Here is a 61,603-nt window from a genome sequence, read left to right as displayed (position 1 = left end):
ATAGTTCTGATTAAAGTAATTGCACAAAATTAATCGCCTGTTTTAATATTTTAACATTGTGACTTACAGCGTAAACTACTCTGGATCGGGGCACGGCACATCTAGAGGCTTTGTAATTAAGACACCAAGGCTTCAAATCTGATCCAGGCTTCTTAGTGGTCCTACAGCCGAGCCAATAAATAATGACTTCATGTGATTGCTATCACATAATCTGTCAGTACGGATGAGCGGTATCGGACTTCCCACTCGTTTGTTGACCAGGTTTCCTTTCGGATGGGAAACCGAGCCCGAAGGAGGGCTGGCATCGACACACCTGGTTGTACCATGGACGCCCGTACCAAGGCAGCGTTACGAGGGTGCTCAGTTGGCGTCGTGCTGCTCCTACCATCAACTGGGACCAAGAGACGGGCGAGGTGTCCGGCCTCCGCGAGGGCACGGGCTCTGTGCTGCCCACCTGAACGGACTGACATTTCCCTTCTCCCCACACCAAATGTATTCACCCCACGCGATGAAAAGTTTATTTCTTGACTGCCGTAATGTTCACCTAATTTAAATCCTGATCCTTCCTGCAGCTTTTCAGATTTTACCAGACACACCTACCCGTCTGCCCAGGGCAGCACAACAAAACACGGCTGTAAAACGCGGCGGTATACTTTATTTAGCCGCTTGTTCACTATTTATTTCTCTCTGAAGACGCTGGTACCGCTTTACACGCGCGCCGTAGGCATTCCCACGGCGCCCACCGCCACCCGCCCGCAGGCGGGGACGCCGGACGGGCCGCCGAGCTCGGGGGCGTCCCGAGCCCGGGCAGGTGAGCGGGAGGCACCTCAGGAGGGGCCGCGGCGGGGCACAGCTGCCGCGGGCTGAGGGCGGCGCGGCGTGGCCGGCCCCGCCGCCGGGGCACAGGCCGGGCGGCGTGAGGGAGGCCCGGGCTGCGCGCCGAGGGAGCGCCGCCGCTGAGGGAGCCGAGCCGAGCCGAGCCGAGCCGAGCCGAGCCGAGCCGAGCCGAGCCGAGGGAGCGGCGGGGCGGCGCTGCCCCCTCCGCCCGCCGCTGTGGCGGCCGCTCCCCGGCGCGGCCCCTCGGCCCGGCGCAGGCTGCACCGCGCGCCCCCCCGGGCGAGGGGCGGGGGCGAGCACTGTCCCGGCCGGCGCTGATCTTACGCTCCCATTGGCCGCTGTCTGCGCTGACGTCACGATCATGATGAGAATTAATGATCGGAGGCGCTGATTTCATTGTGTGACGCCGGGACCGACCCAGCCGAAACCGGCTGAATCCGGAGCCCCGAGCCCCCCGGACCAGCCCCGCGCAGCACGGTAAGCCCGGCGCGCTGCGCAGGGGCGGTGGGCGGGCGCCAGGGAGTCCCGGGGGAGCAGCCGGCTCCCCGCCCGGGAGGGGCGCGGCGGGCGGGGAGGAGGAGGAGGGTGATGATGATGATGATGGTGGTGATGATGATGATGATGATGATGGTGATGATGATGGTGATGATGATGCCCCTGGGCCGGCGGCCTGGCGGTGGGGGAGGGCAGCCGCGCGGGCTCGCGCTCGTAGACCCACCTCGGGCGCGCAGGCGCACTACGCCTCCCCCGGCGGCCCCGCAGAGGCAGGCGCTAGGCGCCCGGCGCCGCCACCGCCGCCGGGGAAGTGCGCATGCGCACGGCCGCTCGGCGCGCTGGGGGGACCGCCTGCGCCGTCTCGGCCGCACTGCGCCTGCGCACTGTTCTGCGGCCCTGGTGCCCTGCGGGGCGAGTGGGGCGCATGCGCCGCAGGGCCCCTGCCCTGCCCGCCGGGCCGTGGGCCGGGGTGGTCACGGGTGTTTCTTTCTGCTGTTTTCTCCTCCCCGAGCTCTGGGTCCCCTTCTTACCCCTCGTGTCAGGGCAGGGGCAGCTCCTTGAGGCTGGGCTGGTACAGTTGAAGGCTTTGGAGGGGTAAGAGGAAAGCTTGTCATTGCCTCACGGTGTGAGGCCTGTGGGGCCCACCCAGCGGCAGGTGGACACCCGCGCATGAGTGGGGCGGGAGGTGGCCAGCAGTAGGGAATTGTCAGGGAACAACTCAAAGCTTGTTTCCCCTCAGGACTTGTACCTCTCACGGGCCATATCAGCACTGTTTTGGTGCCAAACACAGCCAGTCGTGGTGGCAGTTGAACAGGGTGTCCTTTTGCTGTCAAATTTTAGCCCTGAAGTGTTGAAAAGGGAGTGAGGAGGAAGAAGTGCGCTGGCTGTGCAGTCTGTGGCGTTCTGGAGGGATGATGGTGCTAGGGGAGGTCTCACCTCTGGAAGTGCTTGTGTTGCACGTAGGCTTGCCCCGCTCTGGGGAATAACAAGCAATCCCCAGCCCTGTGCCCCTGCATTCTGTTTGCCTAGAATTTCTGGTATTATAGCTAAGATTGTATGTAACCAACCAAAAGCAGTTCTGTATCCTCCAAACTGGAATCTTGACGCAGCTCACATCTTCAGAGTAAAACTGCAGTTTAGTATTCCTTTCCTTTTTTCTGACATAGATCTTACAAATGCTTGTGTACATGCTTAATTTAAAACGTGGCTGATCCAGTTGAAGTCAGAAGTCTCATTTGCATGAACAAAGTGGGTTGGGATACATAAACCTGCAGAGTTGTGGTCATAGGTTATTAAGTTACTGAGAGCTGTCTAATTTGTCCCTAATAAAGAGCTGAATTTTGTAGGTAGAACTATAATACAATATTACAAATGCTGGACTTAGTGAAGAGGAAAGCAGTTGTGCTGTGAGTCGTGGATATTTAAAAGTAGTTTTATGAGCTGGTCTGTGTATTACACTTACCCAACCATAAGCATAATCTACTATGCTTACAGTTGTGTGGTTGTAACTATTTTGGCCTGTGCAGGAGGCAGTAACCTACAAATTCAGATTATTAAATACTGTTGCTTGATGTACATCCAGTATCTCCACACATGGTGTGTAAGTTGGGAGGTGGGCTGGTTGGTTGGTTTCTTTCCATGTGGGGTGTGTAAAAAAAAAAAAAAAAAAAAAAAAAAAAAAAAAAAGGCGAGCTTTTGGCAGACATGGAAAGTGAATTAGGTGATTGCTGATACAGTTCAGGTTTCTAAAGCTGTAGTAATAGTGTCACTGCTGCAGTCTTGTTTTATTTATGGGTATAGTAGCTTTCTTCCTCTAGTTGCAGTTTTGTCTCAGATTTATATTGGCACCGAGTCTTGTTATTTTGCACCACTGGGTGCGGAGGGAGAGAAAATAAAGAAATAAATTTGAGTGTGCTGATTTTCTTATTGTACCTGTTAAGGATTGACGGACTAAAACAGTAATAGGCTTACAGGCTTTTATAAGATTAATTTTTTCCAAACAAATGCTTGTTTGTTGCTGAGGTTAAAGAAAAAAAACCTCTTGGAAACTGCTTGTTCCCTTTTATCACTACGTGTTAACCCCTGACAGTTTTATAATATTTTATCCCATAAAGACTTTTACACTTAGTTACTTTGTGGTGCCTTGTACTCTGAGTGAATATTTTTTTATAATTAATTATAATTTCACATCCAAGACTGGTTTCTGTTACTGTTTGAAATGAGAAGAGTATCGTTAAGTTTTTATTTCCTGTTTTTCAAATTAATTAGTATTAATGTAGTATTCTGTAAAGACTTACCTTGTAAGTAAGTTTACTTGGTTCAGCAATCTTAATGTTTAGAGACTTTTTGACACTAAGACTATAATGCTATACACTGTAGGCAGACTTTAGACCACAGAAATTTTCTTTTCCTTATGCTGCTGCTTTTTTCTTTTTTTTCTCTTTCTTTTCCTTTCTTTTTTTTCTCTTTCTTTTCCTTTCTTTTTTTTCTCTTTCTTTTCCTTTCTTTTTTTTCTCTTTCTTTTTCCCTCTCCTTTCTTTTTTTCTCTTTCTTTTCCTTTCTCTTTTTTCTCTTTCTTTTCCTTTCTTTTTTCTCTTTCTTTTCCTTTCTTTTTTTTCTCTTTCTTTTCCTTTCTTTTTTTTCTCTTTCTTTTCCTTTCTTTTTTTTCTCTTTCTTTTCCTTTCTTTTTTTTCTCTTTCTTTTCCTTTCTTTTTTTCCAGATCTTTCAAGTAGTCATTGCAGAACAGCTAAGTAACTCTTGAATATTTCCTTTTTCTTTTTTTTTAGTCAGGGGATCATTGATACAGGATTATTCCCAGTTTCTTATTGTTGCTCTTTCTTTTGTGGTACTCCTTAACACCAAGTTGTTTTCATTAGTTTCTAAAAATACATCTCTGGGCTTCACCAGATGTCCCTGGAGAGATTCTTAATTTTGGATGTTGAATAAAGTAACTAGAGTGGAAGGACCAGGCATTTGCAGCAAACTGTGTGCGATAATTGTTACATTACGTAGCTGTTTCATGAAGCAAATGCACTACTACTTCAGAAGTAAACTGGGCTTTAGTTCTTCCATGTTCTCCCCTCTCCACTTGTGCTCGCTCTTGCCACAGAAAGGGAAGGAAGGTGGATAGTGTGGAAGAAGTTGCTCAAGCAGCTCAAGAAGTCTAAAGAAGTTCAGCTGTAAGAATAACCTTAATCTCATCTAGGAGGAGCCAATGTGACAGGTCGCAGTGTGTTAGTAGGATTGTCCTTCGTGAGGCTCATACTCAGCAGTCACGGAGAAACTGAAGGGTGTGGAGTTCCCGTCTTCGTTCCTATCACTTACCAGCCTTAGATCTCTCGCGTGTCTCCAGTGCCTGACTTAGCACTTGGACGACATTTACGTCTCCTGAACCACCGCATACAGCAAAGGGATTCTTCTGCTACTATGATAATTTTTTTTACTTAGTATTCAGTTTAGAAAGGGAATGAAGAACAACATCTTTATCTTGATGGGTTTACAGAAGGTTGAGTAGTTGGAGACTACCAAAGTGGAAAATTGAATTATATTAGTTGGCCTAGGACACGTAGCAGGGGTGAAGCAAGTACTTACAGGAAACCTGCTTTTTCATTTGTTATAAATTGTTCTCCGCACTGCTACATAGACAGCAACATACTTGGCCAAAGCTACCTTATTTTATTAGCAGAACAGGCAGGCATTGAATCCTTAGAAATACGGCTTTGCCACTCCTGTCTTTTACTGAAGTGAAAAAAAGACTTATGTTCATGGAATTTCAGTTTGCATATTACTTTGCCTGAATTTAATACATTTCACAGAGTTCTTTTCTGTAACAAACTCTTTCCAGTGCCAATGTGTTGCCAACCAGCTGGACACCTGGCTTCCCAAAGGCTCAAATGCATGTTTTCTAAGCTTGGCAAGTCAAGATTAAAATGAAATTATGATAAAAATCCATGTGGATTTCTAACTTGGAGTCTGAGGTTCAAGGCAAACGTGAGAAATACTGAAGAAACTGGAGTGCTTCGTAGGTACACAAATTGGGAAAAAGAGTTTCTTTCCTTTGAAGTTAACTGCGATTGTTCTGAATAATACTGAGTCCACTGTGAAGGCGTATGACCTGCTGATTCTCTTGATACTAATGCGGCTACCTTACTGCTTAGTGATGTCAGCACTCTGTAAGTTATCTGTAGTTTGTATTTCCACTGACTGTCAGGGATCTCCCATATTAGAAAAAAAGTAAGAATTAATATCTTATTTTGTAGAACCTGTTTAGCATCAGTTTTCATAGTTACACTTCTCAAAAAAACCAAAAAAAACAACGAAAAGCAGTGTAATCCTTTGATGAATCTGGTATTAATCTGTATTAATCTAGTTTCAGAGACAGTAACGTTATACTCTTACAGATGTTTGAATGCTCAATGTACTTAATGTAGATAAATTGCTAGGTCTGACAGGTGTGGAAAGTGAGCAAAACTTGTTACCTGTGAAGATGGGATGTGCAGAGTCAGCGCTTCATGGATTAATGTGGTGGCTTTGGACTTTGTGGCTTTCTAGTGGAGCTTCCAAACATTCAGTAATTCGTTATTCAACACAGGGTACTGGTTTAAATATTCTAGCTAAGCACTTAAGAACTGCTGATAGCAAACTGATATAATCTGTAAAGTCCAGATGGAAATACTATCAGTGGGCTTTTAACCTGCAAGAGAAGGAATATTGCCAAATGTCCCACACACTAGTGTGAAATCAGTATGCCAGTTATTGTTTTGTCCTGCGGTATTGAGATTGAATGCTCGGAGATTGCTATTAGTAGTAGAAACAGTAGTAATGATCTCGTGATCTTTTATACCTAGTTAGAAATTATTATGTAGGCAGTTAAAAAGCAAAAACCCTTATGATGCTTAATTTCCTTTCTCTTGTTCTGTGTCATCTAAGATCTTCACGCGAAGTCGTATTTCCTGCCCGGCAGTGACCAGAGCATCTGTCTTCTGAGGTTGCACTACATCTGCAACCCAGACAGCAAAATCCACCCTGCAGCTTCCTGGGGGCCGGATGGGTTTGCTGGGGCTTTAGTCCCGGCGTTAGTGCTGTATGTTGAGGTTATCGCTTCTGCGCTGTCTGGAGCTTAACATCTACTTGTTAATAACCATGTTGTACCAAGCAACTGTAGCATAGTTCAGAGTATTACGGGATGTAATAGAATGGCTTGTTGTAGTGGACCTGTGGATCTAGTGGGTTGGTTAGCTTGCTTTGAGTTTAATATTTTGAGAAGAATTTGGACCAAGTTTTCTGTTGGGCAGATGCAGCTGCCTGCATAGCCCTGCTGAACATTATGTGTGTGCTCTGGTTTATTCTGCAATTTACCCCTAAATTTCTGTTGCTGCTGGTAAAAAGCAGTTTAAAAAAAAAACCAGGGATTAATTAATTGGCAGAGCAGAACGAATAAGATTGATTTCCATAGCAGGATAGCTAATGATATTTTAAGAATATTTTAGTGTCCCTTCTGTAGTTTTGGTAAATATGTGTATAGACGGGGGGGCAGTGGGAAATGGTACAGAACTGTCTATTGACTTAGGATTCAGTATATTTAAAACACAAAAAGCATTAATAAATTCTCACCTGCTTATTTGGAAGTCTAGCTGTTGGAATGTGAACTCAAGTTATAACTCAGTTTCCCTAACTCTGTGTTTGTAGGGTCCTGCAGTCTGTTTATTTAAATCAGTTTCTAATGGCCTCTGCACAGATCCTCTGAGCTGTACTTGACTGGATTCAAGGCAGAAGTTACTAAGGAATCTTACCAGCATTTTGATTGGCAGGTGTAGTTTACAAGTGATTAAAATAAACTGCAAAAATGAGTTGTTTATTGAACCAGACCATGACACCTCTTGAGCTTAGCTAGGCAAAGTCTGTCGTGCAATGCATATAGGTTTATCTGAAGATCAAGAGATTTTGACAAAATGCTCCTCCACCCTGTCCTTATCTAAACTACAGATGTGAAATACAACAATGGAAGTATTTTACGCAGAACTGACTTTAGATACAGAAATCCACATAATTAAAAAATGTGTCAAGGACCTGACACACGTCTTCACTTGCAAGTTCACCAGGTCTGATTCTAAAAATTTATCTGGCAATTGGAGGAGTCTTCATCGCTGTTGAACTATTTGGAGAGCATGCTTCTTTTTGATGAGCCTATGTATAGAAAAGCTGGAGCTATTGGATGACATACTTCATCTGGATGTGGAAAGATAGAAGCTTGATAACTATTTCTGATGAGGTCATTTGTGGGAACTGATCTCAACTAAATAAAACAGGACCACTGGTACTGAAAGAGTAGTAAACACAATTGTGCAGGAGGAAAAAGAATCACAAAATCAACTCTTACGTATTCTTTATAAGTAACACAAATCAGTTGGTGGCTGAATCGTCATGCATATCCACATGGGAGATCTGAAGACAGTTCTTAACTTTTATAAAGCAGATTTTTATGAACTTTATTGATTTGTTAATGGGCTAATAATTGTCTCCTCTGTTGCTTGCTATAGATTTCCTTAAACAGCGGAGTATTCAGAGCAAGAGTCTTCTTTCCCCAGCTCTGACTGTGACTGAATACATGTTCTGGGGGAGGCATAACTCGGGCAAAGTGTGACTTGTAAGGCAGCTGGTAGTGCTGCATTTAATAATGCACTAGATTGAGAGGGTAAATAAGAATTGGGAATAGAGGTGAAAACATGATTGAAAAATCGTCTTCTGTTTTAAGTATTATTGACAAGAAAACAGTAATTTTTACAAATTGGTAGTTAGTGATTTTTTTCTATTGTCTGTTGACATATAGAGGAAAGTAAACTGTCAAGTCAAAGCTCTGGCCTACAAGCATTTTACTACAAATTCTAGATGTTAATCTTTTTCTTTAGAGAGGCCTGTCAAACTCTAATATCCATTACCATTATGTAGTATAATCATCTTGATTAATAATGTGAAAGGAGTTGGGTGTCTGCTCATGCTTTCGAGCCCTTAATAATTTTGTTTGCTCTAAATTAGATGCAGTTCTTGTGCAAAGATTAAGTATATTGCTACTCTCCTTTCCATCCAAAATTTTCAAAAACAGTAACTAAAAGCTTGGTAGCTGCAAAGGGTTCCCTCATCCCCTTTATTTTCCTACAAGAGGATGGTACCGTTTCTTATTCTTTAGTTTGTTCTGCATTATTTTGATGCATGTACTGAAAGTAGTAAAAATAACTTGTGGCTGGTGACTTTTTTTTACTTTCCGAGACACGAAGGCGGATGCAGGTTGTTCCTGGCCAGCACTTGTGGTGTCTCAGCTGGTGGCCTCCTGTTTGGGACAAAATGAAGGCCCCATTCTGGAAATCCTGTGATGATGGGACTCTTCTTTTCTTACATATAACCAGAGGATTATATTCTTTGCCTGTATAGACCATATAACAAGCGCATAATACTTCAGTTTGCCATTAGGGAGTCTCTTCTGTACTTGGTAATACTCAGCCGTTTGCTTTTTCCAAGCTAGGGCATGAATTTTCATGTATAACAAAGCTGTGTCTGGTTTAACATGTTCATCAGACTGCTGCTGAAGAGCCTGCCTCTGCCGTGGCCCGGCATAGCCCTGTGCTGAGCCTGGCCGGGGCACGGCCCAGGCGGGGATGCGGTGAAGGGCCTGCCTCACGGCCTGCCGTGGGGCGATGCTGCTCGACCATCAGGAGTGCGTGGGCCTGAGGGCAGGCTCGCAGGGGGAGCACCGCTCCCCGGCTGGGCCCCGGGGTGCCCAGCGGCCTGGGCCGTGGTGGAGCGGCTGCCCCAGCACGGGCTGCGCGGTCCCTGTCTGCCCTGTCCCCACGCAGCGAAGCTGTCTCATGGCGGGGACCCAGTGCTGAGCTGGCTCAGCAGGCTGAAAACAAGACCTGAGGAGTTGCTGTTAGCCTGGGAGGAGTGTGGGTCTCTTCGTCCTGGTTGAGCGTGCTGAAAAACTCGGCACCGCTTCGGACAAAGAAAGCAAAGCGGCAGGAACGCATCCTAAGGTCCTGTAGCCCGCATTGGCTTATGCCCCTGTAAAACAACCTTAAGTGTTCTTAAGAAGCCTGATTTATAGCCTCAGGGTACAGTTTCACAGTAGCTTGAACCTTTCTAAACGCAGGCTGTGATTCGGGTGGTCCCTCCTTCGTGTTAATATTGGTGCATTAGCATTGCAGTGGGCTGGACCACCTAAAGCCCTTCTCTTTGGTTTTTTTTCCCCGAGTTGGTCTTCAGTTCTGGTCCTTGATCTTTGTGACTTTGCAGCTGGGAAGAGCCGGTGCTGACACAGCAGAAGGAGTAGCATGACCAGCCATAATGGAGTGTAGGATTTGCTGAAGTTGGAGACGGTGGAAACTTTACTCGTGCCGAACGGTCACCTTTATTTCATCTCAGATTTTGTCTTTTTTTGTCTTTTTTTTTTTTTTTTTGGTAGGGGAGGGGAAACAGACCTGCTAATATTGTTGGAGCTGCTGGTGTTACTCTGTTTTGCCTAATGCCTTTTTTTTTTTTTTAAGGGAGAAACTTTTTATTTGAAACTAGAGGCTCTTGGACTTAGCAACACAATGTAATATTTATTTATGAAAGGCTGTCAGTGTTGTTCCAAACATGTAGTTCACCTATTCAACTTGAGTCTATCACAAAGGAATCGCTAATGCTGACTGTAACAGGTTTTTTTGGAAAGTAAGTAAAAGTGTTGGTAAAGGACTCTGTAAAGAAAATGTGCCAACACTTAGCGTTATCACAACAAGCATAAATGAGAGCCTGTGCATTCTGCAAGTATTACAGTTTTTATTCCAACTTTCAGAGTATCTTCTTTTATTTTTAGATGAATCTGCGTTCTGTATTTACTGTAGAACAACAAAGGATATTACAGCGTTATTATGAAAATGGAATGACAAATCAAAGTAAAAATTGCTTTCAGCTCATATTACAGTGTGCACAAGAAACTAAACTGGACTTCAGTGTAGTCAGGGTAAGTACTGAGGCCTTCCAAATTTGTATGTTAAAGTTATACACATTCATTTCTTTACGTAATATATCTGTAGAGGACTGGAGTCTCTAACTTCATGCTTGTCTTAAATCAGACTTCAGTACGCGTGTGTGACATGTTCATTTTTATCCAGTGAGCCTGTTTATAGTTTGTTTTCGCTGAAATGTCTTCACATGATTGCTGTATTTAGCAGGGGCCTGGATTGCACAAGGAGTGATTTTTGTTTGTTTTGGATTTTTTGGTTGCTGTTTGTCTCTTGTTGATGGTGTTTTGGTTTTTATTTATTTATTTATTAAATTGCAAAATAGATTGCCCTGTAGAAACCTTGTGCAATGTATTGTATCAAAGAAAGGTCGTGTTATTAGGAAACTATTCTTAAACAAATTTCTGTAACCTAATGTATTTGGGGGAATAATTGTGGAAGTATTTCTTTTGACACACTCTGTCACACTTGTATTCCATGTCACAATCATAAATATTGTGGTCCCTCATGGTTAATTACAGTGAGTACATTATTTTCTTATAAAAGAAGAATGTCACTAGTGCTAACAGGAGCTCTTCCAAAGTCTATGAATTCCATGGGAAGGGAATTAATAAGCCCTTTGTGAAACAGTAGACAACAAAATGGCTGTTGTCTCAGAGCAGAAATAGAAATCATGAAGCATTAGCTGAAAAAATAACAACGGTAGTGGAGCTACCAGGAGTTGCTGCAACACTGGACACTGAAGAGGAAGAAGTAAGACCAGTCTAGTTTTTTTTAAGTGGTGTACCAGTGGTATATTGACAATAACAACCCTTCCTGCTCCCTAATTCTTACCTGTATTCCCCTCCTCAAAATACTCTGGAAATACTAAAACTTAGTGTCTCAGCTCTAGGTGGTGGGAAGTTCTGAAAGTCAGCCAGAAATTCAGGCTCCCTGGAACAGACAAATGGTTGTAACAGGAATCTGGATGCTGATGATGCAGTCAGGGCCTATTTTTCTATTTTTATTCTGATTTAAGGACCTAGAGGAGGCAGCCAGTCTCTCCTCACTTGCAGTCCTCATTCACTCTCCATCTTCATATTTTCCTTTCCCTTTCTGTTTCCCTTAAGGCAATAATGTGTCATGGCCTTTTGCCTTTAGTTTTCTTCCCTTACTGAGCCCTTACTTGCAGTACTTAAACTTTCCTCCTACTTGTGAAGTGCAATGGAAACAGACCCGGCATTTGTCATATATTTTATGATCTTACCTTTCTCTTCTTTACACCCCTCCTTTCTGCCTCTCCTAATCCCCTCCTTTTTTCTTTCCTTTTTTTTTTTTTCCTATAAACTCTTGGACAGAGATTAGTACTTCTTTGCACAGTGTCTAGCAAAATGATACTTGGGTTGCAGCTGGCACTTGTAGATATGACTATAATAGGAACATGAATTCCCTAAATGTAACTGTTATAATTCAAATGTCATAACTCTATGAATATATTCTTTCTCCGAATCAGGATTTCTATAGCCTTGTCCCCTAGAACTACATCCAGTCTTTTCAATCTTGAGCTGGGTTGGAAAAAAGACAAGTCCTATTTATGATTTGATGTAAACCTCTACAGATTTTATTACTGCAATACATGAAAATATGTGTTCCCTTTCAAAATTAGGAAATGTGGTAGAGTTACTCCTGGGGAAAAAAACCTAGCCCTCTTCAAATTTAATAGAGATGTATTCTAGCTACGTCAGGTTTGAATGGCCTAGTTTAGTTCATTACTATTGGCATACTTCTACTGGTTGCTTTTTGACTTTACATGAAATGTGAGCCATGTGACTTGATGAAGTACAAAAGTTCTCCGAGTCTGATTTTCACAGTATCACTGAGTGCTGGGAGCAGCTATCAGGGAGGTGGTGTGGGGTTCTCCCCATAGTACAACAGCAGATGTCAGAACAGTTACAGCTTCATTATTCTTTTACACCTCTTGACACATTTCCTGAGGACACTTTATTTTCAGATTTAGGGTGGAACTTCTGGTCAAAACTAATGGCCAAGCACCACTGACAGTCCTTCTGTGGTGTGTATCTGGATTGTGGGACAGTCTGAAGTTCCAGCTCTGCCTGATTCAAACTGGAAATGTAAAATCAGGCTCTCTTACATCCCAGGTAAATTTCTTAGCATCTGGGTTTTTGTTTTGTCATCTCTTCTGGGAGCTTCTTCTCATCCTAAATAAAAGTTAAGAATTTCAGTAATGCTTCCAGCATTAGTGAAAGTGCTCCCCAAACTTACTAGTTGGGGAACTGGATTGAAACAAAGATTCACGGCCATTTTCTTAGGATGTTTTGTACTTAATGACTGCTCTGTCACATCCCAAATTAATACCATAGCCATCAAGCTAGTAACAATGTGTAGCTTCCCTTTCAGTCTAAGAGCATAATTTCACATAATTCTTCTCTGGGATAATGTCTCACAGTGCTAAAAATGGGAGGTTTTGTACTCTTTCCCTTCTCCCAGCTGTGCAATTCTTTCTCTCCTTCTTTCTTCTTGTGCTGATCATCTCTCACATTTATTCAGAAGAACCCAGTTCAATTTGCTAACCTCACCAAAACTTTTGTCCTTTTTGCTTGTTTGTTTGTTTTGGTTTTGCCAGTTCAGTTTTATGCCTTTTGGGGGAGTTGCACTCACTGCTCCTTCAGGTGGGTGCTTTTGGTTAAATGGTGGGATTAAGAAGCTGGGGTTGTGATCAGGAGAATGGGACTTGTTCAGCAGTGGCAAATCTAACTTGGGCTGTCTCATGAAACTGTACTTTAATCCCAAGTGAACAGCAATGGTAGTAAGTTATTTGCATTTCTTTGAATGCATTTCTTTTCAGGAAAACCATGAGAAAAACTTCAGATCTTACTATTATACAGTTGGGGGTGAAATCTCTTTTCCTGGCCCAAAATTTGCAATGTCTCTATTTAATTATAATTTCTATCTTGAAAGTTTACTGACTGAGCAGAAATTACAAAAAAATAAATTTGATCTTCTAAATTTGTTCTATGCAATAAAGGAAAGAAACTTGAGATCTGTGGCTATAATTCCTGTATTTAAACTTGCTTTTGAGAAGAAAAAATTTATCACTAGTAACAGACTCTATTGCATGCAATAAATCATGCCTCAAAGTAGGCATTTTATAAAATTTGTCAACAAAAATGAGTAGAATGGAATGGAGACTTCAGCATACTTCTGTATGGCAGGGATGTGTATTTTCCTGTAGAGAGATCTTACTTCCTTAGCAGGTATTGGTATGCGAAGAAAACTTTCCTCCTTTCATGTGATGAGGTGGAAACCCAAGATAGGTACTCAGGGCAGTTTGCTTGTTGTGGGGTGAAGGTGTTTATTGATTAAATCAACTGGTTTGGGTTGCTGAATGTTGAGATCTTGCTTTGGTTTGTTTTAGGTGTGCAGCAGATGATATCCAGTGGTACAGAAAACTGTTTCACCATATCTCTATATGTGTATCTGATCCTTTGCATAACCAGCATAAGCAGATGGAAAAGCTTATTTTTTGTTCTTTGGCACTTGTACCCTGCTCGCTTATGCCCTCACATTCAGTACAGACATGCTGTGGTGACAGAATTGAGCAAGTCTTGTCTCTCTGATCATGAAAATTGCCAGGAATAGTTAGGTGGTGCTTACGCTTCCAGTGTTAGAGCTGATGCTTCCACCAGATTAACTCTTTATCTTGAAATACTGAAGTTAATGTTACTCCTTCTGTTTTTTTAGCTATATCTTCATGTGTTACTTGCAGGACAGGCTTTCCTGTATGTTTAAAACAGCGGTACTTTTTAACCTGTGCACAACTGCCATTGTACCTGCATTTTTCAAATATTTTTTCCTCTACTATCTTTTACACAAAACCATATACTGTAATTGTCACTTGCGGAAATATCCATAACAGCAAACTTCTGTTGGAGTGTAATCCCAGTAGTCCTAATCTTGTCTATCAGTGTCTTTCAAAAGCAGGTTTTGACATCAGGTCTTGATTTGTGCAGCTGGCAGAGGAGGAATTAGTCCATAGGTCCAAATACTTCACAAAATTATTTTGTAATTGACTAACAGAAAGAGTTCTCCTTTTTCCTCCTCTCATCTAAATTCAAGAATTGGCCGTTTCTGTCCGAGGCAGTTTTGAAGGCTGTATGTCTCAGTTATCTTGTTACAAAAGTTTAGCTACGTACCTCGGTGATGGTTCTGCATCCCAAGGTGCTAAATATTGAAAACTTAAATTTGGGGGAATTAGCCACAGTGGTGTCAATGAAACAAATCTTAAGGGTAACTTCAGGACAGGAGGCATGATACAGTCTCAGGGGTTTTGAGAAACTGGGGCTTTAGAATTGAGACTGGGGTTCTTGCGTTAGTGTATGAATCCCAAGCATGAGAGGCAAGGATTTCCACCCTGTGTTTTTCAGACTCTGCATAATCAGTAAATGATTTACATATTTGTAAACTTAGGTCTCAACTTGAACACTTTACATTTCATCAGATCTGCTTAAAAATGGAATTGCCTAATTTTTCTGCTTATTTAATGCTTTGTTTTGTGTTTGTTGTCGTTGTTGTTTGCAGACGTGGGTTGGCAATAAACGAAGGAAGATGAGCAGCAAGAGTGCTGTAGAATCTGGAGGCACTCCCCCAGGGACTGTCCCTACTACTCCCTCAGTACCTCCAGAAGCAGCAGTTAGAAATGTGGTAAATATTGCTCGATCCCAAAGTCAGCAGTCTTCTTGGACCTCTTCTAATAACGATGTAATAGTTACTGGTATATACAGTCCTGCTAGCTCATCCGGTAGGCAAGGATCCACCAAACAGACAAATGCTTCAATGACAGAAATACATAAAACCTCTATTCCACGACTACCAGGAAAAAGCGATACAGAGTTTCAGCAGCAGCACATCCCTATAGGACGACAAGTACCACATTGTAAAAATGCTTCCCTATTAGTAGGGGAAAAGACTATTATTTTATCTAGGCAAACAAGCGTACTGAATTCTGCGAACTCCATATATAGTCACACTAAAAAAAGCTATGGTGGTTCATCGGTCCAGACCGCAGAGCTGGTGTTACCTCAGAAACCGATGATATGCCACAGACCCTGTAAAGCTGAACCCGTGGGATGTCAAAGGTTACAAAAACCGGAACATGCAGCTCTCGTATCGCATGTGCCCCCTGGACAAAGGGCTAATACCAGGGACCCGTCTTGTAGCACGCAAAACCTGGAAATCCGCGAAGTGTTTTCTCTGGCGGTTACGGATCAACCTCAAAGGATTGTGGGAGGAAGTGCGACACAGAAGCATTGCTCGGTGGAAGGCAGCTGCCTGTCCATCGCGATGGAAACTGGAGATGTGGTTGACGAATATGCCAGAGAAGAAGAACTAGCATCCATGGGAGCACAAATACAAAGCTATTCAAGATACTGTGAAAGCAGCAGTTCTGTTCGAGTAGAGAACCAAAGTGCAGCCTTGTCTGGGCCAGGAAGAAATGTGAGCTGTGGTTCACAGATGGTGAATGCCAGGGACGTGCCTGACAATATTCTGTATCATAACAGAGACTACCATTTGCCTGCACGGACCTCATTACATACAACATCCAGTACATTATATAACAGTGCTAATCCATCAAGAAGTACCTTTTCTCCTCATTTTACATCTTCAAGTCAACTGAGGCTGTCACAAAACCAAAATAATTACCAGGTAATCTGTCAATTTATCTCTGTCTTCAAACCTTGAAGACAAGGTTGTAGATAAGTACTGTTTCCTTTGAAAGTTGGTAGCTAGTAAGCAATAGTTGGTAGCTAGTAAGCAATAGCTTCACCTTTCTGCAGGCTGTGCTCCATTTACATCTTTCAGTAGAGATAATTCCTTCTTAAACAAAAGTGCAGGTAGGACTATAGTATGGTAGCACTCTTAATCCGTATAGCTGAGCCTGTGGCTGCAGTGGGTAGCTGTATATTAAAGATCCGTGTGGGCTTCATAGATGCAGTAGATAAACTTTGGTTACAAGAGGATCATACCTATGACTGCTGATGCATGCTCAAGTCTGTGTTGTCCTGACGTGGCTTGCCAGTGCATGTCGCAGCGATACCCTTGGTGTTCCTCTGTAGACATACTTCACATGTGGCACAGGGCAGAACATGGGATCACGCTGTCGTTTGTGTGCTGTACAGTTGCTTGCCCTTATTAATGTCAGCTTGGATTAGCTCTTCCATCAGCAGTAACTGTACCCCCTGTGCAGTTGCCAATCTCTTGGACCTGTTTTCTGCTAGGGATTAGGATCTCCTGTGAGGTAGTTAAGATGATGGGAGACACTAAGTGAGCAAATATTCTTCCCCTCCCACAGCATCTAATTCAAATATCGGTTTTACATTCAATCCCATTATTTCCTCATCCTGTACTAGAGTCCCTTCAGTGATACTGAGAGGGGAAAATTACATGCAGATAATTGAAGAACTAAAAGATGTTCAGAAGAAGCTACAACACTGACACACTTACATTTTTTTTATTTTTTGTTGTAACTAGAGGAGAGATAGTTGTGCAGGAAACATCCAAATTGATTTTTTTCATGGATTTTTATGTCACCTGGCACGACATAGTCTAGAGACACTGAGATAGATAAAAGTCTTAAGACTGACAGGATGTGCTACTGCGTGTGTTCACTTTGTGCATTTGCCTGTTATTACCTTTTTAATTTATCCTGAAAGTGAACCATGTAAACAACATACCATCTTTTCTTGTGCATTGCTCACTAGTATAGGGAACAATACTTTGTGAAGCTTTTTTTTTTCTTTTTTTCTGACTTGTTCCTATCTCGTGAGGATTTGAAAGAAAGCTTTTGAGTCAAGTTAAGTGCCACTTTTCACCAGAATTATTGCTTTTCTTGGTAAACCTGAGGTTCGAGGATCATATATACTCTGGAGTAGATACTATGTAGTAGATGGGGCATCTGCAGTTCTTATTTATGGCCTTTTCTAAGCTAAGCACTTTAGATGAGCTGTTCTTTCCGTTTCTCTCTTCTCTCAGATAGTCTGTCAGTATTTGCTATTACTGTTCTTACCTGAGTTATAAAATTCATTAAATGCTGTTTACTTCTGACATCCCAGTTTCATAGGAGAAGAAAAGCTGTAAATGTGCACATTTGTTCAATAAAGGGCTGGTAAAGCTGCAAAAGTGCATACAATAGGGTTAAGGAAATTTTTCTTAAGTTTCATGAAGTGAAATATATTACTGATACCTCCAGCTGTATGCTCTTCGTACTTTATTTCACTCTTTAAAAAGCATCAATGAGATTTATTTCTTACTACTTTTTTGAATTTTTTAATGCAATTTGAAATAACTTTGATTTAGGACTTTTTGGGGGTAGGGACAAAGTCTTTTCAAACAGCTAGAATGGTTCATGGTAGGTGACATTTTATCTGTCCATGTGGTGTGATATGGATCAGAACAAGGAGATCTCTGTAACTTCCTTTTGGTTTTGTTTCTTTTCCCCCTGCTATAATAACGTACCTATTTATTTGATAAGTGAGAAATTCATCTGTGCCCTGTTTGACTTCCATGCCTGTCTCTGAGACCCTGTTCTTTGGATTTGGGAATGTGCCTTGGATTGAGGGAGCTCCTGTTTCCTGTGGTATCCCTTGCCCTTCCACGGTTTTAAACCTTGGAAAAACTGGGCAGGTTGTTATTAATTCACTTACTGCTGTAAGCATTCATGCTGTGAACCTCTGAGATGACATGCTTCGGTGTTAGAGAATTTATAAGGGAAGGCAAAAGCTGTGGGGTCAATGCATATAGTATCATGGCTCTGTGGAAGCTGCAGAGGAATAGTGTCCTACAGCTTGGCCAGATGCCATAGTACCTTGAAGAAACAATGGTGCTGATTTCTCCAGATCACGGCGTTCCTTGCTGAGAGTTTTTAGCATGTTCCAGGACAATGCAAGAGTTCTGTATCTTAAGAGGTGTTAGTGTATGACAGTGACGCTTCCAACACGCATTTATCACGTTGACAAGAAAATTTCACTTACTGCCTTCGAAGTCATGTGTAACAAATACACAAAGTGTACCCTGCTAGGCTGATAACGTATTTTGTTGAAATCATCAGTTCTGCACTAGTTTAAGGCCCTCCTCCAAGTCCTCCCCTTAAAATTAAGTCCAGTCTGACTGCTATTTCATGTAAACACTGCCCTTATAGCTTAATAATATTTATATATTAAACTTCCAGAGACATAGATTTTGTAACAGATGCTGTCTGAATTCTTCTAGACTTATGCAGGATGGCACTTCTTTTGTATGTAGTCAGTTTCTCTTAATTTTATTGCCCGTGTTTAGCTGATTTATCCATCAGCGTAGGAATGAAAATCCTTAAACTTAGCGAAATCTTCCTAAATTTAAAAATAGATTAAACCTGAGCTACGTGATTATTGGAATAGTTAAACATCCAAGCAGATGCTTCTTCAAAGACAGGACTGTGTGATTTGTGTTTTGATGAAGTAATTACTGTTGTACATTGGTGGGGTATCTAATTAGCAATTAGTTACAGCTTCCTTACTGGTTCAATTAATCAAGTTCATGTTAGTGTAACTTAAGAGTAAATTTAATAAAGTGATCAATTTTAATGCCTGAGCAGTTTCAGTAAACAAATTGTTCAACCTACTTGCTTTTCTTAGTTTGGGTTTAAGCGTATTGAACTACAGAGGCTATTCTTGCTGGTCCTCAAGGCTGAATTGTGGTTTAGTCTTGATTTCCTCCCCCCAACCCTAAGGGACAAAAATACTGTTGAAAGTATGTGTGTTTTTAATTACTTTGTTACACACTGAAGCACTGTTATCTAATTTAGCCCTGTCTTCTTCAAGGAAAAATCCTAAGCCTTGCAGCCAGTACGTCAGAATAGGATATAGATATAATATATATTTATTTATTTTTAAGATTCACTTTAAGGATGCTGCTTTATATGAATGAGCTGCAAGTTTGGTTTATTTAAGGAACTGGGACGCTTTTTTTTTTTTTAAAATGTGTCAAAGTGATTTGTTTACTTCCCTAGAGACTTTTGAAGACAAGAGGAAGACTTTCTTGCTAACTTTGGGCAGCACAGCTTTTTGCTAGGGCAAGCAACATGGTCTTCTCTGAAGAGACTTGAACAAAGTGTTTCCTGACACTCGTTCTTGTAACAGAAGCGGAGTTACCTTTGTCACAGGAGTTCTTCCACTTTATTTCTGGGATGAAATACTTCCAGCTGCACAAATGGGGAGAACCTGTGGGGCTCTGGGAAGGACAGCAGCTGTGAGCAGGCTGCAAGAACACTGCGTATGGCCTCAAGTAATGCTGGGACACAGCAGCCAGGACTGGGTTGGGGCTCTTGGTTTGTTCCAGTGCACTGAATTTGGGACAGTAAATCTGCAGGTGAATTGGGAAAAGATTATGTAGGGACCTCATATAGTGTAACCACTTCAGTTAAGGTACAGCATTGGCAATACACAAGTCTTGTGGTATCTTTGAACTTTCTCTAGCATCTGCCAGAGCTGCCATTTCTAAGACACAATATCTTTTCTGAGAGGGGCACTTCAGGTTGTCATTTTTGCAACTCACAGTAGCTGTCCCAGTTGGACTAGGACTGGAGTTACACCTGTGGGTGCAGGATAACTATCCATCTCACTCAGAAAAGTAACCCACCCCAAAAAACCCCCAACCCTTGTGCCTTTTTCATAGAGCCAGTTTAGAATGCTCCCATGCGTGTTGTCTTTCAAGTAGTTATATTGAGATAAATTTGATTGTATTTGGCATGATACCTGTCAGAACTTGTGTGCATTTGTCTTCCAAGTAACTGTTAATGCTCTGCCAGACTGAGTGCTTTATTCACATAGGAAAGGACATTTTTGTGTAGCCCCACTTTAAATTTGTGAAGAGAAGCCATCTGGGTGGATACTGAGGATGCATTTACAGCAGATTCTGTAGTGTGAAGCTGTTGTGTGGGATATAGAATTGTAATAGACGTAACTTGCTTATACAGAATTTCTAAAATGTGTGTGTGTGGAACTAAGAAATTAATATTTTAGCCACAAAAGCCGATGTAGACCTGCCCTAAGGAGGGGAGGGTGTTCATTTCTAGCCCCCCTCAACCCACCTTGTGCTGTAAAGACAAAGTGTCTGACCTTAGGTAGCCTCCAAGTGCTTCCAGCTAAAAGCTTGAAGAATACAAGTATCTTATGTGCTTGTACACTAGACAAACTGTACCAGGTATTCTATATTTGGTTATGCTCATGCTGCAAGATTCATTAGTAGAGCACTTCGCAAATACAGAAACTATTAGCGTAGTTTGATACAGTCAGCAGAAGTGAGTAGATTTTTCTTCCTCGCATACATAGTGTGTGTAATGGCTTGAGATTGATTAATCTCTCAAGCATTGCTTGTCTGCAGCAGATGAAGAACATAGAATCTTAAATAAGCCTAAAATATTCCAGGCTATGACACATTTCAGATGGCCAGGGAAAACAGTCCAAGATTATTGTTTAATAAAGTCTGACCTCTGGGAATGATGGAGAAGCAATGGGAGTCAAGGCAGCTAACCTTTGCCTTCATACCCCTTCCACTTCCTTCTCCAACCTGATGTCCCTAGTTTTTCTGCTAATGCAAATCCTTAACATCTGACACTGAATAGCTCAGTTACTAAAGTGATAGTATTTTTTTTCTGAAAATTTAACTGAGGTAATTGAAAAATATGTGACAGCAATTCTGTCAGACATCGGCCCTTGTCTAACTCCAGTCTGCTTAATCTTACCAGTTTTGTGACAGACTGCAAGTGAAAACTTGTGTTCTGAAATACAAGTTTTGAGATAGCAAAGGTACAGAAACACCCAAGTTGCCATCGTATTATCTTACCCTCTCCCAAAAACAGTGTTTTGTTTTTAGCCTTACAACAGTAAGGCTAAGTGTGACTTTGTGTTGCTTTTACATTTTAACCTGTTTTAAAGACTTTCTTATCAGAATTGAATGCACAGTATTGAAGTCTTGTGAAAGCTGCTCAGTATTAGCTATCATAGCAACCTAAGCTGTTGTTTTCTGTTGTTTCCTCCTTCCCCTCTACAGATTTCAGGAAACCTTACTGTGCCTTGGATTACAGGTTGTTCCAGAAAAAGAGCGGTAAGTATATTTCCGTTTAAGTATCTAATGCATCAAGTGAAGGAAAGAAAAGTTTATAAAAATGCATTTTTGAAAATGTCAGTTCTGTTTACCTTGTGTGGGTTTTTTTTCCCCTTTATGCTTTGACTAATACAAACATTATCTGCAGATACAATGTTTCAGTTAAGGTAAAGTTGATGTATATCTTTAAAAGCAGGTGAAAATCATAATCCTGTGTCAAGTAATGTGATGCCCAGGTATATGAATTGTGCTATTAGCTGAGATACAACATCTGAATTGATAAGGACTGAGAGTTTAGGGCTCAGAATACATTTTTTTATATTGAAAGTGAAATGGTTGTTAATTGAGGCAACTGAATGCTTAAGAGAGTAACTCCCCCTTCAGCTACTCTGCACATGCACAGAATTAGTCCGTGCTATCTGTAGTAACCTTATCAAGTCTAATTTTATCCACATATATGTCATTTCACATTAGGCAGAATCAGCCAGGTTGGTGTCCTCAATTCACAAATGACTCCAAACCATAACATAAGGTACGAAACAGCTTTTGTCAGGAGAATACCTCTGCCCAGCTCTTTTGTTGATCACTGTTCAGCATTTCCGTTCAAGAGCAGTCTGCGAGCTTCTCTTTGAAGAGCATGTCGATTCTGCTTACCATAAAAATACACCCTAAACCTGCAGGTTGGATGGTACAACCAAGTCCAGCTCTATCAGAAGCAATAACTAGGGAGGTGGCTATCGTGATAACCAAACTTATCCCATCAAACCCCTCAAACCATTGAGCTGTCAGTCATGTGTGCTGCTTTGGCAATGATGTCTAGGTAATGGAAGAACCTTTCCTTGCCTTCTCCTCCCTGCTGTACCCAGTACTTTCTTCTTTTTTTATTATTTTCGGCTCTTCTGTTTAGTCTTCAAAAGGTGTGAGTTTGGTAGTGTTTCCTGTATAAGTAGGAATCTAAGGACCATCACATTAATTGTGTTTTCTCTCAGACTTTTGCTAGGTCTCAATTGTAGCACACTTCTAGTTTCTGCAGCCTTTGTTAGTATCACTTATTTCTGTTTATATAGAGAGCACTTCATAAGAGCATCTCCCAGAGGAACGAGTACTTTTACACAAATCCTGTTGTTGCTCATTCCATCTTGAGTAGGCTGTTTTAAATGTAGCCCTTTTCTGGAAGGCACCTTCCCTCTATCACTTCATGACCTTTTAAAACATCAAGCAGCTGGTGAGTGTCACAGAGTACAGTTTCACTTTGAGCTGATTTCACAGCACACCACTGTTGAAAGGGGGAGGTTTTTCCCCCCTTCTTCCTTCTGGTGCTCTGCCACCCCATCCGTAGCACTGGCGCTAGTATCTAATTGCAAGGTAATCCAGGTCAAGTGTCTGACCTGTCAGATACGTATTCTTCTGCTGAGTTTGTCTTTCTCCTGTCTTTAGTGCATTGAATGTAGGGATCAGGTGAGTGCCAGAGCCAGCTCAAAGTAGGCAGCAGGAGCATGTGGCTGGGAGCAATTAAGAGAGAGGGGCATGATGCTGTCCCCTGCTTTCCAGCACTGGGTAGGTTGTTGCGGCATGGTAGTCATGCTAGATATCTGATACAAGCTGTAGAAGAAATTACTGCAATATGTTTAAAACCTTCAAGGATGTGGAAATGCCCGTTTATTAAGCGTGACTGTTAGGGATTTCTTTTTCCTTAGACCTTTACTCCTGTGTTGTCTTTAATCAATAAAATGCATAAAACCCATTGGTTAATACAGTCCAGTTTGACAACATCTGCTTCCAGATTTGTGGATGGACTTTCTCCAATGTGAGTGCATAATTAGCCTTCTTAAGGAGACAAGTTTAGGAGTTGGCACTCTAAAACTGCTGCATACACACAGGTGTAAGACAACAAAAAGAGAGAAAAAGCTCCTACTTCCTAGGAAACTTCAGTTTCAAATGTGAAATTCTTTTGAAGAAAGAGCGTGAGGGAACAGAAATAGAACGGATAGATTTGTAGAACTGCGATTATGGCAATTACTGCCATTCAAACAGTAAAAAGGCTAATCTGTATTTTGTTTAAAATGGAAAAGATCATCTTTTAGATGCTTTGAATTTTTAATCTTTTGCCTTGATGTTTTGTTTTCCTTGCCCTGTCCTTCAACTGCATCAAGAGAGAAATAAAAACTGTGCAGTTCTGCAGAAGCTCTTTCTAGTCTGCTCAGGTATGCTGTGAGATGATGTAATCCTGACTGCTAATGAATATTAGTCGAGAAATATCACCCTCGCAATTATTCATGAGAATGTCTTTGGAAATTATGGAATTCTGCATTCTGTCATGGTGTGTGCGCAATGCATTGGCCTTTACAAATGCCTTGATTTTTGGTTTTTCACAGGGTGGTGGAAGGATAACAAATATTCAAAAATAGCAATGAAGATACTGGTTAAAGAGAATTAAAAGGGGAAAAAGATCTTCACTTTTGTCCTTGCATTTAAGTCTTGAGTGTACTAACTGTGCTTAAGTCATGTGTCATCTGATGTCTTAGCAGAATGGTTGCTGTTTATAGTACATATAACTTAGTATGCTAACTATGAAAAACATTTGTCATGTAGGTGTTGACTCTAGGTAAGCTGTGCCTGCCTTAGTTGTGAAGTTTTATTTTTTGAGGAGGGCAGGGATTTGGTTTTGTTTTTTTGGTTTTTTTTATTTGTAATTAAAAATAGTTTTAGTGGTCTTGATATCAAGTCTGAAACACAAAGTTATTAAGATAAGAGATTAAGGTCTTAGAATTATTTCTGCCCATCACCCTTCAGAAGCAGACGTAGTAAATCACATGGTGTATTTTGGATGGGATTTTAAATGAAACTTAAGTTGTCTTTCATGCTGACATCTGGGCTAGTTCATGCGAGGTTTCGAGGGAACGCTGCCCTCAGTGGAGAAACTCAGAGGGGAGCTGGTCTTGAAGTTTCCCCCCACCTGGAGCAACACTGCATTGTAGTGAGGGCTTCGATACCTCCTTGAATAGTGTACTTCTGCACTTTGGTGGAACCTCTACCGTAGCTAGGTTAGCTGAATCTGCCTAGAGCTTCAGCTCAGGGTGTCTCGCCTTGCAGTCTGGCGTGTATATTTTGGGATAAAATATCTGAAATAAGTGGAGGGTTCCTGTGCTAGATTTTGATTTTTTTAAATTGGACTTTCAACATTGCCTATTGCAATAAAATTCTGGAGATAGTGGCATTAAAGTGTTCCCCTCAGAGTCCTGCCTGTCACAGAAAGAGTACAGTAGATGCACTTTGAATCAGGTAAAGGAGCTGATCTAAGCCCAGGTCAGTGTGAGATCTGCCACCAGTTGTGCTGGCACACCTGTGGGCACGGGGAAGACAGCTGGATTGTATGGAGGAGACTAGGTGGGGGAGATACATCAGTATAACTACTAAAGAAAATACCTCGTTGGACTGTGGTCTAAGAATCTTATGAAAACTGTCTGCTGCCACAGTAAGCCTACGTGCACTGGAGAAAAAGATATTTAGAGCGACTTTTAAAGTAAAAAGAGCACCCATAGGGATTAAAACTACGTAAAGTCAAAGTGCACTTCAATTGTACCTTTTGTTTTAAAACTGTACCAATATTAACTTGTGAAGTTCCCTTCACCTGTTCACATTCCTCTCCTCTCCTAGAAGGGCAGAGGGATGAAAACTGTGTATTTTAGTCAAGTTGGTTAGAGCATGTCTGAGTAAGAAAGTCAGAGTCTTCAGCAAGAAAGACTGACAAGCCAACCTGAAGATCTCCACAGGACTGAATTGTGAATGCTGTCCTTGTTCATACCTTTTCTTCCACGTAATTTGGATAACTGGTTAATGGTTTTCCTCCTTCTGTGAAATATTTCACCACATATCTCAAGGTATTTCACTTTGTTAATGTTTACATTAGGTGATAATAACATACATAGTATGTCATGACGTTCTTGCGGTGAACAGCACCTCTTCACTACTGTCAACACCAATCCTTCAGTTAATGCAAAGGGAAGGCAAGTCTTATCATTGTTTCGGACAGAATACATCTTTTTATTATATGGCATGCTGTGCCGAGGTTTCGCAAATCACCTAGGCTTATTGTATGCTGTGATCCTGCAGGCTGGAAAGAATGTCCTATCTGGCCAGGAATTGGAAAAGCAGACTTTCTAGTCAACTATGAGGAAAACATTAATAGATTAAGTAGGAATCCTGATAATTACTGTCTAAAAATCAGTTTACTTTGAGGCTGAACCTTCACTATTTAACAAACTAGATCAAAATCTCAAGAAGAAGGGTGAGTTGTCAGTTTATGTGGATTGGAGGTTGGTTTTAGAAATGGTGGAGTGAGATGACTGGAGTTTAGATTAATATTTGGCTAGACTAGTCTATTGGACTGGTCTCTCTTTTTTTCTTTTTTCTCTGTTTTTTCTTCTTAGCTGTGCTTGGTTTAGAAACACATACTAACAAAATAGATGTAATTTTGGCTGAGTGTCGAAGCAGTTGCAGCTCTTTTCCAGCTGTGGTACTGTGAAATATTTATCAGTCCTGCTTCCATCAGAGCAAGCTTCAAGCTTACCCAACCAGTGGGAAAAGATGCAGAAAGTCTCTCTTCCAGAAATCTAAGTGTTTGTGCACTAATAGTATGTTAGCAGTAATAGTTTAAGGGTGCCTTCAGATGCTGTTTGGCTTGCAGTCCATTTCCAAACACCTCTTTGCCTGAAGGCTGTGCAGCTTGCTGCTGTATCTCCTGCTCTATGAATGAAGTTGGCCGTAGCAACTCACTCCTAACCATTTGCTTTGCTAGGGACCTGCAGGTACATTTCGTCCTCCTAAGAAGATTGAAAGTATCTTGTGATGGGTACTTGTCTGCTCACGTGATGAGAAGGGAACTGTAAAGACTTGGGGAAAGGCAGTGTCTAGATACCAGCTCTCTGAATCTCTCCAGTAGTTACAGCTACCAGCTGCCTTTTATTTTTTTTTCCTGGGGAGAATTGTGTGTGGCCTGGGAGTCTTTGGGGCTTTACTGGGTGGAAGTGCCTGCAGCATACCTGTCTGCAGAAAGTACCGTTCTTTCAAAGATGCTTCTGACTGCACTGTTCCTGCACGGGCAGCTACACTGTGTATGTGCACCAGTGTCTAGCCGAAGCAGCAGGACTGGTTCTGTTGCGGGAGACTGGGTATCACTGAAATGGGGGACAGCTTTGTGACAGTTGTGAAACCTGAACTTAAAACCTCAAACTGAAGGAGTGTGTAATCTGGCGTAGCTTTAATGAGGTTAAATATTCTGGTAGTGTTAAGGGAAAATACAGATCCTTAGAATTTTGGAGTGAAATAAAGTGACAATAAAGCAAATTCTGTACTCTTGAGTCGTGTATGACTGAAGACTGACCTATCCATTCTATAAAGAAGTAAACTGTATTAATCATTGGACAAGAAGATGGGAAGTTTGCTAAGGAGTAAGAGACCTCACGTGTGTTGGGCAGTGAAATAGAGAAATAATATACTGAAGAGTAAGACTAATATTAAATGGTGCAGATGGGAAAGGGGGAACATATGTAGAATGACTGATTCAGAAATAACTATTATTATGTGCAAATAAGATATTGAGATAAGAATTGATAATCCTCTGAAAAAAATCAGTTAGACATTAAGTAGTGTCAAAAGTTCAGAGCGCTGCATGCCAGCATCATTAGGAATGGGGAACAAAGCAAAATAACACTATACTCGTATAGAAGGATCTGGGATTTGTTCATACCTTGAATGCTGCGTGCACTTCTGATCTTCCCATTCCTCCTGAAATATAACAGAGAAGCAGTAATGGTGATCAAAGGCACGAAACAGCCATATAGCGAACAACCAAATGGGCTGTATCTCTTCGGACTTGAAAAGAAAGGACTGGGAGGGAGTGGAGGATCGTGATGGAGATCTTAAAAAAAAAAAAAAAAAAAAAGTGTGGAGAAGCAGACATGGACTCATTTGTTCCAGTGTAAGAGTGGGTATCAAATGAAGCTAGCCTTAGATAGGCTCAAAAGGAGATAGGACATGTTTATTTGGAGTAACTTAAAGTAAGAAGTGTGTCCAATTTCTAAGATACTGGGGTTGCTAGAGAGTATTGGAGGGAAGTGTCACTGTTTGTCCTATACTACTTTTTACTAGACTTTAAATAACCTTGAAGATGTGCAAGAGAAGTATTAGTCTGTGAGATTTCTTGATGTTTCTCCATGATAGAGCATCTGATTGGTAGTGACTAAAATTTGTTGCGAGAGGTTTGTTTGCTAGAAATAACCATTACCTTAGAGCATTTCATCACAGAACATCACAACTGAACTGTTGATTTAATATTATTTCAGTGCAATTTAAATGTAACTTGTTGTTAACAACATACAGTGCTCAGCTGCAGCATAAATGCAATAGTTATTACATTTATATTAAAGCTCTAGTTCTTTCATTTTTATCATGTCTTTTATTAATAATCTGAAGATTGTGTATAGCTGTTGTGCATGTGGCCTGAAACATTTTCAACTGATGCATAAAAACTGATCTAAAAAAGCAGGCTCTAATAAAAGGCAGGATAAGGACATTCCACTGCAGTGCAATTATTCATACCAATTATAGACACTAGATTTGCACCACAAATATTGCATGCACAGTGGGTATTATGAGGGGCTCGGCAAAGTGCCAGGAATGTCTATAATAAACTGGGTCATCTCCTATAAGAATGTTGTTATTACACTTGAGAGGTCAGGGGATAAGCAGGGTTTAACCCTGCGCTCGGCAGAACTGCTGATTCAATTTGCTCACAAGGATTGCTTTTCATTGTGAGTTGATAGTCTATTTTCTGCTGGAAGAAGCTTCTCTGCTTTTCAAACTATGGACAACAGAACTGGTAAATGTAAAGAATTCAGCAAACAGTTAATACTGCTGAGGATGAAGCCGAGCCTCGAATCAACAAGCAGTGAATCTGAAGAGACGAAATGAGAACTGTATTCACAATAGTTGTTAAAATGAAGTAAAAATATGAACTGAATTACTGGCTTGTCTTCAGCTATGGAAAGTATTGTCCTAAATATGAGGCTTTTCAATATTATCTTTTGATAGTTTTTTCCTATGCTAACTGATGCATAACCATCAATGTTACAATATTTGTAGGACTGTGCGTTTTTTTCTCGTTTCCTCAGTTCCCCTGATGATAATAAGCATGAGAAAGTTATTAACTAAATTGATGGAAATCTAGTTATATGTTCAATGTAGAAATTCTACCCTTTATTTTCTCACAAAAGACATTGGCTTTTTTAAAAGCATTATGTAATTTTTGAGCAGCTTATAATGCAGGAGTCAAACTTTATAATCTTTGTCAAGGGGATGATCCTGTAATTGAACGTAGTTTGTGATTTCTCTAAGAAATTAATGAACAGGCACATGGCACAGTCAGTTATACAAAGGTAGTTAGTCTGGATCTAAATTCTGGACAAGCTGAAGTGTTACTTGCATCTAGTGAGTGTAAGGGTTGAGACTGATCCCGTTATGGCGGTGCAGCAAGTGAGAGCAGTGTAAGTAAACGATCTTCCTTTGCCCTCTGCGATAGCGTAAAGCAGCTCACGTTCACTGTGTGCGAGTGTGCAGGCAGACAGCTCCTGGGTCACTTAATACGCAGTGACCTGCTGCCCTCTTAGCAACTTCTTTGTGAATCAGAGCCCTTAAATGTCGGGAATCTTTCTTTTGGAGCACTGGTAAAATTTCAGGTCCGGGGGAAATGGCAAAAATGAGATACAGACTCAAAAGTAGAAAAGTTCAAGTGGGATGAGAAGTACTAATGGGAGAACACGCTGAGTTTACTAGGGTGGATTGAGCCAGGCGTCTCAGTAAGGCTGCTCTCCTCAACGGGGAGGGGGACTTGATTTTTTTCATACCATCTTCTATTTACATGCACTTGTTTTTCCCCTCAGTTTTGTTCCTGCTTTCTGGACTCTTTCATGTGGTGTGTGTTGTGGGTTTTTTGGTTTTTTCTTTCATATCAGTTGACTGAAAGAACTTGTTCTCCATTTCCTTCTCTGACCTGCGATCAGTTTCAGCGTGATTCATGTGCTGCTGCACGAGCTCTTCAGGAACGAGTGAAAGGATAAAGTACCTGGTGTGGCAGTAACTGCAACTGCAACAGCAACAAAAAAGCAAAAATACATATTGCCATGTGAAACCCTAGGGATTATTTTTGACAAGGAGGTAAAACAAAAACTTTACGTTCTCCCCCCCCCCCCCTCCATTTCCACAGTAAGTGGCTGCAAAAGACTCCTTTGGGAATGTAGCTGCAGGAGAGTTCCCATAACTTTAAAACATGTACTTTGATCTCAGCTATTGAGACTCTACAACCCTGGTCTTATAGCAAAATTATGTAGCAGTTGTGAGGTGAAAACCATTGAATAGTGATTTATCTAATAAGAATTTTATTAAAACATTCATAGTAGATCATCAGAATTAACATAGATCCACCTGAAATGGAAAAGATATGACACTGCTTTTTAAAGTAAACTTTTGAAGCCAGGTGGTTTTGCTAAACACTGCTTTCTCCACTTAAAATCCTTGTAGTTAGTAAGTGAAAGCTGAGCAGCCTCTGCACCCTTCCCGCAGTACCATCCCTTTGGTAACCCTGTCTACAGTCAGTTATTGTGTGTCTTTTGTCTAATGTGGAATCCATTTGCATATCGCAAATGTAAAGCTTTTCTATTAGCGAGTATTCTTGCCCTGTATTCTTTCAATAGAAGAAGCATTTTCTTAGATAACTGGAAAATCATGTGGCAAGCAGAAATCTGAACTTACTCCAGCATCAGCTGTACTTTCTTTGGGTTTTGTTCTAATTTGGCTGTTGCAACAAACTAGGTGAGAGAAGACAACGCTACCCAGGGTTACTCCCTTACATTTGCAGTAATATTAGGCAGATTGCCCTTGCTTCTCTCATTTCACCCCTCCGCTGGGGAGGGGGAATTTCCATGGCATGTTCCAGGGGGTTTCTTTAAGCTGTGCATATTAAATATGAAGACATATTCTATTTTATTTTTCTGGTAAGTGCAGATCGCAGTAAGCTGTATGAGTGGTGGATTGTTGCAGCAGTGTTGTCAGTGTCAACTCTCCAGAATCAACAGTGAATGTTACTTATTTATTTATGTTTAAAAAATGCTCAGTATACTTTAGAAGGTGAATTTGCCCTGAGCATTCAGGAAGGCAGGATAGGCCAGAGTGACTTGTTTCTCCATGTAGTTTGAGTGTTGCTGTCATGCTCCTTTCTGCCTTCCCTTTTCTCAGCGCTTGGCTGCCGCTCCCCGACTGCAGAGCAAGAGCTGTTCCCGTCACTTTCAGAAGTTACAATCTATTTTGCCGACAGCTGTAAAAGGAGATACTGCTGCAGTGATTCAGGAGATAACTATACTTTTGTTCTTTGAAAATGGCTTGTAGGTAGGAGGAGCTCAGGTCAGGCGTACAGGGAAAACCAGCATCCGCTAAGGCTGGATGGGCATCGGGGATTTAGCTTTGCTCAGCAGGGTGCTCCTGGGGTGAAGTCCACGAGGTGAAGTCCACTTACTGCGCTTTGCCGCTCATCCCAGAGCAGCCTTGAAATGTGCCAACTGGATTCCTTTTAGATTAAAATAGACTGCAGCGTGCCGTCTGGGAGCGCATCTCGTGTGCTGCGGCTGCTAATAGCTGCTTGGTGTGCAGGACCAGAGGAGAGCTGCTCCCAGGCAGCGTGCGCGGTGTGCCCGTGGGCTCTCCGCACCCCCTGCTTCGCTCTGCCTCGTCCTGCGCTCCCTGCGTAAGGTGTCAGCTGGTGGATGGGCAGGATGGAAACAGCCTCTCTGATTCTGTACTTGAATGTATAAAATGATAGCCAAGAAAAAAAAAATCTGAGTGCCTGGTAGCAGTCAATAATGGACCATATTTTAATATAACAGGTACATTTTTTTTTTTTTTTACTGGACCACCTGGGACTTAAGGAGGCAAGGTTTTGATACCCCTATTTTATATTCATATATTAAGGAGACTCAAGTGCTTCTAACATTTTGAGGAATAGTAATTTTTAAAAGAAGAAAACTGCAAGGATTACCATATTCTGAAGATTAACAAAAATTAAAATTGATAACTGTACGAGATTGTGAAATGATTCCAGTCCTGCAAAATTTCCTTTTACTCCATTTTAAAGTTATTGCATTCTAACTTTTAACAGTTTTTAAATGAGCAAACCCAGATTTCAGATATTGAAATCATGATTATGTCTTACAAAATTGAGCTGTTGAAATAATGACAAATTTGGCACATGTGGCTACAACTTATTAGTGCTGACTTTATTGCTGCATTTATGTACTCCTAATAGCAGGAGAGATGACAAACATGGGTTGGTATAAAGCAACTGTAGATTTTAGTTAAAATTCTGGGCTAAAAAAATTTGATAAAGCTTATAAGTTCTACTAGCGAATGATACTGTATGCCCACGACAGTTCAAGAGGTGGTAGGATGTCTAGGATTTGTTTCTCAGTGTTGCTCCTTATATCAGTAATCCACTATCGCATATTTTGATAAATATACACAAAGAGTTAGGGAACTCGCAAATAAACAGTGGAACCAATTTAAACTCTGAAGCTTACCAAATAAACATTAAACGTATTCCCTTTAGGAACTCAGAATCTTTTGAATTATGCATGTATTGTAGTTTGCAGTAAGATAAAAGAACTTTAGGTGGGGGTGGGTGAGAAACTTGAAAAGCCTTAAGGAATAATTTGCATAAATTGGGTGGAGAGAGTAAACAGCACAAGGGGAAAAAAGTTATTTTCAGTAAGGCCTTATAGAATGAGATAAAACAAATTAAAAAAATCAGGTGGAGTTGAAACAAAGCTGAAGTGCTTTAAACTTGTGTTAGCACTGCCATTGCCTTGAAAGCAAATCCCAGGGAACTCTGTACTGCCCTGGATAAAAAAAACAAACTTAAAAAAAATAAATTCTTAAGGGAGAGTTAAAAGAGAAGAAAAGCCATGGAGACAGAATAACACATGTGTCTTACTGTATACAAGACCTCTGGAAATTTAAGTGAACAGCATAAGCAGAATTTTTTTAAATCTAACAGTTTTTTTTTATCTTACAGTTACAGGACCGCACACAATTTAGTGACCGAGACTTAGCTACCCTAAAGAAATACTGGGACAATGGCATGACCAGCCTGGGCTCAGTCTGCAGAGAGAAAATTGAAGCTGTGGCTGCAGAATTAAATGTTGACTGTGAAATAGTGCGGGTAAGAAATCTAGAGTCTTCCCCTATCTTGTCGCAGAAGCAAAAATAGGACAGATGAAAGCCTTTAAAAATTTCATGAGGAAGCTTGAAATAGATTTCACGTATTACATAATGAATGACCATGTTGGGAAGGGCTCTCTTGCTCTTTCTGCAGTCTATAAATAGAAAAAAGCCCTCAGGTAAGAGTCTTATTGATCAGCAGCAGGAGTAGCACTACGAGCTGTTTGACATTCTCTTTAGACTTGAGTAAGATTTTAAGTAAAAGTGTTACATTTTTTTTAGGGATATCCTAGAAGACTGAAAAGTGCTATTTATATTGCTATTAAGAAACAAAGCCTTTCTAAAGATACAGGGGAAATATTTCTCATTAATGCTTATAGGAAAAAGTCATTGTAAACATATGAAAGAAAATGCTCAAAAATAGGAAAAAAATATTTTTCAAGACTGTCTTGAAGCCAGGTTGAGATGTGATAGAGGGCAAAGGGTACTGCGAAGAATTCTGGGTCACTTCAATTTGATAGTCCATATAGGTGTCGTTGAGGAAGGATTGCTTGAGAAAGTACAGGTTTGGTGTAGGTAACCTGATTCCTGAGAACCACTCCACATCATCTCTTCCAGAGGTTGGGAAGTTTGGTACAGCACCAGTTGTTGCCACTGTATTCCCAGTTCTCATCATCGCTCTCAAACTGTGGGTGTCTCATGCACGCAGAGTGTTTCCATTCTTCAGAAAATAGTCCGACTGTCTTCGCAGTCAGTACAAAAACATGATTAGAGTCTTCCTGTCCCTCATAACGGGCATGACAATTGTAACTAGTCCTTTCAGCCTTTGTCCTCTTTTTCCACCTCTTTCTTAAAATTCTGACATTGCTACAAAGGTGGAACTAGGAGCCCTTATTTGAAACTCCTCTTTTGTGGAGCTCTCTCTTGGGTTAGTATATTGAAATGGTACCAAAGCTACTTTCAGTATTGAACACTAATCTAGCTATTTACTTGCTTGTTTTCCTGAGCACGTGTGAATTATAAAAAATTAAATTGTACTTGTGGAGGCTGAAAAGAATTACTCTTTTCTCTGTAGAGAACAAAGCTGCTCCATATTTTCCAAGCTCTTCAGTTTGCTTTCTGAAAGGTGAAGCTGTTTCCACTGACAGCATCTCAAAATGGACTCCTGGATATGAAATACCTTGTTCACAGGACTGACTGTGTAAGACTGACACTCATGCTTCGCCTCCCTTACTTTGTTCCCTTAAGAACATCCTTATTGGCATGCACAGGATGACAGTATGAAGTTCTGTACACGTCTTTCAATAGCATCTACTTGAAATGCTTTTGTCTTCAGGGCAGATGTACTAGGCTCTGATCAACTCCAGAAGGCTCTCTAGCATAACCTATAGTAGAACATACACACACAAATGAACAGAAAGATTTCTTTTCCTCATACTAACTGGTGTTGTTACCAGTATCTGTCCTACCTCTGCCTCTGGTTCCTCTATATGGCAGACTTGAGAATTGTAGCAAGAATTAGGTGGCGGTTCGTCCTGCACCATGCTGCACTATGGGGTTTTTTTGTAAGGGCTGAACTAATGCTACAGGACGTGTGTGATCTTCAGTGCTTCCCGTTGTCCTTTCTCTAAGGCACATTGTGCGTGTCCCAGCTGCGGGACAGGTATTTTCCATCATATGCTCCACAGGATCTGTCCTGCATTCGTTTTGGGATCTATATAGGCACATCGTATTGTGCCTCTCGCCTTACCTGCCAACGGACATTTTCTTCAGTAGGAAACAGTGATGTCTGGAGGTTAGCGTGCAGCATGGCCTCTTTCTCCTAAGGAGTCAGGACACAGCAGTGATGCAGTCACCTGTAAGGCAGGAGTGAACCGCAGCATCTCTACCCTATACTGCATGCTCAGCCAGGAAGGGTTGGACTGAGGGACACTTCTGGAAAAAGCTCTCCACTTGCAATACTTGTACTTCATTGCCTTTGTATTTCACTGTACCTTGAACTCTAGGTAGTGTGCAACTAGCAACTGTTTCCCCATTTGTGATGTAAAAAAAAAAAAAAAGTAGCATATGTAAAATAGTAATAAATATATATGTATAAAAACTAAGTAAATATATATACATCAAAAAATGCACACAACAAATATATATAATATAGAAATAATATAATTTTATAGAAGGATATATAAACATATATAACTAAAATATGTATATATACATATCATATCACTTGTTTTAATTCAATTAAATACATGTCCCCCTTTTGCCCTTTTAATGGCTTTTTTTAATGGAAATTCATGATTTGTCCAGATAAACGTTGCTTTTCCAGAAGAACAAATGATTGATCCTTATGACGTCACACTGGCTTGAAAGATCTCCTGTACAAAGAAAAAATCAAATCTGTTTTCCAGTACAAGGAAAGATAATGTTTGCCACTATGCATAGTTCCACTGGATTTGATCTTTTAAGGTTGAACGGGGCATTTTATTCCATAGTTTTCGTACTTCTAGCCGGAGAGTGGACTTGCAAAGTGACTGCTGGTTGTACCTTAACATCATGCACATTTGCACCCTCAAATGTCTTTCATATGTTCCCAAGACACCAAAAAAGAGTTATGTCATATTGAAATATGTGAACTCTGGCCAATACTTCATTAAACTTACAATATTTCTTTTGCTTACGTTATAATAATTATTGCTGATTACATTGGGGGGGGTTGTATTTACTTACGCATTTTTGTTTATATTTCTCTTAACTAATTTTATTCACTCATACCAAAATAGTGTCTGAAAACAGAATAGCCTTCTTGTCAGCGAGACGTTAGATATTTGAGAAAGACGGATGGCAACTATCAAACTCCTCAGAAATATATGAGGAATATGAAAAATTGTCATGCATTTTTCTTATATTTTTTTATTAATAGAACATAAAGCTTTCATACATAAGAGGGCAAAAGCTACTTCTGAGCACCCACCACGGGCTAAAGACACCTCCTCCTATTTCCCAGCAGCTCGTCAGATAAAAGCTGGATTACTGAAGGTAGTGCTTCAGGCTGAGTTTAGTGCCAAAATCAAGCAGTTGCAGCAGAAAGGCCACTCATTCTTCACAGCTGACTAACGGCTCTTCTTGTTGGGGGCTCTAGGCCTAGTCTGGATCCAGCTTATGATCGAGAGGGACATTGGAAAAACAACTGGGAATATTCCATCTTTATTTTCAGTTAAGTGGGATTTCTGAAGGTTCCAACCTAGAATCTTTCCAGCACGTTGACACCCTAACCTCAATATCTGGAGAGCTGTAATCATGTTTTTTAAGTGGCTCCCTGCCAGTCCACTTAAAAGCTGCCTGAGGGCAGACAGATGCTGGCTCCTCCTGCCTGGGCTCTAGCCTTTCTTCCCCCACTCTTGCTGGTCATCTGTTCAGTTGAAGCTGGGGAAGTTGCTGCTGAGTTCATTGCTGGCTGCCGTAAGTGGGCTTAATGAGTCTGATCACGTGCACTTTACAGGTGGTGTTTGAAGTTTTTAAGGACGTAATATTTTAGGGATATAATGAGAATTATTAAGCTGGTTTCCTATATAGAAATACTGATCTGCTCTTCCACTCATCATTGTACTGCTCCAGAATATTCACTGTTAAATGTAGCATGCAGGATATGGAAGCTTACTACTTTTCTTTCCCATTTTAATTTGAGACACTATAAAAATACATTCATCTTCTATGACATATTCAGTATGTTGAAGGAAAGGTTTTCTGCTTTGCAGGGTATGTAAAAAGGCAAGTAAGATCTACCTTTCCCAAGTGCCTCAATATTTTGCTGAATTTTTTAGTAAGAAAGAAGCGGATTTGCTTTTAAATTTTATAGTTGTTAGCACTATTTATTAGCATCATAAAATTATGAGAAAATTTAATGAATGGCAATACACTGGAAAAAAGAGACATAGGTCTGGAAGGGGCCACTTGTGTGGGTTTTTTTTTCCCTTTTTTCCCCAAACTGTATATAATATACAAAAATATCTAAGTAGCTCTCTGTGTACCTGTTTTGCATTCTTCAAAGAGGAAAATCAGCAAGCTGGGAAAGCAAATATTGCGCAACAAAAATGATTTGCCAAAATTAGTGTTAAGCATGCCATCTTTTAGCTAGTTAAATAGATTCAGCTTTAATTTTTTTTTTTTTCCAAGGCTGGCAGAGCATGAAACTATCTTTAGTAGTTGGAACTGCTGTTAATATTTCTTAATTTTTATTTGATAATCAAGGTATTATAAGCACAAAGTATTTTACTAAACTTTTTAATGCTATATATCAGAACTGTAGTTAAAGAAAGTGTGATGGGGAAGAGGAGCAGTGCAGGTATTTCTGAAATGAGGCCAGAGTAATGTTTAGTGTATCTTCAAAGAAAAAAATCCTAGAATATTTTAATGTTTGGCAAACTCTGTTGGGACATAGACCTTATGGAAAGGATGTGCATTTTGCCATGTCCTGATCATTCATTTTCAAAAATAGCAACTGCCCACGCTTTCTAGAGATATGTTCGATTTTTAGCAATCCAGAAATTCCAGCAGTAGGCATGATTCAGAACCTAGTAACGACCGTGCTGTGCATACATCATCGTCACAGTAATCAAGCACACTCTGTATGGTGACAGCTTACATGGCCAAACTCCACCATTATCCATCCTGGGACAGCACGTGGTCAGGTCCTGGAACAATGAGGATGGTCCCACTAGTGCTGTCAGCTCTGCTCCTATTTATTGTGTTTTAGAGGGTGTGGAAGGGGCAGGAGAGCCAGGTCAAGAAGACTGGAAGTTAGCAGTGGGCAAAGAAACTGATTCCTGGGTCTGAGAAGGAGTTTTGGATGCCAGTGGAGAACTGACTTGGATGGAACGAAGTGGGAACAAGAGCTGTTAAGTAGAATTGAAATTGGATGAGAAGTCAAAAGCCTGAGTAATGCAAGGGAAGGGAGAGAGTTAAGAGGTGAAGAGTTGCAGACAATTCTTATTACATCATGCTAAACTCTATTTTGAGTCTTTAATAAAAATTTGTAGCATAGACTTTATCAGAGAAAGCAAGTTAATTAACAGTTATACAGATCCACTTGGAGAATTTTGAATGTGATTTTTTTTTTTTTTTCTTTTTTGACACTGTCAGTTTTATTGATGTAAAATGACTTCAAGCACCCATACCCATCTGATCATGAATGGGTTTCCAGGTTCCTCAGTCCTGGACCTGTTTCATTTCCCACCGCTGTTTACAGTATGCTCTTATATACCTTACTGCAAGTAATGTTTCTTGAAGATTTGTCTTCCAACCAAAGAGGACTGAAGGATAATATTGCTCTGAACTTAATTCTGCCAAGTTATGTTCTGTCATCAAAGTGGAGTGATGTAGAGCTACCACCTTGGACAATTTCTTCCATGCTGTAGGAAATCCTAGAAGCGGTGGGCCGTTTGGGTCATTGGATGCTTTAGTCCCCTTGTGGAAGTTGCAGAGTGGGAAAACCTAGATCAAAGATCTTCTATTAAATTCGTTGAATAATTTAGGTGGGGAGAGACCTTACAAGGTCACCTAGTCCTACTCTCCATTCAGAGCAGGATTGAATTCAGAGTTAGGTCAGGTTTCTCAGGATGTTGTCCAGTAAATGTTGAGTACCTCCAAGGCTGGAGATGCCAAAATTCCTATGGACAAACTGTTCCAGTGCCTCACTGTAAAGCGGGTTTTTTTTTTTTCCTTAATTCCAGTCAGAGCTTCCCTTGCTGCGACTTGTGACTGTTGCTTCTTTTCCTTTGCTGTGCACCTTCCTTCCCTTTTCCCTTGTATTGGAGGACTGAGCCTGGACACAGTACTCCAGGAAGCAGCCTCATGAGGGTCAAATTCGGGGGAATAATCACCTCCTTGAATTGCTGGCTACGCTCTCGTTCCTATCGTGTAGATGTGCTAATTTCACTTGGTTGTGGGCCTGTTGCTTTTGTTATAGTTTCTGATAGCATTCATGTTTATTTCTCTTACAAGACTTGGATTGGGAATCGAAGACGGAAATATCGTTTAATGGGGATTGAGGTCCCACCCCCTAGAGGAGGTCCTGCTGATTTCTCTGATCAATCTGAATTTGTTTCTAAATCAGCACTTAATCCAGGAGAGGAAACTGCTACTGAAGTGGGGGATGATAATGATAGGAATGATGAAGTATCAATCTGCTTATCTGAAGGAAGCTCACAAGGTATTTGAAAATGCAGTTACTACTGTGCATATGTTTTAATTTTGTGCAGTGTGCATGCTTTGGATTCTCTGTTGTACACATTCAAAAATGTCTGAAAGAGTGTCGAACAGTCGCAAGTTATCTACCTTGGCCATACGAAGGTACGGTTTGGTCTCTTTCTTCTGCCTTTCTCTATATGAATTTTGTTGTTTTTGTTATCACAAAGCTTGCAGAAACCTTTTCTCATAAGACCTCTGTTTCTGCCAGATTCATCAGAAGTTAAATGACAAGTTCACAATTTGCTGGTGCAACTGAGGGACAGACAGACAGTACAAATGTCTACGTCTCCCTTCCCTAGGAAGCCAGGTTTTAAAAAATGCTCTCTGTTAACTGGCCAGCTCTGTGCAGCTAGCCTGAATATCCATTCCTGTTTGCCTGAATCACACCAACAATTCCCATCTAAGCAAGCACTAATGCATGTGAACCTGACCAGAGCTATCTACTTACAGTTTTCCTGATACTAAACTCATGCTGATGAGATAGGTTCAGAAGATATATTAGCTCAGACTTGGCCTTGAACTAAAAGAACTTCACAGTATGTCAAAGCATAGCAGAACTTCTGCCATTAAGCTGTCTGCAGTGCATATATGGTCTCTGACAAGCAAATACAAGCCAACAGAAAAGATCAAAGCCAGTAGCAGGGGACTACTCAGAGATCCTTAGAACTGCACGTACGGGGTGCCTGTGTGTTCTCAGTAAATCGCATGATCTTGAGTGATAAGTGTCTCGAACTTAATTCCCTTTTACTCCACCTCCCAGAACCGCATGACCGCATTAAATCAATGTCTCCCTTTCCCTCTTGTACATTAGTACTCTGGGCCTAGGGCAGATGAACTGCCTCTCGGCACAGGCACTAGCTTCCCAAGCTCAACTAATTGCTCCCAGTGCTTCTGATTAGAAGAGATCAATAAAGCCTTTGCTCTCTAAACTAAAAGAAAGTCTGATCTAGTGCATGCTATTGCAGCTTAATATGTCAGACCTGATCTTGTCATTTTGTCTGAACAATTTAAAGGAAAGAACTAGAAAAATGGAGAACTACTGGAAATGAATTTGTGATAGCTTTGTCATATTCTACTGTAAAGAGAATAAGATGATAAAGAAATGGGTCAAGTGATTGAAAGCCAAGTGAGATGCAGAATCTAAGAGTCCTTGATTTGCCTGAGGTGTGGAAGGAACTGATTTAGTCAGACCTGCTTGAAAGAAAATGGTGACAGGGGAAGAGTCTGAATTCTCTGTAGCTTAAAGTGCGGAATAACACCTCATTTACTGAACGAGGCTTTTGTAAAACAGGATAAGGCTGTAAGACTATGAGTAGATTATTAGAGTCAAAGCTTAAGGAAGTGCAAGAAAACTGTAGGATTTCACAGCATCCAGGAATCTCACTTTTGTTCCTTTATTCGACCACGAGAATTATTTCTATTCATTTCTCCAGTTCAGAGGAGTAGGTTTTACTGCTGCAGCTCAGCTTATTGTGAACTTCCTGGAAAATATTTCCACCAATAATCATGTGTACTATTCAGTCACAGATATGTGATAGTTTAATGTTTGAGAACTGTAACTTTTTGTCCTAATTTATAAAAAAAAAAAAAAACAGAACAAAAAAACACTCTCAAAGACAGGAAAAAGATATTTTTAGTCACCTAATTAGAGTGAAAGTGTTGATGGCACTTGCTTTTAAAATGTAGTGTGTAAATATTTTTTTTTAAAAAAGCTGTACTCTGATGCAAAATTAAGCATTAAAGTTCTCATAATGCCTTACCTTTTTTAAATTTATGTTAATTGAATCCATACTTCGTGTAAATGAACACAGCTCTGTGGAAGCCATTGTAGCTGTGCCACTTTATATTAGCTGAGGATGAATATTTAAAGAGTTGAAAGTGCTGTAGGGAGTTGCTTCGTTCGACTATTGAATCCAAGTGGTGACTGTCAGGGTTAGCGGGTGACTGGTGCTTTAGACTGCTTCAGAGTCCCTGAGGTGCATCTTCAATGACCTTCGTTGCTCCGAGTCTAACGATGGCGTTGTGTATTGCTCCCTGCTTTACGGTTCTCCCATTTGGACCCATTTGCTTTTGCTGCTAGCAGAAATTTTCCTCTGAAGTTGTGGCCAGTGGCAGATTAAATTTATTTGAAACAACTTCAAATGAAATTTGCTCAGTTTAGAGATATTTTACTGGTAAAAAAGTTCTTTAAAATAATAATTGTCTCTGTATTGTCTGGCCTAAATATTATCCTCTCTTTGCAACTGTTGGTAACCTCCAGTTAAATCGTGTTACCCTTGTGTTTGTGTGGAAGTGATACACCCCTGCATCACTATCTGCCCTCCTTTGCAGTATCCCACATGAACATCTGCTGCCCGTTCGCTCACCATGCCTCCTTTCCTCTTTAGGTGCGATAGCTAGACTGTTTGAGCCTTTTAATGCCAGCTCTGTCCTCAGCAGAACTGTGTAATTTTACTAGCTCTTGGAGGCAGTGTATTTCCAATTAATAGCCTAGCTGTTAGTGACATCATTTAAGTTTTTTATCATAGCTGCCTTGCCTCTGTGTTTTGGTTTATTTTCTGATTTGCTGTTTCTATCAACCATTTTCTTCTTGATAGTATATTAAACGTGGAGAATTAAATTAAATCTGACAACGCACTTAATCATAGGGATGAGCATGCTTATCTTGTTTTTTCATGCTGTCCATAGGGCTGATAGAATCATCTAGTGCTTGTGGCTGAAATTTGAGGATAAGATTTGCTCTGTTTTCAAGTGTGTGCTTTGCTTCTACATAAGAGAGCAGCATAGATTCACTAGGAATAAACATTTGCCATACAAGAATGAAGTAATCTGCTTGATCAGTTTTTGATTCAAAACTAGTCAGTGCCTGCAAGGAGGAGGTGGGATGCTGATATGTATCCTATAATTTCAGGCATGCAGGACTTTTCATATATTGATTTATTTTAATCAATAAAAAAAAAGTTCTGGGCACCTCTGATGTAAAACTCTTCATCAACTTTGAATATTCCAACCTGAACCTAAAAATAGGAAGGTTTTTGTACATCGTAAGAGAGTAACTGATAGTTTTCCTGTTGTTTCAACTAGCGATTTGCCCTGAAATACTTGTGATACGATGTCTTTTTTAATAAGACATACAGTATTCTTTATGAATGGACATTGATAGTAAGACTTTGCTTTTGTATCTAGCAGATGTGACATATTTAGTGGTAAAGACTATTAATGTTCCTTCAACATAAAATTTGAATGAAATCTGAAAAACTAATTTATTTCTGCAGAAGAGACAAATGAAGCTCTTCAAAATGAAGAAATCGGTCACAAAGATGATGACCAGAATCCAGTATCTACTGATAATGTGGTATGTATACCTTTCCTTTTCCACTGATGTGACCTCCTTAATTGCTAATGTTGAGGTTGTTGTCCAACACCAGTGTTTTCCAGTAGGTGAAAACTTCAGTTGAGTGTGCTAAGTGTCCTTCCTAATTGGTTGACCACTAAAAGAAACTGTACTAAAACATAGAGCTATGCGCATTCAGTAAAAATTGAATTATACGGCTTTTTCTGTATTATAACAATCCGGTGTTCCTGTTCTGGAGTGCAAAGAACAACGCTTGGATAGTGTTCTGTAAGTACCTAGTATAGTAAAACAGTAAGAATAAAAAAACCAGAATAATAATTGAAAATGGTTTTCTGTAGCTTTAGAAAGTCAGATATCTCTAGTGCTTCCTCTCCATAGCTAACCTTGAATATGTGCGATCAGACTGGGGTGGGTATGTACTCTTCATTCCCATACCCTTGGCAGGGCATTATTTAGATGTTTCTTGTTTTCTCACGTGCATTCACATTGAGTCAAACACAGTTGTTCTTGCTGTTTTTAATTGACTGCAGTGAGACAAGGAAGGAAAGACAGAGGGAGGAGTCATGGCAAATAATGCAATATATCCCCTTTGTTTAGCCTGCCTTCTCTCAAATTAGAAGAAAGGAGAGGAGGAAGAGGAGAGAAGACCCCAAGTGGTAGGGTAATTTTTATCTTAAAAGTTATCTGCAGAATGAACAGGTGATGGTTCCAGTTCCCCATTGCACTCTTATTGCAGTCAGAGATTAAACGACAGTAGCTCAGAACATGACGAGAACATTTGTGTTACATTAATCACACAGAACCTGAAGTGGGAAAGCGAACAGGAGATTCCCTTCCCTCTATATATAGAGAGAGGAGAGAACATTTTATTTCTTCTGTTAATATATGATCATCTTTTGCGTAAACTGAAATCCCACGGCTGTATTTTCTGTGGTTGCCTGAATAGAAGCAGCTGCCTTTTTCCTTTCTGTTTACCTTAATGGCCTGCTGTGACCTTAGATATATTCACTCTGAGTTTCAGGCTGATGCGTTTACCGTGGAGATGCAGAATGTAAAATGACAAAGGTAAAAGGTTTACAAAGATGATGCCCGAGAGACTCAGTTCTCCAGTCTACCTGAACTCCAGCATTATATAATTTGATATAATAAGAGGGGGGAAAAAAGAGGACTAGTTTTTTCATACTCTGTTCTGAAAACACTGTAACAATTTTTAAAATATATGCAGTTAAAATTGGACTAACTTACATTGGACTTGCATAAGAGATAGTTTTTCTTATTTGAAATTCTAATCTGTTCTTTCCCCTACTATCTTAAAGTGTATAATAGAAGAAAGATAGTGTGAATATTTGGCATTTATTTAGAGACTCTTTCCTCAAGCTGAGTCTAAAACCAAAAATATTTGAATCACAGTGTTACTCAGGGTATGATATAGCAGCAGATCTTTGTGACATTAAGCCTTTGAAATGTTATCACTTCAGCTGGGTTGTCAGACACTGAAGCACAGAGAATGTGCTTTACCCTCCCTACCTTCAACACAGACTGGTGAGCTTGGTGGGTACTACTAGTGAGAGACTGTTAACCTCTCTTGAAGGATTCCTCCTTGGTGATTAGAAGGAAATTTCTGATGACTGGTCTGCAGGCAGACAGAAGACACACACATATGCTGCAGAGAAGAAACAGCCTCTAAAATAACACCTCAAGAACTAACCATTAAAGTGTATTGTGTCAGTGTGGGCCCTTGCCTACACTGTATTAAACAGTATACTAAGAAACATAGTAAAATTGCTTTAACTTATTATATACAGTTTCATAAATGCTTACAACTGTCAAAACAATGAAAAACAGTAAAAAACCCCAAACCCCTCTTCTTACACTACCACTGCTTCCCTCTCAAAAATACAGTGAAATTTATAGTTTCATCTGGGCAGTCATCCTTCTGAGTTCTTACTGAAAAATGCCATTCTTATCACTATCTAATTCAAAGTCATTCTGTCTGTTTGAGATCTAGCTTAGATATTAATAAAAATTAAAATCTCACAGGTGCACTAAAAATGTGTACCTTTTGTGTTTCCTTCTATTGAAATAACCTTTTAACGTCATTTTCTTACGTAAGAAGGTTTTCTGTTGGGGAAAAAAACAGAACGTGCAAGTGGTGAATAATGTAAAAGCGAATCTTTTAAAACTTGAGATACGATTGGAATGTATTTCTGAGTTCTAAACAGCATTAAGCTTGGCCTTTAACATTGCACTTCAGGTATCTTTAGAAACCCAATATAAAAAGCTCCCAAGAATTTTTGTGAATGAAGTGAAAATGTCCAGGTGTATGCATTTGGAACTGTCGTTTGTATCAACATCCTCCACTGTTTGGGCATTTGATTTGCACTATGGCCAAAGAAGGCCAAAGGAGACCTCTTCGGTTTTTTAGGCAAGAAGTAGGTCAGTTAGGACTTGCCTGTCACTTACCATAATGTCTGTTTTGCTCCAGAGGAATAAACTTTCATAACCGTCTTCGCCCTGCAGGAGGTCTTCAACAAAAGGCTTACAGAATAAAATGCAGGCTTTTGCAGGCTGTAATGAGATATAGGAGGCAACTTAATGCCAAAAGCATGGTGACATATAGCTCCTCCTCTGTAAACAGCCTGAGTCACCATGGCAGCAGCTCTGAGTACGGACAGTTTCAATGTGGATTCTTCCTGGATCTTGCGGCTGAGGTGCATGATTGCCATCTAATGGGGGCTCCACAATTCAGAATTTCTCTTGAGCAAGCAAAAGGTCCTGTTACCTTCATCCTGGCATAGCAGTTTGAGATATGGATTGTTGTTTGTTTGGCTAATCTATGCATTCGAATATTTGGAATGAACCGTCTACTTCTGTTTCAGAAAATAGAAATTATAGATGATGAAGAAAGTGATATGATAAGTAATTCTGAAGTGGATCAAATGAGTTCTCTTTTGGATTATAAGGTGAGTAATTAGACTATGAAATGTTAAGCAGGATAGTCCTTCACAGAAGGTTCAGACGGGTGTATCTGTAAGGAATTCAGCAAAGGCATGTGGGAGCCTGCAACTCCTCTGCTCTTATCGTGGTACTGCACATCATCCCCTCAGTCACGTCTCCTCATCCCATTTACCTGTATTTCAACCCAGAGGGAGGCAGGAAAAACGCCATTTCTGCAGAGCAGTTACATTACTCTAGCTGTAGCCATCTGCAGCTCCCACCACATGTCCCAAACAAAGCAATTTATTTAGCCTCTAAACCAAAACTTTCTTTTTGTGGGAGAATTGTTCTTTGGCATGTTACGGCACACTTTTACATGCAGCGTGATGCTGCCAGCTCTGGAAAAGGACATAACAGCTGGAATCCTCTAATAAAACGGGGGGGTCTGAGAAGAAGTCATTCTCACAATGTAGTGCAGAACATGTCTGGAAGCAGGAGTTGTGGGAGGGAGGAAAAGCAGTTGGATACCGGACAGCCGCTGTCTTCTGCCAAAGGGTAAAGGCTACGCGTGTCTTACTGCTCTCGTAAGAGTTGCCACAGTTCTGTGTTGTATATTGAGCATGTTTTTACATATGTAGCTGATTTTTTTTACTTAGAGAAGAGGTATGTTCTACTAATGATACTGAATTACCAAAATAATGAATAGATCATCTTTTCAGAACAAAAATTACTCCTTCAAGCAGTGTTTTCCTGGTAAGGGCAGTGGAGAATGAATATGGAGAGGGAATGACCTTTTCTTAATGTCACCTGTCACCACAGTGAAAGGCTTGTTGTGACAGCATGCCCTACAGAACCTCGTTTGTTGGTTTGTTGTTTGACATTAGTGATTAGTCTTTGTGCCTGTGTGTTTTCTGCATAAATCTGAATTCCTTCTTTGGCTGGGCAAAATCCATTGCTAAATAGGCAACTTCTAAGTTTCCATCTGAAAGAAATGCATTCAGCTTATTTTCTTATGAAAGCCTCAAAATCGCAGCCCCAATATTTCTCTCATTCTCAGAGCTGTTATAACCTGAAACAATACAGTAAGCAATGTTTTGACTGAAGAAATATGTATTTTCTGGTAAAAACAAAAACAACCACCATTTTTAAGGGCTTGTTACAAACCTTCCAGTTCATCACGTAGTCTCACCTTTTCCTGTCAACTGAAGTTGAATTACAGCCAGTCTAGCAAACGTAAGCATGAATATCAGAGCATAGTTCTATGTTATTAAAAAAATATATATTTTAATCATTAAAACAAAATGTCAGCTTATAAGTTCACTATTGAAATTTGCTTATGTAATTATTTGCTACCACCAAAACCAGCCATTGAGGAACATTTTGTATGCAAAACTGCAACTTAATTAATCATATGGTTGCATAAGCAAGGGTGGGTTTTTTCTTGCCTCTGATATCCCTCGGTAAATGCAACACTTACCATGAATTATCTGTGAACCTAAATGCTTCCTTTCTGTGTGTATTGTGCATTGCTAACAATTTCTGTGTGCGTATTTTTTTCATAATTATTTTACAGTGGATGTACATTTGGTGCTAGTATGCAGACACCTTTTGCAGAAATGCACAATGACATTGATCTTGAAAAGTGAACTGTTTTTTTAGGTTACATGATCTTTGCAAAGGTAAATAACCAGAGAAAATTAATTTTAGCTCTACACTGATCAACAGATTTAGCTTTTTGATCATGCATACCAATCAGTTGGTAAGTTTGAAGGAGAAGAGATATTTGGAATAAACTGAAGTACTTATCAAATCTGAATTTTTAATTAAGAAGTTTGTTATTTTTATATTAAGTGATTTGCAAGTATAGGAACACATATTTATGCAAAGGTTGGAAAAATGCCTTTCTAGCCACAGCGTGCACATTATTGATATTTCTCCATTTTGTGAAAACATTCGTATTTATTCTGTAACGTGAGAGATCTTGGGGAGGTTGCTGAGCTGACGCTTTGTGATACATGTCAAACTCTGCTTCACTAGAGGATGCTATATTTTAATTTGTGGTAGCTTTGAGGAATTTTCCAGTTGTTTTCCCTGGTCTTTGTGTCAAGTCTCTTGCTGTAATGGAATTTAGTTGCTGTCTCTTCTCACAGTCAGCCTGCCTTTTCAAGATCACTTCTTCCAGGAAGAGACCTGGGCTTTGTTTTTCTTTATTTTAAAATTGAATTAGAGGTCATCCTTACAAAATAAAAAGCAGTGCTGCTTTAAAAGGTTCATGTCAACTTTGGCCCAAGTCATTAATGCTTTAATGATAGTAATTCTGAAATGCCTTGTCTGCACGTAACGTGGTTGGCTATCACGTGTCTCTTGTGGAGGATAATGAGAAATGAAATGGCGTACGCGTTTGCAGGTTTAGTATGACACTACTGGTCGTTCATCAGAAACTTCTGTCTGTATCCAAAGTCTACGTGCGTGGTTCTGTAATTCTATAATTTAGAACTTTGGGCTGTACTTAATACTGGTTTTTGGCAGGAATCATAATAAACACATTTTCACTCATTTTCTCTGAAAACATTCAGTTTTAACATAAGTATGTTTAGGTGTCATTAAAAAGATACAGTACTACGTATTATTTCCAGAACTTTATGTAATTTTTCCCCACAGAATGAAGAAGTCAGATTCATTGAGAATGAGTTGGAGAATCACAAACAGAAGTATTTTGAACTACAGACATTTACTCGGAGTTTGATACTTGCTATTAAATCAGATGATAAAGAACAGCAGCAGGTAAGTCTTGAAGTAGGTGTTAAAAACAGAAAGTGTTTGTCATTTTGTGTTCTGTCACTCCCTTGGTTTTATTTCATGGTGCCCAGAGGCTCAAATTATGATTAGGGCAGCGTTGTGCTGAACATCTTACGGACAAAGAAAAGCTGAACTTCAAACAAAAGAAAGATCTTGCAATCTACTCAAGCAGTGACATAGACTGTCCTGGTTCGCGACACAAACGGTCACAAAGTGTGACTTTTACAAAGGGACCACCAGTGCACCAGGGTGCACTGCGGGACTGGGATTTGTCTGTTGTGAGATCTAAGATGCGAGATGTAGGAAAAAAAGCCAGGCTTCTTCAGTTTTACTGCACCGCATTTAACACACAGCACTTCTTTTAATGCTTGGTAGGGTCATGTCTTGTATGGGTAACAGTCTGTGCTTTATTTAGGAAGAGATTTTGTTGCTTTTATTTTTTGCCTTTTGCCTTTACAATCTGCAGTTTTTCAGGTGTAAAAATAGAAACTGTAACTTGGAAGAAAGAAACTTAGAACACTTTTACATCCAAAATAAATGGCTTATGGTTGTTTTCCATAATTTTTTCATAAAACCTTGTGAACTGAATATAAAGAGAAGTAAACTTGAAATCTTTGAGATAAATCAATAAACCACTGTAACAGTTATGATCTTGTATGCAGCATCTAGTTCTATCGCCCGCATGATCGCAGTATAGCATGTTTATATATGTTTTAAAGCTTTTGCATGTTAAAAATATATGAATAAAATAAATTAATATAAATAATCTGGTTTCGTCCAGTTAGGGGGAAAAAAAAATTATTTTGAGCTCTTTCCACAATAACTTAAGTAACTTCTGGGATTGTTGTTATAATCTATGTCATCTTACAACGGTGTTTTTTCTTTCAGTATCTAGCAATACTGACTTTTTTTTTTTACCCATCCAATATCAACACTGACCAAAAAGTTCAACAAAGTTTTTTCACTACATATTTAAGAGACATTTAATGCTGACATAAAACACATACCTAATACTGTATTGTAACATTTTTTTAATTACAGGCACTGCTCTCAGACTTACCTCCTGAACTAGAAGAAATGGATTTCAATCATGCATCCCCAGAGCCTGATGATACCTCATTCAGCTTGTCGTCTTTATCAGAGAAAAATGCCTCAGACAGTTTGTGATTTATTTTTTTTAATTGACAAAAGAGAAACCCCGCGTAACTTGTAGGTTTCAAGAGAACGGCATTTTGCTATCCAGTGTTCTTCAGTCCAAAACAGAAAGCCCAAGGTGAAGTAGACCTTCCTGAAGGATGACTGTAGTATCTCATGGCTACAGTTTGCAGTGTCAAGGAATTTCGAATGTTGTTTTTGGTAAATGAAAGAACTGTGTGAGGAAAGGTTTCACTTATAGCAGTTTTGCCTTGATTAGGATAACTTCTGACTTTCCAGAATAACCCTTGCTCTGTAGCAAAGTCTTTTTGAGCAGGGATCCAAGAATGGAAAACAAATGTCCTGTTATACAGACAGCTAGTTCTTCAGAGTTGCTTGTGCACCAGTCCTGTTTATTATTTTTTTCCCCATTTTTACTCAGGTAGGTGGACTAAAAATTGGGGATCCAAATAGAATAACGGGCTTTTTATGAGTTGTGCTTGAACCCTTTTGAAAATCTGAAATTAAACTAAAGTCTTTTTCATTGTGTGACTTCAGATTGTTGAATCTTCCATTTTCTGACCAAAATAGCTGAAAAAACTTTGAAAGGCTAACAGAAAAAATTGAATTATTGTCAATAAATTATTAATGTAAAGAAGCAGTCATAAGTGTTGTAACAAATTAGATGGATATGGGACACCTGATAGCTGCAGAACACGACTTTCTGATACTCTCACTGTAGCAATGGAATTAGATGTTTACACTACTGTTTAGGGTTTTATGAATGTAGTTCCAGTTTTTATTTGTCAAAGTCTGAATGCTAAAGTTCTGTTCATTATTTTAAGTATTGGTTATATATTTTTCCACAAACTTTGCTCCGTTTTATCAAGACACTGTCCTAAATCCACAGCTGTCGTTGCGTCCTGAAAGGTATTTGAGTGTTTGGAATTGAGTTTTGCAGATCTTCTAAAGGTGACCTGTTTTTGAAGTAGCCCTGTCTGAACGAATTTTTTGGCAACTGCCAGGTGCCATTTCTAAACTGTGAGCTTGATTGCAGGCAGTGGCTGAAATGAATTTCTTCTTTCCCAGCTGTCGTTGACATTGAATCCCTTCACTCATCTGATTAAATGGATGTGCAGACACATTCAGATAAATTTAGTGGGCGTGTAGGTGCATGCCCATATTGTTGATGCTCTGTAACTTCTAATCTGAATATTCCTCAGCAAGCATTTTTGAAACAGATAACCTTCACAGTCGGGTAAAAAGCCTGATCTTTCCAAATAATAATTTACTCTGGTGAATTCTTATTCATGTGGTACAGTAAGTAATCCCCTTAATGTCAGTGGGAGGTGAAAGGTGTGGCTCAGAAAAGCTTGGGGAAATAATGTTGGGGAAAAAACACCTTTTTTTTTTTTCTTTAATACTGGGATTAACTCACGATTTTATTTTTTTCTCAGTCTGGTCTCTTCCTCCCTAATCACTTCTACAGCCTATTTTTTTTAGTATCGGTAGTGAGCTCTGTTCTTTCAGGTTTTTTTCTGTCTCTGTGTTGTCCTTGGGCATGGGGAACTTTTAACAATATTGTTAAATGCCAGCTGCATAAAGGATAGTAGCAGTTTTAAAAGCTGTTTTAAAAAACAAGACAAAACAGTTTCACAGTTCTGGCTGCTATACAATTCAGTTAGTTCCCAAAAGACCTCTTACCATCTATTCTGCAAAACCCCACAAAAGCAAGCTGTTGGGCCTGTATTTGAGTTTAGGCATTAAAACTCAGTGTAGAATCCCAGGAGAGAGGGAAGGCACTCTGTGTAACCAGGAGGTAAGTGGTAGGTTACTCATCCTTTCGCTGCCTGAGCTGAAATGTCGCATCCTGGCTGACAGACACGTCCTTATAGCCTTACTCAAAGGAGGAGCCGTATTTTACATGCCTGTTGGAATGAGCACCAATCTAAAATGAATGAAGGTTTGTGAGCAAAGATCACAGTACTAGCCTTCAAATGTAAGATAGAGCTCAACTGTAATTCTGCTCACTCTGAAAAAATCATTTATAAAGGGTTTTCTATACTGGGTTAACAATGCTTTCTATTACTGTTCTCTCTAGATAGGAAACTTGTGCCACTGACAATGAAACCTCTTGTTTTCTGTGAGCTTTGCTGAAATAAAAAAAAAATAGTACTGTGATTTGCCACTATTTGGACCCTATTTTCCTGCTGCTTCCACTTAAATTCCCGTGACAAAAGGCAGGATACTCTTAATGAGAGTTCTTAATTTCATGGACAATTAAGTCATCCACCTTTATACAAGAAAAATTTTCATTGATGATTCATATTTTGCTATGTCTTGCTTCTATTTCGTATGCTAACAAATCGAAGGAATTAATTTTGAACGAACTACTACAGATTCAAGCAATTATGTAAGTCCCTTTTCTCAAGGAAGCTGGAATCCTCTTTAGGATGTGCAGCTGAAACTCAAGCTGCAGTCAACGCCCACGTCATCCCTGTGGGCATGTTGTTCTTTGGTCCTTTCCTCTTGTAGGGTGACAAGACAAAACATAGTGAAGCAGTCATGTTTTCATACCCTGAAACACTTGACAATATTACAGGATATTCAGGAAGAAAGAGTATAAATGATATTCCTGTATAACAAAATGCTATATAGGATAATACTGTACAGCTGGTCTGCAGGGGTTTTCTTTTCAGTATCACTGTATGTTTCCTGCCATATGTAGAACAAAAATTTTAATGATATATTACCATTACTGGTATTTTAAATCATTGCAGCAACAACAGTTCTGCAGTACAGTGGCTGAAGAGCAGCTTATGAGGTCCTGTAATGTAACACTTAACCATCCTTGAGAGTTAGGAAAAGACATATCCAAGTATCGCACTTCAGACTAGCACCGCACACGTGCTTTGTAATTTAGGGGTTTTTTTGGTTTGCTTGTGTCCCTGACAGGCAACGTAACGTGCTAATGGAGTTTGCAGATTGCATCCCGATCCGTGTAACTTGTTCAGCCAGACCTTAGAACAGTATGAGAGAATTGGGCGTATTCCTTTCCAGCTTTGTCTTAGTAATTGCACTGACAAGCATCTTACTGACAGGCATCGCATCCTGATGCACAGCCACCAGGACGCTTGTTTCCAGGTGAAATTCTGAAAGTTCTTCCCATGATGGAAACGGTGGGGATGGCGCTCTGGGCCCATGGCACGTTAGGATTTGGTTTATGGTTATTTCCGCTGTTCATAGGATGATAATGAAAGCCCACAGTAAGTGCCAGTTCATCATTTGCATAGACTTTCCATGACAGATAAAGCTAATATTGTGGTGTGTTACGATGACAGAAGTAAGCCCCCCTTGCTATTTCAGTGGTTTGGCTCTGTAATCCGAATAACCGCGACAGCAGAAGTGCCACATATTGATGTTTTTATCATCTTTCTGCGAAGGCTCTTGCTTGCTTTGTCCGTGAAAGATGACTTCCCCGGCGTTGTTTATTCCTAATGCATCTGTCGGCACATGAATGATGAAGTACATCTTTCTGAAGAAACCAAAGGGGAAAAAGGTAGTTCAGAACAGACACTTTAAACCAGAGACAGGACGCTCGCTCTCCTTAGGGAGCAATGAAAGACTTTGATGCTAGCAAGCTTGCTTATAGTCAAGAAAGCTGTTTCTTGAAGCTATGCCTCCTTTCATTTCCCTGCAGATGATGCTTCTGTCAAGTGTATAGGTCTAACAGGAGTGAGTAATAGTAAATATTCTAATAGGTGAATTTCTGGCAGATTTAAAAGTACACGAACAGATGTACCACACAAGTGTCAATTTTCTTGAGTGCTTGGTTCTTGAAACAGCACTGCACTTTAATATTTCCAAGTATTTCTTTTTCGCTAAGGCAATAAAAAGTCTGAAAATGACAAGCAGATCGCGGGCTTTGCAGTCCTCCGAGTGAAAAAAAGAATGTACCGGTTCTATCTTCGTCTTCTTAAATTGGGGAGTAGCTTGTCAAGTCCATTCACCAAATGGAGACAGCTATATCTATATGTGGTTATACAGTGGAAACGATAGGACAAATTAACAGTATCATGAACATCCTTATTGTGGAAATGGAAATTACTGCTTAAAGTTGATCAGCTATCCAGTTTGGGATCTCTATTGCACTACCGTATTAGTAATATTAAAAAGGAACTAATGCACAGCACTAACTATTCCCTAGGTACTCTAGTCGTAGCTGACTGTTGGTCTCAGGACACTGATAGCATAAGGAAAGACAATAATATGCAGAAGTGGAATAGCACAGAATATCTGAAACATGAAGACTTAGTAACTTGCAATGTTACAACCAAAAGCTTGCGTTCCTACCTCCAGTCCCGCTGCCCAGCTCCTTCAGGCCAGCCACTGAACTACGAGGCTGCTCTCCGTGTTCGAAGGACTGGCCGCTGTCTACCCTTCAACTTGCATTTCGAGATGCTGCCTTTTCTGCCCCAAATCATCGTAAGGCTGAGTAGGTTGCTCAGTTGCGAGATGCCTGATCAAAGTCAGAGGATGGTTACTGAGAAAACTCCAGCTCGTTACTAGAAAAAGCAGAAGCTGGTTTATGGTGTTTGATTTCTCTACCCAATTAATATTTTAGCGCATTGGCCAAATGTGAAATCTTAAAAGTTATGAGCAAAAAAAAAAAGAACAAGCAGTACTGCAAAATTGTTTTTTTCCATGCAGAATAGGGTTTTATTCTGACTAAAGAGTATTTATTTGTCTCTGAAAGGCAGCAGCTGACATTGCGGTCGGAAGACGACAGACACAAACAGGGCAGAAACTGGGGCTTGTGGTGGTTGTTGTTTTTAAACAAATGAGCAATCCTCTTCGATAAAACAGACGCTGAAGAATGTTCCTGTAAGGAAAGTGGTTTCAGATCCGTGCTTTGGTTCTGGTGAACATTTTACTGTATTACTGAACAAAGTAAATAATTCTTTTCAAATTCTGTATTACATTTGACACACACTACCTCTGAAACGTGACACCCCCTTTAAAACCACACAGAAAATGTGAACTTAAACTTTTTTTTTTAACGTTTTATAGGCAATAAATTGTTTCCAACATGCATCCTTCAATCTTGTGCTTGTTCTTTAGTTGAGTGTGAGACATTCCGTTTGGTTTTTATTTTCGTACTATTTTTATGTAAACACAATCTACGGACAGGGAAATAATAGAGATGTGACATTAGGGAGAAAAGATTAGCATATGTTAATGGTAGCAAATATTTCTACTAACACTGAAGGATGATGTGGTCAATGGGCTAGCTGTGCTATTTTGGTACAGCTACGTCAGGAATGCATATTATCCTTTACTCCGGTACTAAATGAGGGCTGTAACATTTCTCAATATATCATAGATTAATTTATCAGCAAAAACAGTCAAATAATGAGTCTCAGCAATGTAATGAAAAGGATTTTACATTTTCGGAGACATACCGGTTCATAAAGACGTCCTCATATTTTTATTTCAGCTATTGTTTCTTTTTTTCACATAACAGTATGTATAAAGACCATGTAGAAACCAGTTTGATTTGCCTGTAAGCAAGTGTTAAATTAAAATGAATCAGTAGCAAGCTAAGGTTTAAATGTAAATGTAGACGATGTTTTGTAGTCAAGTTTCACTGTAATTTCCCCCATCACATCTCTCTGAAACGCCCGGGGGAAGGTTGGCAACGTACAAGCCTCTGCAGCCTGGGGCTGGGGAGGGAATGAGAGACGGGAGTAGCAGAAGTGACGATCCTGGGGTTTTGGTCAAGAAAATGACAATAAACTGAAGGATTTCTACACCTTGGAAGACAAGAGCTTCTACTTTATCTTCAGCTTTGGTGAAATAGAGTTCAAAAAGTCATTGGGAAATCCACTGAATTGTCTTGGGGAAAATTGTATTCTCCAATGGGAATTATTTCTATGATAATTTCTAGAATTACTGAGTGTGTGTGAATACACGTGTGCATATTTGTAATGTGCACAGATACACTGAACTTGATCATCATACTAGCATCTAAAAAGGTATTTTCCCTTAAAATATTAATGTAATTCTTCTAAAATATATTTTATTTGCTCTCATTTTTATGTCTTACTATATATTGATTACATAGTTTTGAAATTTAGTCAAATACATCCATAGAAATATTGTTTATAGTTTAACTCCTTGCAAAAGGGATAACTTTTAGGCTTGGAAATTTATTAAAATGCCCATAATAACGGTATTTCTAAGTGATCTTGGCAAACAGACAAACTGCTGTATTTATGAAGAGATAATGAATCTTCTGCCTTGTTAATTTCTGCTTTAGTTTCACTAAAGGTATTGGTTTGATTTAAAAAAAATATTCCGAAAGTTTAAATATTATTGTATAACTTGGATGTTTTCCTTAGCCTATAAAAGATAAGATAATTGACTATCTTAAAACTTGCCTCATTTCTTTCTGGGCCAATTCGTTAAGCTTTGTAACCTGAGTGTATTACTGAGTTTCTCTGTGAAAATCAATATTTATATTGCATTTTTATTATTTGTATCAGTACGTGTAGCAAAGAAACTACTACAAATCTTCAACTGAAGTACCTCCACAATGGTCCAGGACATACGCTCTTGGCTTATTTGAAAGACTGATACCTAGTGAAATATTCCATACATTTGTATTGATTTTTTTTCCTGTATATATAAGGGTATTTATAATCTTGTATTAACAGAGTCATCATGAGAAATGCTTATTTCCTTCCTTAGAAGCCTGCTCAGCTATTTTTATATAAAATGTTGGTCTTCACCTTAATTTTTTTTTGTGAAAAGTTGTGCCATAGATGTTTTAACTTATCCACAGATAGTTTACAGAATTTGCTTTGACTTGTCTTTAGTTACTTATTTTTTCCTCAAATTGTTTTAAATTGTTTTCTCCTCCAAATGCATCTCAAGGTTGTTTTGCTTTCTTGAGTTTTTTTTATTTAAAGTTTTGGAAGATCCCTTCATATGCATGCTTTGGTAGATCAAGTTTTTCCTCTGTAGTTTCTTGTTTATAGTTTAGCAAAACCTTTTATTGGGGAAAAAAAAAAAAAAATTGAAGTAATGCTTGTACAAATATATCTAGAATGGCCCAAACGGTCAGAGTCAAGGGCTATTTAGCGTTGGTAAATTTGTCTACTAGACTCAAGGATATTTTTCTACGTCTGTCAAGTTTGGGACCATGGAGAAATGAAATAAAGGTTAACTAACTCCTTTTCCTATATGAAGCTCTCCGTTTCTGTATTTATTATTGTCTTGTAAAATCCCAGTCCTGTTCGGAGTCTCCAGAAGGAAGTCAGCGTCAGGGCTCGGTGTCGGTGCCGGCGTGTTCGCTCTCGGCTCCCCCGGTTCTTCGGTTTTCACTGCGTGCCTAGGCCGTAGGAATTGCTGCAATAAAACCATTTTCCAGTTACCTGGGTAGAACTGAAGAGGCAGTAATATTTATGGCAGCAAGGCGCAAGCTGAACGCAGCTGGGGGACGGTCGGCAGTCGGTAGCTTCCCCACGCTGGACTGCAGAGCCATTTGCCGTCCAGCGCCTGGGCTTAACAAAAAGAAAATACTTCATTTTTACCAACGTACAGTTCTCAGCAGCTTACACAGTTTTCTGAGTTTATAAAAACAAAACAGAAATTGGGAGAACACCATGACCTCTAGTGTAGTTTTGCAGCAGCCTGTAAGAGAGACGCTCTATTTACGCCAGGCACGCCTTGTAACGAGTTTTTGTTCATTAGGAAGGGAGCTGGGCCGTGCCGGGCAGGGACACGGCACCGTGATGCCCGTTGCAGGGGCAAAATAGATGCTGCAAGAGATCGACTGCTTATTGGGCGGAATTAGGAAAAGCTTAAATTAATTCGTTATTGCTTTATGGAGAGGCTTTTCAGAGTTCTATACTGCACTTGCAACCCCCTCTCCCGGAAACACTTCCGGAGTGTTCTCCCTTTCCATACCATGAACTTATGTCTAATGAAAGCAATTAACGTACCACACTGACAACAGCTCCGACTCAGTCAGGTGAACCATTAATGCCCAAGTGTTTTGTGTTGTGGGGGTTTTTAAAATTATTTCAGATAAATGTGAGCTCCCTACGTTGCTGTTAATCATGATACCGTTTCTTAGCACCTATTTACCTTTAAAATCGCCAGCGCTAAATACTGTGGCCTCTGGCTTCAGCTGGCAATCCAAGCGATTGGTTTGGCGTGCCGATGGAAATCTGGCAAAAAATCGTTAGTGCCGATTACTGTTTGCTTTTTGAGCAAATGTAGGTGATGAAAATAATAGCACAGCTGTCCCGCAGAGCTTCCAGTGTGGTACCACGACTACGGGAAAGAATTCAAAATTCTTTCAAGACCAGGCCTAGCCAGAGAGAAATAGCTGCAAGAAATCCGATGTAAAGCAGCTTTGGCGCGTGGATGCTGCCCTTCCAGGCTCGGCACGGGACCAGCGGCACGTCCAGGACAGGCTCCTGCTTGAGCCAAGGACGCGTAAGCGAGGTTTAGCCAAATCGCTACTTTATCTGAGACTGCTTTTGTTCCCAAACGCTGCCAGATGGCAGTGTAGCTACATCCATACGTATTGCATAGGCACTCATGCGCTCACCTGACTCTTTTCCTCTTAAGCCGCAGATACATGTCAACCTGACTACTCATAAAATTCTCAATGCTCTGAAGTCAACTGAATTCATCCAAAACTTGGAGCTAAGACCACATCCAACTTCTGAAATGATGGCTGCAGAGGAGGAGGTTAAAAAACCCGAGCGAGAGAAGCAGACGAATGAAGAAGTAAATCTGTCTGATGCTAAAGATTTAGTAACAAATGTACAGGTGACACTGAACTTGGATGTTTTGGGGAAAAACCAGCCCCAGCGGGGATGGCGGCTGTGGCTGTATTGCTGCCTGCTGGCGAAAACCCCAGTAACTGGGGAAAAAAATGCCTTAAACTGCCCCCACGCTGCACACTGCAGAATGAGCAACTATTTTTATCTACTTGAAAAATAAACCTAATATTAAAATAAGGAATCTGGCATTCAGTAATGAGGAGATCGAGATCAGACTGAATGTGCAGCCTTAACCCTGCCCTTTTAGTTATGAAAATTACACTAACGTCCGTGTGTGTAAAGGAATAAGGACAGAAAGGTTTGATGGGGAGTTCTGTATCCTTAATGATACTTTCCGATTTGACTTTGGTTTTAAGCTTTGGTATGGTCATCTGCAGGAGCTGCACCGGTGCGTTAAAGTCACCAGATCAGTCGTAAACTTGTTTGTTTTTTTGTTAATTCAGTGCTGTGCAGAAGTAATAAGTAAGTAGGATTTTCAGGACAATATCTGAAGAGACTCGACACTAGTATTTTTGCTAAGCCAATGAAGAACAAGCTATGTATCAGGTACACAGAATTTCCTGGATCTGTTCAAACCTGAAGGAAACTATTCCCAGATATTAAAGTGAAGCATTCAGGGACTTGCAGCCCAATGCGGAGCCTTCCAGCAGTTTTGTATTCTCTCCTGGCTGAACGTGGTGTATCGACAAGAAACGCCTGTAAAAGAAATGCTGTCAAAAAGAAGATACAATATTGTCTGCAGTCATCTGAGGAGTCCTGCTGAGGCGTATAAAGGTCTAAAAATCTTCTGTACCTGTTGGCTTCGGCCAGAGGGAGGTTTTTTCACCAGGAAAGAGGCTGGTCCAGGGGGACCAGGGAGTTGCTCTGGCAGACAGTGATACACTGAACCTCTGGCCGTGATGTCAAATACTGCCCAGGAGTAGTAAAAAGCCTCCCCACATCCTCTTTTCTTCTGCCTGGTGCGAAGGCAGGACGGCTGGGTCAGGTCCTGCCGCCGCCGTCCCGGCTGCCCCTGCCCTAGGTGAGATCAGTGCCAGGGACTTGGCATCTGTATGGGACTTCGCTCTGCACCACCTCTGCTCCGACCCTACGGCCTGAACGCCTGTCGGCGGTGGAATATCGTCCGCTGGGCGCATAGTCTGGTTTCGTTTCTTCCACAAGGAATTAGGTTTGGGGGTACCAAAGCTGCTGCAAGAGACGAGGTGACGTGCGGCAAGCCAGGGCAGCTGGGGTGGCCGCTCCGTCTCCATACTCCGGCTGCAAAGGTATGATAACGGAAGGAAAAAGAAACACAGAAGAAAAGGTGTTTTCTGGTTATTTACTTGCAGTTGTTTGTGTTATTTTAGTGGGGAAGAAAGGAGGAGGAAAGGGGAGGCTCTGTTCTCCTGCCAGGGAGATTTGAAAATTTTCAGACTTTATCTACTATGGGATCTGGTTTTTTGGGTATTTTCCACTTGAAATCTGGAATAATCTTGGACTGTGTAAAATTTTGCATTAAAAAAAAAGCTCATTTGACATTTTTTTGAAAGAAAACTTCTCAATAGCCCCAATCTTCCCGCAACCATCTCCTCCTCTTTTCTGTTTAATGTGGATTTTCAATTAATGGTCTGTCACCTCTTTCTTCAGAAGGGTTTTGGGTACAGCTGACCTCCCGCTGCAGTGATGGGGGAGAGGAGAGGATCACGCACTGACACTTGCTTGAACCAGCCCTGCCTTTTGGTCTGGAAGGCCTTAAAAACAAGACTGCAGTGTTATTCTTTGGGCATGAGGCCAGCTGTATCATCTGCCCGTTCCCGGGGGGAACCAGCCTTGCAGGGTGAATGGAGGAGCTGCGTGTAAAGCCCCGTCTCAGACAACATCATCGCCTGTTTTTCTGCAGGGACGTGCTGGATTTCATCTATCGTGTCCACGTGAATCAAACAGAAGGTGATCTTCCTCCCCGCTCTGCTGGTTCCTTGTTTCTCCCATATCACTTAATTAAATAATTACCCAGCAAAACCCTCCGACGTGCTATATACAGCATGCAGAGAGCATGCATTTGCTATTTACTTGGTGTCTCCGTGTTTTTATGCCTCTGTCCCTGCAGCAGCCGGGCTTCGCAGCCCCCCGCAGTCCCTCACCAGTGGTAGATGTTTTTCAGCTCTGCCAGGGCAGGGAGCGATACAAGGGCAGAGCTACCCTGTGCCCTGCCAAACCAGAAACAAAAATCCCTGCAGCAGGGAAGCGTGGTAGCGTCATTACTTCTTGTGTGCACGGTGGAGCCTCTGCCAGGGCTGAGCCTCTCCGCAGGTCGGGGACGGGTCCGGGGATTAACAGGGAGAGTGTGCAGGCCCCGAGAGGGGAGATGGGGAAGGGGGGGGCACCCTCCCAAAACAGCTTCTTCATTTCAAATCAGAGGATGTTTTCTTTTCTCCTTAAGCTAAGTTTGCTTCCAAAGAGCTGAAGCCCTCTTTAAAAACTTCCTTGCTGGTCTGAGGCTTACAAACCGGAGCGGTCTAGAAAGTGGTGGTAGCTATGTCTCCTGTGGACTTGTCTCATCTTTCCAGGTGACCGCTTGGTTCAGAAAACCAAGGCTATGGCTGTGTAACGGGTGCTTCTTTCCCCTCGTTATTTAACAAGTGATGCTGGTGTGAGGCTAACGTACAGGTCCTTCCCCAGGAGCATCTTTCCTCCCTCTGGCTGGCGTTGGTTTTCTGGGTAGCCCCGGGTGCAGATGAGCTACCAGCCCCGTGCCCGGAGCAGCGGCTGCTCCCAGGGCTCCCTCCTGGGGAGGACAGAGGGGGTGAGAGCAAGGCCGGTGGGGAAAAAGGTGGCGAAGTCTAAAAGGAAAGGGAATATAGGTTGAATGAGGGAAATGAAGGAGAAATGGAACAAAGTGTGAAAGATGAGAAAGCTGGTGAGAGGAGGTGGAGATCAAGGGCGGGGGAGAAGAACAAAACCCCAATGGAAGCACTTGGAACAGAAGAGAATTTGAAATTAATTAAAAAAAGACAACCAGCAAGTATACCCCCATCAAAGACGAATGGAGCCTGTAGCAGGAGAGTAGCAACCGCACCAGGAGGCCACATCTCGGGATGGCCAAGTCCTTGAAATGGCACCTGCGAGCAGATACTCGCCGTCCGACGCCGTGCGCAGCAGAGCGCTGTGCCTTACAGGTACGCCTAACAAAGACGGCAGGTTAATTTGCCTGGGTTTAATATGCTGTTAATTCTTTCACTCTGTAATAGTTGCAAAACCATTGCAACCAAAATCCCTTAGACCTTATTTCCAGTAACAGTAAGTAAATGGCTCACTGTGATCTGAACTATAAACAGATTTAATGAATTCTGCCAGAAACTTAATATTGAATTATTTCTTTATGCCCACATGTCTTTCCTGGTTTTCTTAATTCTGCCAAATATTTAGCTCAGCAATCTCTTCTCTCAGCAACCCACACTCTCCTAGCTACATAATCCCATTTTTGGACCATTATTTAAAATTTCAGCATTTTTACAGAGCTGGCCAAAGAAGCAACGCTGATCTGAGAGGAATAAAACAAATG

General features: G+C 40.6%; 1 protein-coding gene across 7 annotated transcripts; it reads left to right on the top strand.

Moving 5' to 3' along the window:
* The first annotated feature begins 1,188 nt into the window (after positions 1-1,188).
* On the top strand, positions 1,189-49,761 carry HDX (highly divergent homeobox). 7 transcript variants are annotated; one of them, XM_072877173.1, is made up of 10 exons: positions 1,189-1,314; positions 10,182-10,328; positions 14,908-16,032; positions 21,415-21,468; positions 32,588-32,734; positions 38,734-38,941; positions 42,255-42,334; positions 45,214-45,297; positions 47,933-48,055; positions 49,112-49,761. In XM_072877173.1, the coding sequence occupies exons 2-10, from the start codon at positions 10,182-10,184 to the stop codon at positions 49,235-49,237; spliced, it is 2,094 nt and encodes a 697-aa protein (XP_072733274.1). In that variant the 5' UTR covers positions 1,189-1,314; the 3' UTR covers positions 49,238-49,761. The 7 variants fall into 7 exon arrangements, with proteins under 7 accessions (XP_072733274.1, XP_072733278.1, XP_072733279.1 ...); XM_072877175.1 differs by lacking the exon at positions 1,189-1,314 and adding an exon at positions 1,749-1,926; XM_072877176.1 differs by lacking the exon at positions 1,189-1,314 and adding an exon at positions 9,930-10,036.
* The last annotated feature ends 11,842 nt before the right edge of the window (positions 49,762-61,603 follow it).

This window comes from Ciconia boyciana, chromosome 12 (genome assembly GCF_034638445.1).
Source record: "Ciconia boyciana chromosome 12, ASM3463844v1, whole genome shotgun sequence".
Lineage (NCBI taxonomy): Eukaryota > Metazoa > Chordata > Aves > Ciconiiformes > Ciconiidae > Ciconia > Ciconia boyciana.
Note: the sequence above shows the minus strand (reverse complement) of the source record. Positions and strands in the feature narration are given on the sequence as shown.

Excerpts from the sequence above, each read along its gene's own strand:
- HDX (XM_072877173.1), top strand. The coding sequence starts at position 10,182 with ATGAATCTGCGTTCTGTATTTACTGTAGAACAACAAAGGATATTACAG. Across the intron at positions 21,469-32,587 it reads GTTGTTCCAGAAAAAGAGCG|TTACAGGACCGCACACAATT; the intron begins GTAAGTATATTT and ends TTTATCTTACAG. Across the intron at positions 45,298-47,932 it reads GTTCTCTTTTGGATTATAAG|AATGAAGAAGTCAGATTCAT; the intron begins GTGAGTAATTAG and ends TTTTCCCCACAG.